The sequence below is a fragment of the Theobroma cacao genome, chromosome 8 (genome assembly GCF_000208745.1).
Source record: "Theobroma cacao cultivar B97-61/B2 chromosome 8, Criollo_cocoa_genome_V2, whole genome shotgun sequence".
Taxonomy (NCBI): Eukaryota; Viridiplantae; Streptophyta; class Magnoliopsida; order Malvales; family Malvaceae; genus Theobroma; species Theobroma cacao.
In genome coordinates, this window is record NC_030857.1 from 16,816,712 (window position 1) to 16,875,026 (window position 58,315).

Below are 58,315 nucleotides of genomic sequence, written 5' to 3' on the forward strand. Positions count from 1 at the left end.
GCAACTGTGTGTGCAACCATTGAAGGCCTAACAATTAAGTAGCTCAGGTTCTCTTTCTTTCTTGTGGTGTGTCGCAAGTTTTAATAAACAAAAAGGGTTGCCATCATGATCACTATATCACTTGGTTAGGTAATATTATTTTCAGAATATTCCCTTTGTTTTGATTGTGTTAAAACACCAAGGAGATCCATGGGATAAGGCATGAAAATTTCTATTTTGTTTTGTTTTTTCGATCCATTTATTTTGCTGCGTATGTGTGAGTCAATCACACTCTCATGTCATTTTCTTTTATTATATTGTATACTCATTATAATCTTAACCCATGCATACTAATATCTACATGATAGATGTTCATGTGGATATTTTGTCTCCCATGTTTGTCATGCTTGTGGATTCCCAATAGTGGAGTCAAGATTTCGTATTTAAGGGGTCAAACAAAAGGTGGGTTAGTTGTGGAGTCTTGGGGCAACAAGGCTTGGGGAATAATTATACTACAATAAGTTTTATTTTAGTCTTTAAGTCTACTAAAATTAGTTGTTGATTAATTGCTATAGAAGCATCTCACCAAACAAAAAAATTGTTGTAGAGGCAAAACTATAGATTTCTAAAAGGAGTAAGAATATAATAAGAAATTTTAAAACTTTAGGATTCCTTCTGTCATTGTGGATTTAGATGTTACCAAGATGAATATGCTTGGATCTAGGTTCGAATGAGACACAAGGTTCAACTGTTTAAGCTTAGATTGTCTAAGCTCAATTAAGCCTTTAAGACTCATATGGGGCTATGGGCTCATTTAGTCTTCTAAACTCCTTTTTGGCTTGTTTTGGCTTCTTGCCATCTAAGCTTTTGCTCTTTCTAAGTGTCTATACTCTTCCAAGACTTCTAAACCTTTTATGGTTTCTAGACTCCTTTTGGACTCTCTCACTTCTTTTAGGCTCCTTAAACCATCAAATAGACTTAGACTCTAGTGCTTTGAGTGCAAAACAGAGCACTAAGTGTGGAAAAAAGTGAAAAGGAGGAGTATATATAGTTGAGGGAGATTAGAATGAACGTTCGAGATTAAAGGCAATGAAAGACCCAAATTTAAAGAAAAATTTGAGATTCATCATCTAAAAATGATAATTTTTTATAAAATTATTATTTTAAGTGATAAATCGTCAAATAATTCTTAAAGTTAAAGCAAAAACATAAAAAGAAAAGTGTCTATCTATATTAGGGAGTGTTGATTGACACTTTAAGTCTTTTCAAATATATTATTTGACTCCAACACTAAATGAGCATTAAAAAACCTTTTGATTTGAAACCTTTTTAGGCATAATGCTCAAAAAAAGCTTTGAATTATTGAAGAAAATTCAAATAAACCTTTATTCTTTTATTATATTTAATCAAGCCCTTATACTTTTATTTTGGATCCAATAAGTCCTTCTAATTAATGGTTGACTAATAGTCATTACACAAAATACCACTTGTCGTTTTTCAAAATGCCACTTGTCATTTTATACTTATATGACGTTGATGTGAATAGTAAAAAATACCACATAGCCATTTCATTATACCACATTAATATGCCATACCATCATCCATATCAACATATCACATCAACACCACGTGGTATATAATGACAAGTGAAATTTTAACTAAGTCAACCATTAATTATAAGGATTTATTTGACTCAAAATAAAAATATAAAAGCTTGTTTAGCTCAAAATAAAAGTATAGTTGCTTGCTTAAACATAATAAAAATATAAGAGCTTATTTGAATTTTTCTAAATAAGTTTAAGGGCTTTTCTAGATGTTTTGCCAACCCTTTTGCTTAAAATTATCAATATTATTGTTATGCTAAAAATCATATTAATCTTCTTATTCAAGAGAAAATGTCAACTATCTGTCCCCTTTGTCACTTCAATAAAAGTTCAATGTTTTCATAATTTTGGATTTTACTCCTATGAACTCGCAAATATATATATATATATATATATATATATATATATATATATATATATATATAAACAAAAAATCTATTTATATTCATTCTTATCTTGAAAATTAATTAGCGGATCAATGTAAGGGAGGGTTGATTGACCAGGCTCTTGGTCAATTGACACTAGAAGGTGTTGATCTATTCTCACTTTTAATTTTTAGCAAAATATCATTTTCATATAAAATATTGGTCACTAATTTAGAGTGCAAATTATGTGCTTATCCAATTCACTCGAGTTCAAGGCAAGGGCAAAGCAAAATTGGTGACCAGGTGATGGCTGCCACCGTTCAATTTTTAATTTTTTTATTATTATAAGTATAAAATTTAAGATATAGGGTTTCATTAAACCTTTAATTACCTTTCATATAAAATCTTAAATCCATCATTATTTTATGAACACTTGTAATCTTAAAATATATTTTTTATTTATGTCTATCTGAACTATTTTCTGATCGAGCTAATTCGAACTTCATAATATTCTTCTCTTAAAATTCTTACCCCAAAAAGGGGGCCGATCCTTTAATTATAAAATTTAATTTTGGGAGAAATTAGTGGCAAAGCATCAACAAGCATGCACAACTTTGGGTCAAAATCATATCCAATTGGGAAATCATTCTTCCAACCATTTTATGGTCAATGATACTGAAAATGACTTAATCCACGCCATATGTTCCTCGTTTAGACTTTTGAAGGAATGCCCCCATTGTCTTATGTTATAGGTAACATGTATTATCAGATGGCTATTGATTTCTTTTAGGTTTGGGTACACGTGATTTACTTTAAGTCACGATTCATGCCCTTAATCTTTTATTAAACAAGACGATTACATGATGTTGCACTTTGTCAATGAGGGTTTATAATAATGCAATTAGTTTTAAAGAATATGATAAAAATAATAAATAAATAAAAACACGAATTGGAAAAAACTACTACATGATTAAAAAGAAAATCGTTATAGAGTATCCGACAATCCAATCGTTCGATTACATTGACAGCAAATAAATTTTTATTTATTGCATTTATACTATTAGCAAGAAATCTGACAAAATAATATTATTCTATTAAAAGTTGTCGCAAAGCATGTCGAGATCTACTACATGATAATGATTTTCATGTTATATTAATGAAAAAGTATATAGAATTACGCATGTTTATATATATATAATTTTTTAATTACGTGTTATATCTGGATTTATGAAGTTGCAAAGGAATGACCAATTGCTGAGTAGATGCTTAGGATTTACCAAGAAATTGGAAAAAAAAAAAAAAAAACATGTGCTGGGTTGTGATGGTTTGCGACAAGGATGCAGCCAACAACAACCAATCAGAATTTGGACCAATTAATGTTGACGTTGACCCAGCTAGTTAGATTACAACCTTGAGCTTCCTTGCCAAACTTGTGTTTCTTGCATTCTACTACATTTTTTAAATATTTAAAAAAATTTAAATAAATTTTGATTTTTCTATTATGTTTAATGATCATGTCCCGATACTTTTATTTGAAACTAAATAAATTTTTATAATTAATAATTGATTAATCATCATTATAATTAAAATATTATTTATCATTTTATACTCATATAATATTAATATAAAAAGTAAAAAATATCATATAATTATCGACAAAAACAAGATGATGACGAAGGTGATTCTGTAGTTGTCATCTCTTAATTTTTAATTTATTATTATTATATAATATAAAATTTGAGATATTCAATATGATTACTTTTATGATTACATTTTAATTAATATGTCACGTTAATATAGTGTGACATGAAATAACACAAGTAACATTTAAATTTATAACTATTAATCAATCATTAATTATAAAAATTTAATTAAATATAATAAAAAATATTTATTTAAAGTTAAGTCTTGCAACCGATGTATCAAGTTAAGCACAAGTTATGGAAAAAAGCGACAGATGGATCATAGCACACCCGCATGCAAAATCCATATATCAATTCCTTTAGGAGGCAAACCGTACATATGCAAAATGTGATCTTATATTATTTTAAAATCTTCTTTTTGTCTTTGAATATTGTCATTTCTTTTATAAATTTCAATTCCAGACTTTACAATCACCTAAGTTTACGTCAAAGTCTTTCCTCCAATCAAAGATTTCACGTATTTCAATTTCAATATTAGATACGTGCAATTGTTATATATATCTGTGTATGCGTGTGTACGCGTATATGTGTATGTGTTATAATTTTATTTTTTTGGAGTATATGTGTTTGTTATAATTATTGCAAAAAACGACTCAAATCGAGATAACTATTTTCTCTTTTATTAGAAAAATTATAATCTCTACCTAAGGTACTTCATAATTGTAATTAAGTTTTTCTAATTTCGATCCCCTTTTTTTTAATTGAACTTATGTCAATGTTTGACAAACCATTAAAAAATTTTATTTTTAATAATTTAAACTTTTAAATGCATTTAATAATTCAAATATTCAATTTTAAAACACTCTTAATGAAGAAGTGTTGAAAATTTTAAGTAACTAAAAACTACTGAATAAGTTAATATATTCAGTCAACTTTATTCAGAGGAAATAATTGTAATTTAATTTCACTTTTAACAATGAAAAATATTTACAAGATCATATATTTGTTTTACAAAATATTCAATAGAAAATCTACTCATCATTTAATTTTCAATAGTATACCAAATAATTTTTACATCATAAATTCAAAACTTAAACTTTTTCCAAAATTAAAAACTTAGTTCTTAGGTGTTGTTTGATAAATTAAAAAAAAAATCAAAACTAAAAATTTAAGTATTGAATTTTTAGTTCTCAAAAATTGCAGTACTGAATTTATGATATAAAAATTTGTTTGTTATACTAATGAAAATTAAACGTTGAGTAGATTTTCTATTGAATATATTGTAAAAGACATATACGATTTTGTAAATATTTTTCCTTGGTCAATTTTTCTTAAAAAAGAAAAAGAATAATTAAAAGTAAAGAATACAAAATTAACGTAATTAAATAATATATTTTTCCTTACTTCATAGGAGGTCGGTAATAACTATTTTAACTTATCTTAATCGGTCATTCGATGAACCAAATAAGGTATAAAAGGGTATTCAAGAATCAAAGGGAATGGAATTGTCATTCTTGTCATTCTCCAACCGAACATGTTGTAATTAGCTAAAATCTTGTTAAGGATTTCAACACATTTTCATTGAAAACCTCCCATTGTGTGATGAATGGAGTTAAAAGCCACCTTATCCAAAAGTAGTACATAGCTATACAAGTTATCTAGTTACATTGGACATTAAAGAATTGGTAAAAACGAAGTGAAATGCTTTGAAAGTACCCAACACGAGAGGGATTTGGTTTAGACAAAGTGAAGATGCCTTTAGATAGGGAGGTGGGACTTGTTATTCTATATTCTCTCTCAAGTTTTGGTCTTATCTAATTAAGAAAAAGCACTTTGATTTTTATTATTAAAACAATTTTTTATATTTGTTATATTCTTAGATTTCATATTGGTGTCTTCACTTTTTTTACAAATCGTTTTTCTCGAAATGACTATTTCAAGAACCAAACATAACATTAAACAGCTAAAATCTATCTAAAATTTTCAACAAGTTTTCATTGGGTACTTTCCCCTTGAGTGATCAATGGAGTTAAAGTCAACTTATCCAAAAGTAGTACCTAAGCTACAAAAGTTGTCTAGTCACATGGGCATTGAAGAATTGGGTAAAGCAAAGTGAAATTCCTTGGAAGTACCCAATACGTGAGGGATTTGGTTAGACAAAGTGAAGATGCCTCGAGGTGGAAAGGTGGAAGTTGTTATTCTACATTTTCTCTCAAGTTTTTGGACTATATGTAATGAAGAAAAAGTACTTTGATATTAATTTGGTATACTCTTGATACATACCATTTTGTATTGGTATTTTCACTTGATTTATACTTCATGCCTTATTCATCACTCGTTACAATGATTAATATATTTAGACATGTCAACAAGTAAAGTATTCATTATTTTTAATATACCCTAACTCGAATCTTATTATTTTATACAATACTTCCATCTTATAAATATCCAATTAAAATTTTCAAATTATCACTCAAATTCTATCTAATATTCTAAATATTATCCGTTAAATACCTGATTAAAATAAATTTAAACTAAAATGGTTCAAATCAATTAGAATCAAAGATCTTGTCATCAAATCGGGTTTTACATTAATTTATTTTATTTGTTTAATTTTGCTTTTTATTCTTTTCTGATTTTTTTATTTACTTGAAAATTTTGTCTTACCAATTAATAATATTTCACTTATTATCTTTCCTGTTTTTTGAAAAGAAATTTTCACTTATCATCATAAAAGGGTTGAGTTGGTAGTACCTTTTTCTTTTTCTTTGGTAACTTATTTAGCATTTTATTAGTAATTGAATTAATTTCATTATTATCAATTATATGTGAAAAACATAGTTATTGATTATGAACTCCACATACATAAATAGTAATTTTTATGTACCAAATCACTCCAATATTTGGCTTAGTAATTATTACATGATATTCTTTTCAAATATATAATAATTATACTACTCATGTCTTTATATATTCCATGTAGTTTGTATGTTTACTATTTAATTTTTATTTTTGGAAGCAAAAAAGAAAAAAAAAGCGTTTTAATATAAAAACGCCTAAATTTTTGAAGAACTATATACAAAATATATTCAATTATTTTTAGATGAAAAAAATATGATTCTAATTCTAATATAGATAATTATGTTTTAATTTAATTATTTATCTATTTTAAATTAATTATGATATTACTTTTTGTTTTTTCACTTTTGTTTTATAGAAATTAAAAAAAATAAAAAGCAAATAGCACAAAAAACAATTAGCAAAAATATTGATAAAATAAAATTTTAATGATGAAAAGTGGGAGGGACAATCCCTTTTTTATTTTTTCTCTTTTTTTCAATATCATGTTCGAGTGAAAAAAAATTAAAATATGATGAAATTATTACACGATACGTATGATAAAACTATTACGTTTAAGAAAAACCGATAAATAATTTAAATGAATCAACAAATTAATATAAAGTTGGAAAAAATTCAACGGACGCAAAACGTATTTAGTACAAAATTATGAACCCTAAAAATTTTAAAATCTCTTATTTTACTATTAAGATAGGACCAAATTGAGGAATGGACAAATATTTGAAGAGGGGAGAGATGTAAAGTACTAGTACCTACAAGGTGACAACCAAGATGAAGTTAGGCATGTGAACCAAATCTGATCTGCCATTTAAACCTAACAACAGCCAAGTTGGTTCATGCCTTGATGGCTTCTGTCTCATCCTCCTAGTACCAACCTTTGCCCTAAGCGCCTCCTATGCTAACCCACAAACCCAAGTCAACCCACCAAGCAATGCACTCATATACCAAAATAGGTACAACATTTTAAAAAATTTTAAAATTATTAAAAAAAATTAATATTTTTTAATATTTTTATCTTAAACCACATTATCATTAATAAAAAAATATTTATCACTTTATACTTACGTATGTTATTGTGACATTGATATGTATGATAAAAAATATTATATGATTATATCACTATACTATGTCATTATATCATTATAATACCTCATTATATTACATCAGATAATTATATATTTTATTTAAAATAAAATTATAAAAATTTAATTAAATATAATAAAAAATATAAATTTATATAAATTTTTGTGAATAATTTAAATTTTTTTAATAGAGGGGTATTTTTAAAATGAAATAGGAGAAATGCCCACCTAACAAAAATAAAGTTTGGTCAAAAAAGAACAGAGGAAGTCCCTCCAACAGAAAGGGGCTCAAGAAATGAGGGCAGTGAAAAGTCCAGTTGCAGTAGCCAAATCAGACAGCAAAGCCGTGTCCAAACTGTGTCGTTTAGTGCCGCGTGGACATTTCACACGTGCTTTTACCGGCAATTACCGGTAAACTTAATCCATTTTTTGTTTATTCTTACAAGGGAAGGAGAAAGACAGAGACGGTAGTACGGTTTGTTATTACAAAGTCTGTGCTTTCTCACTCTCTATAAATATCATATATTCGCCACCTGCTTTCTTTTTCCTCTCTTCTTCCTCCTCTCGCTTCTCTCTTTTCCTTTGCCCTTCGCCAACCATTTTCCGGCCAAGTCGCCGGTCGTTTTTCTCTCTTGGGGTTTCCGGAGAATTTCGTTTTCTCCGTCATTTTTTGGTTTTCTTAAAGGTTTGTTTTTTATTTTTTACTTTTAAAGCTTTTTGTTTTGGGGAGAGGAGGGTGTGTTTTGAGTTTTGTTTGGATGTTTTGGATGAGTTTCAGATCTGGGTTTTCTTTTTTATGTGGCCTGGTTTGCATTATTTCTTTTGTTTCTGTGTTTTTCTCATTCTCTTAGTTTTTTTTTCTCGGTATGCATCTTGATCTGTTTTCTTGAATTTTTTTTTTTGATCTTGATTATTTTTTCTCTGGTAATTTTTTCCTATAGTCAAGTATAATGCAGTAAATTTGTTAGAAAAATTTGTAAAACAAATAAATATATGTTTTTTTTAAAAAAAAAAATTTAGAATCTGTAAATAGAAGGTTCCATTTTTCTAATTTTTGTGTGCGTCATCTGCAAATCCGTATATATAACGATGATGATGATGGGGGTTGGTCGGTTGGATGGAAAATTCCTTCTTATCCTTCAACCATCTTGGTAATGTACTGAGCACAAAGTTTTGTTTATTAAATTTATATTTGTTTTCTGCACTGTAACAAAAATGGAAAATGGGTTGTTGAATAAATAACGAGGCAAAGGCTTTTATTTCCTTCAGCTTTATAAATATAGTCGTAGCATTTCAGTTTCTATATTAAGCATGTTTCTTTGCTATTCTTAAGGGGTACGGTTATCCATAGTATTTGGGATTCTAATCCATTTATCTTTTCTTTCTTTATAACTGTAGATCTCTTCTTTTGAAACTTGAGAGTTTCGTTTTTGTGCATTGAAGACAAAGAAATGGATGGGACTAAAGAGATGGGACTTAGAAATGTGAGCTCAACCTGCTCAATTTCCGAAATGGATGATTATGATCTGTCACGCCTTCTTAACAAGCCAAAGCTTAACATAGAGAGGCAAAGATCATTTGATGAGAGGTCACTAAGTGAGCTCTCTATTGGTCTCACTAGAGGAAGCTATGACAATTATGAGACCACCCACTCGCCTGGTGGGAGGTCAGGTTTTGATACTCCGGCTTCATCAGCTAGAAATTCCTTTGAACCTCACCCCATGGTGGCTGAAGCATGGGAAGCTCTCAGGAGATCATTGGTGTATTTCAGAGGCCAACCCGTTGGTACCATTGCCGCATATGATCATGCTTCTGAGGAAGTTTTGAACTATGATCAGGTAAAGTTCTCATCAGATAGGGAATAACCTTTTCAGTTTCGAGTTTGTGATGTTGAAATTCTTATTGCATATGTATAAATTTATAAACTACGACCATGACATCTATGATTGATTATGATCATGTGTTAAGCATTCAACCTAAAGATTAAATGGTAAGAGACAGAAAGCTTGAACCTGAATATAAGGCCATAGGAAACTCTAAACTTAATTTAATGTAGGATAACACCATTTAATAGTTAATACCTTGATCCACGTTGGACAACTTTGATCAGGTGAAACTTCAAGCCATTCATAGCAACTATTAAACTTTGATATGAATAGGGAATTTTGATTGTTAAAAAGAGGGTTGGTAAGGAAAAATGGAAAGATTAAGTTAAATGATCATTAACTTTCTTGTTTTGAAAATATTTTGTTTAAGTTAAAGATGCAGGAAAGTTTATAATATTTATAGTTGCTTATTATTCTCAAAATCCTTAACCGTCTGTTTAGTTATGCTATTGAAATTTTCTGAGACTATTTTTTTTTTTCATGTTTGATATTTGTTCAGGTTTTTGTTCGAGATTTTGTACCCAGTGCTCTGGCTTTTCTGATGAATGGAGAGCCTGAGATAGTTAAGAACTTCCTCTTGAAGACCCTACAACTTCAAGGGTGGGAGAAAAGAATAGATAGATTCAAGCTAGGGGAAGGTGCAATGCCAGCTAGCTTCAAAGTGCTTCATGATCCTGTACGTAAAACAGACACAATTATTGCAGATTTTGGAGAGAGTGCCATTGGACGAGTTGCTCCAGTTGACTCTGGATTTTGGTGGATAATTCTGCTCCGTGCATATACAAAATCTACCGGGGATTTATCTCTTGCGGAGACACCTGAGTGTCAAAAAGGAATGAGGCTCATACTTACTCTGTGTCTATCAGAAGGATTTGATACATTCCCAACCCTACTTTGTGCTGATGGATGCTCTATGATTGATCGAAGAATGGTAAGCTATCTTTTGTAGTCTCTCTCTCTCTCTCTCTCTCTCTCTCTTTTGCGCATGTGTGTGTCTGCCCCTGTGTGTATAAGTAAGGTTCCTTACCAATATCACAGTTATTTTAATTAATGTGAGACATGCAAAACATCTGGGAATTAAAATTAGCAAACTTTATGAAAATTGTAAATTAAATGTAATATGTATTATTAATGGAAAAATAAAGTGTGGCAGATAATTATCATTAGAGGTGAGTGGCAAAGAGAATGGAGCAGCATGACATATATAAATCCCTTGCCTTGGTTTTAATTTAGTAGCATGCTGCTACTATAAACATATTGATGTGGTTTACTGTGATGGTCTTGAGCAACTGCTGTAGTTTTATTTGTTTGTTTAGACTAACCTACTCTTAATCTGGTATTAAATCTCCTAATGTCATGGGAAGTCATTGAAGCAAATGAATTCAAAATTGATTTCATATGATATATTACATGAATATTTGTGTGAAACTGTCATAGTTAACCAACAATACATTGTTTGTCAATGGTCTTTTGGCCTTGAATGACTATAAAGGAATAATGTTATCTGGTAAAAATAAAGCAGTTCCATGAGTATGTTATTAGATACAATCAGACTGAGCCAAATCTTGCTTTGCTGAATGTAAATAAGTTCTGGGGCTCTTGGCCCATGTTAATTTCTATTAACTTTGTATGAAAAGCTATATGATTCCATGTTGAGTTTTTACCTTAGGATCGTTGCAATATAAATGATCTACCTTTTGATGGGACCATAACTGGCTAAGAAAGACAAAATATGGTCCACTTTAACTTTTCCATGTCCACTATAAAGGTGAGCTGAATATACACATCCTAATATTGCTAAGAACTGGTAGGATTTAGTTGGTTTGTGTTTGTCTTTTTCATTGTCATGGATGTGATGCTAACATTCCAAGTAAAAATTGATTGCAAGATTTCAAAAGCTTAGTCCTATTCTGTGGTAGACTTGGGATGAATGGTGGAAAATAAGCTTTTGATCATTTGTGTAGCATTGCTTGCTAGGCTTTTACATGATAGGGTAGACAAGAATGATGTGGATTTATGTGGTGATAGTGATAAGCTTATGATTCTTTTTAATTTATTATTCTAAGTTCATCACCATTTAAGAAAATGATTCTTTTGGGTGACCAGATCCTTATTTTGATTGTAAGTGATTTATAAGTTATAGTCCTCCTTTATCCCCTTCTGTTTAGTTGGAGAAAATTTTTGTTAATGGACTCATCTTTAATGTCTGAGAAAAACATGTTCTTTGTGTTATTCTATGGTGATGAACCAACCTATGAAGTATTGTTTGTTTTGACCCAATGGGTTTCACAGTTTACCCACAAAAGCCAGCACGTAAATATGAGTTTAAGCTCTCTCTCTCTCTCTCTCTAGATAGATATATATATATATATATTCCCAATATAGGATTGGGGTTGTAATTTATTCATCAAGGAAATGATTTGTATCTAAAAATAATATTTGCCTATTGATCTTCACTTTATGCTTGCATTTCTGTATTGTTTCTATTAAGGTAGGTGCATCATGCCTCCTTTTCCTAGCAATCTTTTTATCTTTCTTCTTCTCTATTTTGAATTGAAAAAGAGATCTTATTGCATTCTTCAAAATTTTCCTCTTGGTTGATTATGTGTGCTGATGTAATATATAAGAAGTAAATCTGATTTATGCATTCTGCATTAGTACTTTGTGAACACCTTTGTTTCAAACTTCTTTTTTCTAATTAATATCAAATAGAGGTGACAACGATTGATATTTGTTTTTTTTTTTTTGTCACCACTCTCTCTCTCTCTCTCTTTCTTTGAGACCTAGGAGTCTTATCTTTATTTATTTATTTATTTTTTGAAAAGTAAGTCTTATCTTTATGTTAATGTTGTAAACTTATTTTACAGGGTATTTATGGTTATCCTATTGAAATTCAAGCACTTTTCTTTATGGCGTTGAGGTGTGCTTTATCAATGCTGAAGCATGATGCAGAAGGAAAAGAGTGCATTGAAAGAATTGTAAAGCGTTTGCATGCCTTGAGTTATCACATGCGCAGTTACTTTTGGCTTGACTTTCAACAACTAAATGATATTTACAGATATAAAACTGAGGAATATTCTCACACAGCAGTAAATAAGTTTAATGTTATTCCTGATTCAATTCCTGACTGGGTATTTGATTTTATGCCAACACGAGGTGGCTACTTTATTGGCAATGTTAGTCCTGCAAGGATGGATTTCCGATGGTTTTGTTTAGGTAACTGTATAGCAATCCTATCTTCTCTTGCAACTCCAGAGCAATCAATGGCTATAATGGACCTTATTGAAGCCCGTTGGGATGAGCTTGTTGGAGAAATGCCTTTAAAAATAGCTTATCCTGCAATAGAAAGTCATGACTGGCGAATTGTCACTGGTTGTGACCCTAAGAACACGAGATGGAGTTATCACAATGGAGGATCCTGGCCAGGTATGGCGATCTCTTTCTATAATTTATCTTCATTTTAGTGCTTTTGATCTTATAAGAAAGGAAATTAGTTTGTTGCATGGGTAATTAATTGTTGTCGTATTGACAAAATAATTGATTATTTCTGTTATTAACAAAAAATTTATTGGTGGCATCTTGTAAAAGCATGAAGCTGGTACAGAGTAATTGTTGCTTATTTGTTAAACAAAACAAACCACCAAAAGCTTACTAGGATTAAACAAACTGGTTGACACTTTAGCTGTTTGTTAAAAGGTCTTGTGTGTATAAATTTCAACTCTTTTAAATTACAATGAAAATACACTGAAACTTGAAGCTAATATTGGTAACACCAAGAGTTTGGAACTAGCTATTCCACTTTCATAAGTCCCCGTTCCCAAATTGCTGCCGTCTTCTGATAAGTATAAACTATCACCAACAACTTAGCTATTTGAAGGTAGGCAACAACCTGATTGACACTTGAAAATGATTTCACGTAATACTTTGGGAAGTAGTAGTTACTCTGTGAACTTGAGTTGTTAATTTTATGCTTTAAAAGCAATTAAAAGAACCCTTGTAATACTGGGTCCAGCTCCCCTCCATTACTTTTGAGTACACCGTTATGACCATTCATAGGTATGATTTCCACAATTCATGGATGGACATGTGAAAGTTGATTACAAGTGTATTGAAAAGTAACAGATAGAATGCGGAGGGGAGCTTAATCCTGTAATACTAGGTAAAAGAGTTCAGGACAGTAATTCTCTTCCTGCACTTGTTTGCAATACATCATAAAATTTGGGTCATGATTCTCATGATCCTGTACTTATCAGGACCATCAGTTGATGTTTACACATTGGAAGCCCCTTAACAAATTTATAAGGGTGATAAATTTGTTGTCTACATGATTGAGCAACCTTTCAGATTTGTGGAGTTTGCATGCCTGGGTTCTGTTATCATTCTTGACTTGCAATTTTGAGGTTTGCGGATCAGTGTAACAGTTAATAAAACTAGTTGTCTCTTACATGTATTTAAACTTGGTTCTCTCTGTGGTTTAAGTTTATAAAGGTTGATGTCACAAATCAAGAGCAACTTTCACTGGGAGAGATCAATGAGGGAAGCAATATACTTTCTTAGTTTAGCTGCTGTTTGTACTATGGGCCTGAGAGCGGTTACTTAAGAAACAAAAGGACAAAAAAAAAAAGAAGCCTTTTCACCCTTTTTGGATTGGCTCCATGGACGATACCGCACTATTATGCCCTATTTAAGACCATATCTCCATAAGCTTAGTAAAAATAAGGTAAAGGATTTTTTTTCCATCCATGTCCTCTCTGTTCTAACTAGTAGAAAATCAGAGATGTATATTGTCTCATCACTTCTTAGAAAATCAGAGATGTGAGTATAATAAATAGTAGTTGAATGTTAGCATGTGATTTTGTGCCAAAAATAGATTGGTTGATCATTTATTTTAATGATGAGTTATTCTGTAATAGTTAATTCTAATGCCCTTGAGCTTCCCTTTTTCATCACCCTGCTATTATTCACTATTTTGGATGCAGTGCTTTTGTGGTTGCTAACTGCTGCTTGCATCAAGACGGGAAGACCACAAATTGCAAGACGAGCTATTGATCTTGCTGAGACACGTTTGCTGAAAGATAGCTGGCCAGAATATTATGATGGCACACTTGGGAGATTTATTGGTAAACAGGCTCGGAAGTATCAGACATGGTCAATAGCAGGATATTTAGTGGCAAAAATGATGCTAGAGGATCCGTCTCACTTGGGGATGATTTCTCTGGAAGAGGACAAGCAGATGAAGCCATTGATAAAGAGATCATCTTCTTGGAATTGCTAAGAAATTGCAAACAAAACAGAAGAAAGCAGCAGGAAAAAGGTAGGGTGAAAGACAGAAGGCAAAAGACCTTCAAATTTCATTATAACACTATTCTTTGGCGTTTGTTCATTTAGGTTTGATTTAAAAGTTTGCTTTTGTGTATCCATAGCAGGGATGCTAAGACTAATTTCTTGCTTTTACAATAAAAGATACATTTTGCTCTTTGAGGTCAGATTTCATCCAATCTTTTAAGGCCGATATGGCAAGGAAAATTTTCTGTCTATTTTTCGAGGACAATGAACATGATGAGACTGGATATATGTTTATATGGACATTCTTCAATTCTACTTGAATCTGTTATGTGTATGTTTATACACAAGTTCATCAATTCTACTTGTTTCCATTTGGATGAGGAAAACAGACAGGGTGAGAGTGAGGGTGCAAAGATGCTTCCTATATATGAAGTCAAATGGGAAGGTTGATTGGAAAGAGAGGCTTGTTAGTTATTGTTGTGGGTTCAGCTCATCCAACTAATTTGGCTTCAATTATTACCAAAAAGAATAAAAATATAATAAAAAAAACTAGAATTTATATAAAAAAGAAGAAAAGATTTATTTAGTATTTTAGCATATGCTCTTTCAAGCATTTGGATTCAAACAGAAGATAGAATCTTTGGAATTGGAATTCTAAGTTATTATTTCATTACTTTTAATTTTAGTTTTACTATAACTTTGTATATATATGTATTTAAAATATATATAATATGTAATGGGTAAGCAAACCTAAGCTTTTCAAAGGGAATGAGAGAGAGAGGGTGTGTAGTGTTAAAAAAGATATACACACTTTTTTTTTTTTTTTGTAAAAATGATAAATTAAAAGGGGTGTATAAATGTATAAGTAGTTGTAGAGGCTTGCCTTTAGGTTTGTTGTGAGTACAAACCCTGATTTTCATGATCTCTTGATTTTTCTTTTTGAATTTTTCTCTATCGTTGTGTGTTTTTGTGAGCGTTCTTGATTTTTTTTGTTTTTTTTTTCATTTTATATAGATTGTGTAATAGTTTTGACGATTTTTTGAGATTATTCTGTTATTTTTCACAACATTGTTTTGCTAATAATCTCTTGATCTAGTAGTCTACAAGTCATCTTGATATCCTTTTAATAATTAATTGAACCTCATATATACATCATAGTCAAAATTAATTTTAGATTCATTTAAAAATTAGATTATCAAATACACAATAACCTATAAATAATAACTTATAAATATGATTTTGGACTATCCAATCAGAGATATATAATCTTTTTCTATTTTAATATTCAAACTCGAAACTTTCAAATTAAAAATCTTAAATTTTGAAAGGGTTCATAAAGTTTCTATTTTATTTTTTTCCTTTTTTTGATTGCCACTTTATTTCACAATTAATATAATTTTTTTTTATAATTCAATTCTTATTTTAATTTTTCCTATGGAGGCTTGAGAAATATTTTTGTAATTTTGTTGAGTATTATTCCAATTTTTCAACACAAAGGCTACGCATGCAAGAAACGAGTACCAACAATTGCAAAGGCCAAGAGATGAATAAAGTCATTTTTCAATGAATATTTTTGCATTATTGTTTAAGGCTTAAGGTTATAACTTCAGGTTTCCAACTTAAACTTATGATGAGTCTATTATTTATTTTTGACCCATGTGATGAGTGTGTATTAAGCTTCACTCTTGCTAGTCCTTACTTTTTTAATTATTTCTTTCGGCTTTGATTGAATTTTAATCCATATTTACATGTGGATTTATCGTTGGGCCGGGTGACCCGTCAGACCATGTTCTTCCTTACCTTTCCCACTACCCAAAGATGGAGATATGGTGTCTATTCTGGTAGTAATGGACCATTTTTCGAAGTATGTTACTTTCATCTCGGTCCAGGAGTTTGGCATTATAAAGGAAATTGCTCACATGATCTTTAAACATGTGATGAAATATTGGGACGTTACTCAAAGCATCATCAACCATAAAGATCCAAAGTTTACTAGTTCCTTCTAGAAAGACCTTTTTAATACCTTGGGATCGAAACTTAAAATCTTTCCAATTACTATCTCGAGACTAATGGCCAAACGGAGCGCTTCAATGAGTTACTGGAAGAGTATTTGCAACATTTTGTACAAGCTAACCAGAAGAATTGGCCTACACTACACTACTGGATGTGGCTCAATTGTGTTTCAATTCGCAAAAAAGCTCTTCAACCAACAAGACCCCTCCCCTCTTGAAGTCATTATTGGACAACAACCCAAACTTCCTCACACCTTAATGGAGTCATATTGAGGGTCGAGCGTAGTTAGAAGAAGTCTTTAATCGCATGAAGAAGTAGGCAAATAAGGGTCAGAAAGCTCAGTACTTTAATGTAAGTGACCTTGTACTCGTGAGATTAGTACCCGAACAGCTCAAGTTCCTAAGAAAGAGAGATCAACGGCTAGTGCAGAAGTATGAAGACCCCATAGCCATTACTTCCAAGGTGGGAAAGACCTCCTACAAGATTGAAAGGTATAGTGATCATCTAGATCTAGAAGAAGAGATTTGGATGTAAGTGGGACAGGGTTGTGAGTTTGAAATTGATCTTACGATCTCTTGATTTTTCTTAGTGAATATTTCTTTGTCATATGTGTGAACATAGGTTATAAAAAGATCAAATCACGCAAATTTTTCATGTTTTCATGAGTGTGCTTGATTTATTTCTTTCTTAATTTTATTAATTATGTAATATTTTAGACATTTTTTGAGATTATTATGCTATTCCTACAACATTATATACATTAAATATTTTCTTAGTCTCTAGCATTGAAAAATAAGGTCCCCCTGGGTTGCACTCAAAACAAACCCCACAGGCAAAGCTCCTTAATTATTTGTGTAGTTCCAGTCTAAATTAAAGAAGCCAATCCTTGACCCAGTCCATTGAATTGGAGCCATTCATCTGTCCTTAATGTCATATATATACAACACCACCAAACCTAGCAGCCCTGAAAGGAACAATTCACATTCCAGAAAAATGTTGCTCCAAGGTGAGATATCTCTCTTGACAAAATCAGCATAAATGTAGTGAAATATTGACTCTGGAGAGGAATTGTTCAAAAGTTTCCATAAATTAATATACAAAACATGTATTGGTAATCAATCTCTTGATTTAGTCTAAGAGCCAACTTGATATCTTTTTTAATGATAAATTGAACCTTTATACATCATATTCAAAAAATTATTTTATAATCATTTAAAATATAATATATTATAATCTTTTTCTATTTTAATATTCAACCTCGAAACTTTCGAATTAAAATATCAAGTACTAAATTATCGGACGGTTCATAAGGATTCTATTTTATTTTTTCCTTTAACGCGATTGCTACTTTACTTTATATATAATATAATTTTATTTTTTTCTTATGATTCAATTCTTATTTTGATTTTTCCTATTTAGGGTTGAGAAATATTTTGTGATTTTGTTGAGTATTATTCAAATTTTTCAACACTAAGGTTATTGATGCAAAAAAACGAGTAACAACAATTGCAAACGCCAAGAGATGAATAAATTATAAAAATAGCTATAGTTCAATGACTTTGTTTTTATTATTATTTAAGGCTTTAAGGTTATACCTTCAAGTTTCCAACTTAAACTTCTGATGAGTTCTTTTTTTTTTTTTAATTTATTTATTTTGACCCATGTGATGAGTGTGTATTAAGCTTTTGACTCTTGCTAGTCCTCACAGTTTTAATTATTTATATTGGCTTTGATTGAGTTTTAATCGATATCTAAATGGATTTGTTGTTGGATTTGGCGATTCCAAAGAAATCAATTGAGCTTGGTTTAACCTTATTCATGAATATTTTTTTATGTGAATTGTCGTGTTAATTTTGAATAATATTTAAATAAATATTAATATTTGATAATTTGATTATCTTATTCCTTTGTAGGTGATAAAACGATTGAAAATCAAACAAAATAATTACATTATTATTATTTTGTTTGGCCAAAGTAATAGGATACTTGGTAATTGGTAATTTAAGATACCCTATTTCGAACACTTTTAAATACCAGATTGTGCAAAGAAAAAAAAATTATTACCCTCTTTATAAATACTCAATTATTTGAACTTAAACGAGTACCTATATAAGATAATAATTATACTTTACAATTTACATCACATTTATCTAATTCACTAATGATTAAATATATAAAAATAAATAAACATTAAAATTAAAATTTAAACAATGATAAATTATTTTAAGAATATCTCAAACAATAATTTATATAACCAAAAATTAATAAATAAACATTCATGATCGAGTTTGGTATCAAGCATCGAAGGGGCGATATATATACCCTACTTAAACCCGAAACGAGTATTAAACTTATCAAACTCGAATATAAGATACACAAATTATTTAAACAGGTAAAATACCTGTGGGTATCTAATTAAAAGATAAACAATAATATGGAATTCGAGCAGAAAATGGGAAGAGAAACTCAATGATATCATCAATTCCACCAGTTGTCCCTCATTACATACTGAATGACGACAGACTTTCACCTTTTAAGTTATTGTTTTGGTTTACGCGTTTCTCTGAGCACAAAATTCAATTGTTAAGGCGGCTTTGATTTTTTCCCTCGAACCGTTGAGAAATATTTTGAAATTTTCTTGGGTATTATTCCTTTTTTCAACCCAAAATCTTACGCATGCAAAGCAAGAAGGTGGCAAAATGATTATCAAAGCATGAAATATTGAAGAGCTTGAGCCGGTGTGAATGCGGTCGATTAGGTGAATATTTGGAAGAAACACAAGACTCGGTAGGGTAGAACATAAAGTCAAATAAAGGAAGCTTCTGTCGTGTGGCTTAATCAATCCCCCCTTGCTGTTTCTATATCAATGCATTTCAACTTCAATCTAGAACACCAAAACAGTTAGACAGGTTGCGATAAATACTCTTGAATTTTTCTCGAGGTTTTAGTTTGTGATCTCTTGACTCTTGAATTGGATTCATCAATGGCGGATCAGCAGAAAATCCATCCCGTCCCTGATGTTGAAGCACCGCCACAAACCTCCCCGACCACTCCCTTGGTGCCTGAGGGCACGTTAAAATCCGACAAGGGTAAGCCTGTAGAGGAATACCCACCTTTCAAGCGCACTTTGCCTTCTATGCACTCGAAACCTCCCAAGAAGAGAAGCTGTTTCTGCAAGTGCCTGTGTTGGACACTGTCTCTACTCTTGCTGCTAATCGTCATTCTGGGGATTATCGTTGGCATTATATTCCTTGTTTTCCAACCGAAGCTACCGAAGTATTCTATTGACACGTTGCAGATAACCCAATTCGATCTTAGTTCTGTCGATTCTAGCTTATCGGCTACCTTCGATGTTACTATTACTGCGAGGAATCCCAACAAGAGGATCGGAATTTATTACGAGGGAGGCAGCCGTATAAGCGTATGGTACACAGAAACAAAACTATGTGAAGGGTCAATGCCAAAATTCTACCAGGGTCACCGGAACACGACGGTGCTGCTTTTGCCTTTGTCAGGACAAATCCAAAACGGTACTGGCTTGCTCACGACGCTGCAAGAACAGCAGCAGCAGACAGGAAACATTCCTTTGAGACTGAGGGTCAACCAGCCTGTGAGGGTTAAGCTCGGGAAGTTGAAGCTTATGAAAGTGAAGTTCTCGGTTAGGTGCGGGCTAGTGGTGGATGCTTTATCTGCTAACAACGCCATTAGAATTCAAAGTAGTAGCTGCAAGTTTAGGCTTAGGCTGTAGATTCTAATTATTTCTAACTATTGGGCTATATTTATTTGTTTTTTCCCATATTTTTACATTTTTTTTGCTTTCTTATGTACCATAAAAAATGGAGGATTTTTCTGCGGTTTTGTCCTCCTTAGTATATACTTTGATTATATGTAATTCGTATTTTATTTATTTAGACTGATATTATTACAATCATTACTATTCTTTTAGTGAAAGATTATGGTCCGAGATCTCTTTTCTGTCTTTGATCGGGTGAGTTCATTTTTGGCTTAGCTTTGATCAAGGTCTAGAGTTGATCAAGTCTGGGATCAATCAAGCTTCCAAGTACTGATCAGATGTAAGATCATTCCAGGTATATGCTCTCTATAACGTATGGTATGTAATGATCTTTTACTCTTAAAAGGTAAAGATCCCATTGCTTGAAGGAAGCCAACTAAGTAACTCTATTTGTACAAGCAGAATTGCTAAAAATTGAGTCACAAAGTAAGGCTTGAATCGTGTTATGCCAAGATCAATGAGATCCTTCCTAGTATCACACTTAGATAGCAGGAAGAAAGATGAATGAAAATGCTTCATCTCTAGTATTTATAGTTCTATATGTCTTTGTATTACAATAAGTTAAACATTAGAATAAAATTCTGCAACAATTGAATCTATCTAAACAGCTTGTGCTTTCCCTCAAGTTTGCCCCGGCTAGATGACAGGCCATTGGTGACACCAATTTTGGATAGCAGATAATGAAAATCGAGCTTCAGACAATGGTTTTAGGGAGAGCATCTGCCAGTTGATAGGTTGTAGGAACATGATGAAGAAGTAGCAGCCCTTGGTTCACTATCTCTGGAACAAAAACAGTAATCTAATGCAAGTTGCTTCATTCTTGCATGACAGACAGGATTCTTGTAGGTGTAAGAGGCACTGATATTGTCACTGCTGGCAGAGCAGAAATTGCAACCTTAAAGTTCCTTTAGCCAAGTAATTTCTGAAACAGTGACAACAATTGCGTTATATTTTGTCTCAATAGAAGATCAAAGCTACTGTTTCTTGCTTCTTTATTAGCTGTGGCACAACCATCATGCAGACTTAGTGACATGGAGGTAGACAGAGGTGCAGTAGAATCCTTAGCTCCAAACAGATTTGCTTTACTTCAAATATCATAAAATAAATATATTTATGTTGAAACAAGAACAAGCTCTTAGATGTTGGAATGACTTCCAATTCCTTGAAACTAGTTCAATGAACTAAGATCCTTAATGGAGAATTGTGAAGACAGAGCTTGAATAAATCCAGATAGTATAAGATGATTGGCTGGTTCTCTAACCTCCATGTTAAAAACTCTCTTTACATGAAAAATGTAAAGAACAAATATTTTTACTGTAAAGCTATCTAACTAATTGATTGTTGGGTAGATTTTTTGGGGATTTCTTGATTTTGATTTTCTTGGTAAAATTTTTAGGGCCCCTCATCCGTCCTTGAAACAAAATGAAAACCTTTTAGAAACCCCACTATCTTGGAAGAAAACCCACAAAAGAAATCTCATCCACAGCTCCAACAAACCCCCCTTCTGAAACCGCTTAGATGAACCCAACCACAATCTACAACTCCAACGCCGCCGCCGCCGCCGCCGCATCAACTCACCCATCATCACTCTTCCCACAAATCCAAAGATGCAAAACCATGAGAGACCTCCACCAAGTCCACGCCGTCGTCCTCAAAACAGGCCAAATCCACGATCCTTTAGCCGCAGCCGAAATCCTCAAATTCTGCTCCCTTGGCACCCACCGCGACATCGATTACGCCCGCAAGGTTTTCCGCCAGATGGGGGAACCTAACTGCTTTTCTTGGAACACAATTATCAGAGCTCTAACAGAATCTGATGAAAGCAATGAAACAAATGAGCCGTTGGAAGCATTGTTTTTATTTACTGAAATGGTCGCTGACGGCAATGTTTTACCTAATCGATTTACTTTTCCTTCGGTCTTAAAGGCCTGTGCTAGAACTGGGAAGCTTCCAGAAGGGGAACAGGTTCATGGGCTAGTCGTGAAATTTGGGTTTGAAAAAGATGAGTTTGTTGCTAGCAATCTTGTCAGAGTGTATGTTATGTGTGGAGCCATGGAAGAAGCTCACATTTTGCTTAACAAAATGATGGTTGAATTTGAAAATGGTGGCAAATTAGTTAGGGATAAGAGGAGAATCGAGGGAAATATTGTTTTATGGAACGTGATGATTGATGGTTATGTAAGAATTGGGGATTTAAGGACTGCTAGGGAATTGTTTGATAAAATGTCTCTAAGAAGTGTAATTTCATGGAATGTGATGATCTCTGGATACGCCCAAAATGGGTATTTTAAGGAAGCAATTGAAATGTTTCGTTTGATGCAAATTGGAGAAGTGAGGCCTAATTATGTGACTTTGGTGAGTGTTCTTCCTGCCATTTCAAGACTCGGGGCACTTGAGTTAGGGAAATGGGTGCATTTGTATGCTGAAAAGAATGAGATTGAGATTGATGATGTTCTTGGTTCTGCTTTGATCGATATGTATTGTAAGTGTGGGAGTATTGATAAGGCGGTTCAGGTCTTTGAGAGGATAAGTAAACCAAATACAATTACTTGGAGCGCGATGATTGGGGGGCTTGCAATGCATGGTAGAGCAGAGGGTGCTCTTGATTATTTTTCAAGGATGGAACTCGAAGGCGTAACTCCTAGTGATGTTGTGTATATTGGTGTCTTGAGTGCTTGTAGCCATGCAGGGTTTGTGGAAGAGGGGCGTTTATTTTTCAATCACATGGTTAATGTGGTCGGCTTTGAACCCAGGCTTGAACATTATGGGTGTATGGTTGATCTATTAGGCCGTGCTGGGCTATTGAAAGAGGCTGAAGAGTTTATATTGAACATGCCAATAGAACCAGATGATGTGATGTGGAAGGCGTTGTTAGGTGCTTGTAAGATGCATGGAAACATTGAGATGGGTGACCGCGTGGCCGGGATTTTGATGAATATGGCTCCTCGAGACAGTGGAGCTTATGTGGCATTGTCAAACATATATGCTTCTTCCAGAGATTGGGAGTCAGTTGCAAGGGTGAGGTTAAAAATGAAGGAGATGGATGTAAGGAAAGACCCTGGATGCAGTTTTATTGAGCTTGATGGAGTTGTTCATGAGTTTCTTGTGGAAGATGATTCCCATCCCAGAGCCAAAGAGATTCATTCAATGTTGGAGGAAATCGCTGAGCAAATGAGGTTGGTAGGGTATAAGCCAGATACCAGGCCAGTTTTGCTTAACATTGATGAGGAAGAAAAAGAGAGCACATTATACTATCATAGTGAAAGGATTGCAATTGCATTTGGCTTGATCAGTACGAGTCCTGGAACCACACTTCGGATAGTCAAGAACCTCCGTGTATGTGAAGATTGCCACTCTTCAATCAAACTAATTTCAAAGATTTATAAACGTAAAATAATTGTTAGGGATCAGAAGCGCTTTCACCATTTCGAGAATGGTTCGTGTTCTTGCATGGACTACTGGTAACATCTAACCCCCCCATTTTTGCAATTTACTTGGTAAAGCATACCAATTACTTCTTAGTATTAGGTATTTTTTGGCATCAATTAATTGCCTTTTGAATCTATGATGGAACAAAATTTTTGAACAAGTATGAATAAGATAGTAAATCCAATGACCGCAAAATTATTGAAGAACATCTGAGAAGTTACATGAATATGAGGACTATTGAAGAAGCAAAACTCTACCTAGATTATGTTCTTCCTTCTTCTTATCTTACTACCAAGATTTCCTATTCTAATGTTAACAAGTCTAAGCTATCAGGTGGATTCAACTTCAACAATGCTGTCAGACAAAATAATGGTTCTCATATATTTTTCAAAGGAAACCAGTTTGCCAATCAGCTAACTGGTAAGGTCATCTATCAATTCTGTGGCAAAGCTAGTTATTCAACAAAAACCTGCTTCAGGATCAAGCCTAAATAGTCTTCTACTCAACCTTCAGCACATCATGCATCCACACACTAAACAGAACTCTTGCTAGCTCAACCATCATGCAAATTAGGTGACATTGAGGTAGACACAGGTGCAGGGGAACCCTTAGCTCCACATATACTAATTCAATGAACTAAGATCGTTAATGGAGAATTGTGAAGACACAGCTTGAATAAAACCAGATAGGATAGCTTTGTTCTCTCCTGCTAAGATGAGATTATCCTCATAGAGACAGGTGGAGTCAAGAGGGGACACAGGAAATCGAGGGAGGAGAGGAGCAGCTGTTTGGATTTTAGGTAGGTAAAACTGAAATGCAAGAAGAAAAAAAAAATTAGGGATTTTAAGCTTAAATTCTTTCCGGATTTTCCACGAAAATTTTACTGGAAACAATTTTTTTCTTAGAAAATCAGTAAACCAAAAAAATAATTATGAAAAATTCAATTTTTTATTTTTTTAATATACCTATATCAATTAAAAAAATTTCCGTCAAAATTTCGTGATTATTGATATATGAATCATCTTATGGCTAAAAAATTTGATCGAAAAATTAAGCACCCAATCAATTTCTGAAAAATAAAAAATGACTTTGATCAAAATTTCGTCGGTAAAGATATATTATTAGCGATGGATCTTTTTTGACAAAATGAATTTGGCTGAAAGTTTCCTATTTTCTTGAGCAGCATCTTACTTTACATTTAATTTAAGTATTACAACACTTTTAGCCATATTAAATGCAGAAAGATGACAAGAAATATATATATATGTTTGTGTTTTACTAAAAACATTATTTATATGGATAAAGATCATTATTCAAAATAAGTCTCCAAGGTTATCGCAATCACGTAATAAATTAAAAGTTAAATTTGGACAAGACTAATCCATCTTGTTTATGAATTGTCAAAACCGTGCTGGAAAAGCCGATCATTGATCTCATGGGTCTGGGATTTCAACCCAAAATACATGTCTGATAGATGAATGAAGGTACTTATTTATAAATTCAAAACTCATTTCATTCTTACTAATATGAAGTCCATGACAATAGACATCTCTCTTATGGTTCGAAGCCAAATTCTAAAACTACATGAACAAATCAGGCACTACATGTTAAAAAGTCTCTTTACGTGAAACAGCAATGGCAATAATCAATAAGAATAAACAAAAACATAACTAAATATGAAGAAGAAAACATTGCCTCTATTGCATGCAATGCAATTACAAGCATTACTTGCCTATATTATGATATGCAGACAAAAGCCTTATTGCATAACTGTGACACCTTTTGTCGTTTGCATGAGTGAAGCACATGGGAAGAAAGATGGAAAGCAAGGCAATGGGTAAGGGTAAGAGTTAATGTTATAATCAGTTTTTATAATAATATTTTATTTATAATATTATTAAATTTTTATATAATGCAATAAAATCCACAAACGTGGTATAAGAAGTATATAAAAAATATCATTAAAAATAATTTTAATAACACATTTTAGAAACTTTAAGTCAAATTTGATGTAGTACAACCCGATCGTTCCTATTTAATTTTTTAACTAAATGTACTTATTTATATACATAAGTAACTAAAAACACCAATTAAACAGAATTTCAATATGCATAACAGGCTTTGAATATAAAATTAATTGTAAATGAATATCATCAATTATGTTATCAGTGACTAATTGCTTAAGTTGATGGAAATGGAAAGGTGAAGTCCACCATGATTGTGAGGCTTCCAACAAAGTTTAACCCAACACTTTTGGCTTATAATCTTCCTCCATGCCATATCTAATGATATTCTTTATAAACAATTAAAAAAGGGAAAATATGGCTAAAAAGTTTTTTTTTTTTTTTTATAATTGGAAGAAAGGGGATTTGAATTATGTTTTTTAAGTAGAAGATCATGCACCAACCAATGAGCCAAATGCTTAGATGTAAAACAGAGATAAAAAGTTGTGGATGTGGAATAATATATATTCTTGTATGATTTTCATTTGTATCTTAAATTATTAATAAAAAGTATAATTTTTTTTTAAAAAAATTAAAATAAATTTTTATTCCTTTATTATGTTTAATTAGATTATTGTACTTTTCTTTTGAATTAAATAGACTTTTATTTTGTTAATCAAAATATCACTTGTCAATTTATACAACGTAGTGTTGACGTGTCAAAAATGTAAAAGGTAAAAATGTTATATGGTCATATTAACATGTCACGTTATCATCTACTATAACATATCAACACCACGTGTTGCTTTTAAAAAAAAAAATCAACACTAATGCTATAAAATAACGAGTGACTTTTTTATTAAAAATAGTTAATCAATAATTAATCATGTGAATCTATTTGATTTAAAATAAAAGTATAATAACTTTATTAAACATAATAAAAAAATTATTTAATTATTTANNATCTATTTGATTCAAAATAAAAATATAATATTTTGATTAAACATAATAAAAAAAATTATTTAAATTATTTAAAATAATTCAAAAACTTTTTTTTAAGTATTTTGTCTTAATAAAATTAGATGAGATGGGGTTTTGGATTTTTTTTGACTTTGTCAAGTGTATTCTTTCATTAAAACTATATTCCGAAGAGAAAAAGGTTGGGCAAGGTGGGTAGGCTGGTCATAGTAAGTGCCATTCTGCTCAAATATTAGAGTAGTCTTTGTTTTTGGAGATATATATATAAAAAACACCCTTTAGCCTTTAGAAGAAGAAAAAGGAAAAAAGAAAACAAAAGGCTTTGGTAGGGATGAGCTGTCTTAGTCCATTAGATGCTTTGCTGAGCTGTTTGGCCCTGTGCCTTGAATGTACACCATAATTGCCATGTTGCTTGTCCTATCAAGGCATAGTCTTGCTGCTCACATCTCCCCTCACCATATTTACCCCTTTAAAGTTTTTTAGGTGAAATTTTGATTGTGGAGAAAGATGAGGGAGAAAGGGCCTTTGGGTTGGCACTGATCAACTGTTTCATCCCCTTTTCTTCCACCTTTATGCCTTCTTTAAGGTGCAAATATATAGGTTAAACTTCAGTTCCTGTTCTTGTAAATAAACAGAGGTGAATTACTTCATCTGTCATTTCTTGTGGCTGATCTTGTAGCAAAATCTACCAAGGCACTAACACTTGAGTGTTGACTAAAATTTGAGTCAGGAGTAAGTTCCCATAAAAGACAAGATGTGTGGACGGATGGATGGATGGACAGTTAATAGAAAGAGAGAGGGACATAAATGGGGGCAAGGGTACATGACCCAAGCAGGTAGGGGACCCTGGGGGTGAATATTATAGCAGTAGAAGCATTTAAGGGCCACCTTGTTTTACAGTTTTACTGCAACAGCTTGCATAAATGTGAGGACCTAATCTAATGTTATTCACAGCATTGGCTTTTAAGGACTGTCTCTTGCTGCCAGTTACTTCTGTCACAAAGAAACTTACCAGGAAAAGCCAGAGACAGATAAATAGGGGTGAAGAAAGGTCTAAAATATTTATGGTGGTTGTTGTTGTTGGACTTGATCATTGGCGTCATCATCCTTGTCATTATCAACCATAACTCAATCAGTGAGAGTATTAGGGAGAAAGAAGGCCGTGTCCCCATCCTGTAGTATGTATATGTTTTGCTTACAAGTTTCAACATTTTCGCACCCAAAAGTCCAACCCAGAAACCATATGTGAAAAGCTTTTTAAAAGTAAATGTGAGACAAAGAAATATTTCAACATGACATTAACAGGTTTGATCAATGTTTTGCTGTTGCAGGAGGCCCCCACGAGTGGGGCACTGCTACAAAATTTACTGGCCCCATCACTGAATTCTTTTAAGCTTTGTTGGCTCCTTGTCTCACCTACTCCTCTCTCTCTCTCTCTCTCTCAAAGGACAGCAGTCAATCACAGGGAAGAAAAGAAGATCCCCACGCACTAACAGTGGTGGTGCAGTTAGGATCACAACTCACAAGCCTTCGTTTGCCCACTCTCCCAAGGGAAAAGAAAATTCACAACAAAACCCTTGTTTATAATTTTTTTTTCATTTTTGTTGTGGGGAAAAGAAAAAAACAAAGAAGAAGAAAATTATTATGGATATGAGGTAGAAAAACAAAAGACGAGAAAAACGGGGTTCCATTTTTGAGATGGTTTAATTTGATAGATAAGGAAATCTTTTGGGAAAGCCACAGATGGAAATAATGGAGTCGCAAAGCAATAAAAGCAGTAGTAGCAGTGACCACCACCACCACCACCATGGCCAAAAACAAGAGGCTTCCCTGCAACTGGTCTCTCGTGATAGTCAACCACAAGCAGCTGCTGGTGGCGCACATGGGACCTCCTCTCAGCCTCAGGCCCCAGCCCATGTCCCATTCACGGGCATGGGCTCCATTCCCAACCAAATTGGGGTTCACTCTTCCTCCCCTACTTCCACATCTTCCCTTGCTAAACCTGCCAAACGACCCACCAAGGACCGCCACACCAAGGTCGATGGCCGGGGCCGCCGCATCCGCATGCCCGCCGTCTGCGCCGCCAGGGTCTTCCAACTCACCAGAGAATTGGGTCATAAATCGGATGGTGAAACCATTGAGTGGCTGCTTCAACAGGCAGAGCCAGCCATCATAGCTGCCACCGGAACTGGCACCATCCCAGCTAATTTCTCAACTCTCAACGTCTCGCTACGCAGCAGTGGCTCTACTATTTCAGCTCCTTTATCAAAATCTGCTCCTCTCTCTTTCCACAGTGCTTTAGGTCTGTACAGCAGTACTAATGGAGATGAAAGTAGAAGATTTAGCAACACTTCTGCTGGTGCTGGCATGTTAGGGTTTCATCATCAGCTATACCCTCAAATCTTGAACCCCGATGGTTCCATGAGAAGTAGTAACGAGAATTACTCCACCAAGCCATTCAGAGAAGATCTTTTCAAGGAAACATCTCAACACAATGCTGAAACGGGTGGTGTAGGGGCAAATTCTCCTAAACCGGAGAGAACCGGAATGCAAGATCAAGAACCCGGTTCGTTTCGTGCAGCCAACATTGTGCCGGCTCCAGCTATGTGGGCAGTTGCACCGGCTACCACTAATGGAGGTAATGCATTTTGGATGCTGCCGGTAGGTGGTGGTGCCACCGCATCAGCAACTGTGCCAGAAGCCCAGATGTGGACCTTTCCGGCTCATTGTTCGGGTGGGGGTCGTGTGAGTCCGGTTCAGCTTGGTTCAATGATATTGCAACAGCAGCAACCCGTGGGTCAGCAGCTTGGTTTAGGAGTGACAGAAACTAATATGGGGTTATTTGGCAGTGCAATGAATCTTTACAGCAATAATAGAGTTGGTCTAGGAATGAATTTGGAGCAACAGCATCAAGAAAACCAAACCCAAGGCAGTGATAGTGGAGATGAAAATCCTGCTACAGATTCTCAATGATAGAATTCTATATTCAAATCACATTCTTCAACTCTTCTGTCCATTTCCTTTTCGATTGCTTTGCTATAGCTTTTTTAGCAGCCAGGTTCCACTTCTTTCTTTTCTTTTCTTTTTGTAAATGCATGTGTATTTCTTTCTTTCTGTCTTTCTTGGGATTGTTGATTCAGTAGCTTTGCTCCTCGGATGCTGGAAATGTAATTCATTGTGCAGTTGGGTGTCAAAAGATGCCCATCAATCTAACACAAGCTTATCATTTCCCAACTGTTAGAAGTGTGATAATATGGAAAAACAATGAGAAGAAAGAATAATTTTCATGCTGGGTATTTTCTTAGTTGATTGTTTAATGCAAATTCTTTCTTTGTTTTTACTCTGGGGGCCTGATTATTCTCCTCTTTCATCCAAAAGCAAATTGATTAGGAAAAAGAAATGTACCCAATAATGGAAGGAGAGATGGAAGACAAGAACAAAGAAATACTATTTGTTTAGTAAATGAGCAGAGAGAGAGAGAGAGGATAACAAGGTGATTCTCAAACAATTATTCTCTTCAAAGAAACTAGGAAACTTCTTCATGAAAGAAGGGCAAGCTGGAGGCTGGAGGCATGCCCATTGTGCACCACATGTATTGATATTAAAGGATTAGATTTTTATATCTTTTAGGCCTAGTTTTGTTGCATTAGGGCTTTGCTTGGTTGTCCATTTGTTAAGTGAAAAGACAAAAGAGATTGGCAAATAATAAGGAATCTGTCCGCCTGTTCACGGCTTAACTGTCTTTCTCATATATCAACACACAAACAAGCTTAGAAGCTTGCTATTGCTTTATCTTTTCTCTCATTGTGCCTTTTTCTTTTAATTGTTTGAGTTGGTATTGGAAGTTTAAAAATAAAATTGATTTAGATATAACAAACCATGTCATACATCATTGAGATCTATTGACTTATAATTAAGTTTTGAAATAACACTTTGAAAGTTTGGAAACTATTAAGAAAATTTTAAATAAAATTTTAATTTTTTATTACATTTAATTATATTTTTATATTTTTATTTCAGATCAAATAGACCTTTATAATTAATAGTTGATTAATTATTGTTAATTAAAAGTGACATATGTCATTTTATGCAACATAGTGTCGATATAGTATGCTGACATGTCAGAACCAATAATGATATGACTATTAAGACATTTTCATCCTCCATGTCAGTGTAACATCAACTTATGTCAACTCCACATAAACATAAAATGACTAGTAGTATTTTGATTAATGGTAATTAGTCAACCATTAATCATAAAAACCTATTTAATCCAAAATAAAAGTACTTGAGTTTAATTGAATACAATAAAAGAATAAGAACTTATTTGAATTTTTATGAATAGTTGAGAGATTTTTCATATATTATGCCTATAATTTATGAGGACAAATGCGAACATTATGTCAAAATATAATTAAGATTCAAGGTGGGTATGCATTTCAAAAGATATAATTAAGAAGATGAATTCAAAGTTCTCAATTTCACATAGGTATTTTAAATTCATTATTAAGTAGAGACCTAACAAATTATTGAATTTAAATATAATCACAAAGGTTATGTTTTTATGAGTTTTGTCAACTAATTTCTACTAAAGTCGAAATCTGTATTTTGATGTCAATTGAAATTCTCAAAAGAAACCTAAATGATAAGCATATATTTTAAATCATGTTACATGAGAATGTTCGTAATTTAAACAATGAATTTGATTTCACAAAAAAGAAAATAACGAATCTAATATCCAACATAGTGTTTCGCTGTCAAAATTCATGTGTATAAATATATTTACGAATCTCATCTATCTAATTACGTAATAATTGATACTTATGTGGAAAAAAAATCAAAACATACATGAAAATTTAGATTCAGCACCCCAATTTATCATGGATTGAGATAATGATGGGAGGATGGTAAGGTCTATTAAGACTACCTAATGACTTGATTCCCAAGCCTTCCTTTGAAAAGCTAAAGTGGGAAAAGTGACTTTTATACCCAAGATTCTATTAATAGTATGGTGTTTTAATTCCATAGGGAAATTAACCACATGGCAAACTCAAGGAGTTAATTTAAAATACAAACCACTATAACTTTAGGAAGTATTATTAATCATATAGGTGCTGGGTGTAGCTTTGACTGGTGAGTGATAAAGCCAAAACCCCAAGCCCAAGGGTGCCTACAAAACTTGACCAGGGTTAGCCACCTGTAAATGTGAGCGCTTTTCATGGATAAGCATGATTTTACAGCCGACAACTCTAGAAGCTTTCTCAGATGTATTATTATTAATTTGCTGTTGAACCCCGAACTTGCTTTATGTATAGTTCATGCTCATCCAAATCAGAGCAATAACATAAAAGCAATTAATTCATCAATTATTCTTTGAAGACACCTTCACAGTTCGTCAACTTTGGCACTTTGCATTTGTTTGACCATGGACTTTTCTTCTGAGGATTCTTTTCCTTTTTTTTTTTTCTTTTTTTGAATATGAAATTTGAAGGGGATAAGTTGCTCACTTTCCATGTAAAATGTATTTTATCTTACGAGAATTATTCACTCAAGATTAATACCAATAGGTATATAAGTATTGATTTCATTAATAGAATTTGCAGTATAAAAATCTATCATGGTAAAGGTAGTCGTGTAGGTAGTACACATGGGGACATCAACCTCCCCATGCACATGTTACAGATTTTATATCAGTAAGAAATGAGGTGAGTTTTTAAATATATAAACATGAGCCTGTTTCTACTTAATAGATATATTTTTGAAGTTAAAAATATGAACTCTCAAATCTTCATGGATATTGGACTTTTATAAGAGATATAAGGATCGAGATAGACTCAAATTGGTGTAAGGAAACCTTATAAAAATATAAAGATCGAGGTAAACTTGGATCAGTATAAGAGTCTCTTTTTTTTATGAATAAAAGAGTCGGTGCAATGAGGGCGTTGCATAATTTTAAATAGAGTAAAATGTCACAAATTTTGTATCAATAAAAAATGTGACGAGTCTTTAAGTATACAAATCATATTTTTTGAATTGAAAATGTAGACCCGTTATAGACTTTGTATCGATTGTATATAAGATTAAACTATACAAGATATTCATTTCCCATTTTTGTTCAAAATTAACTTTTTCATTCACACCACTACTATTTCCTTATTGACTAAGTTATATTTTCAAAAAAAAATTAGATTTGATTGTTAGTTACAATAATTGTACGACAATGCATCGAGTCGTTCCAAAGTACAAAATTTACTAGGGAAGCACATGAGCAAGTTGCAATTGTCATGGGGGAAAAATAAAGTCAAATTGCCAATGCTCTGGAAGGTCTACATGCACATAACCCTTATATATATATATATATATATATATATATATATATATATAATATGGAGAAAAGAAAATTTTGAATTTTACTTTTTAGATAAGAAATCATACATCAACTAATGAGCTAAATACTCGAATACCTAAATACACATAACTTTCTTTCTACAAAGCAACAATATTTTGTAGGAAATTCTAGAAAAGAAAATCACCATTCACCATCCTAAAATTTATTTAAGAAAATGGTATTTATATTATTATATAAAATCAATTGAATTTGATATTATGAGTTAAGTGACTTGATTTAGTTGATAAAATTACTTTAAAATCAAATTAAATCATAATATCAAATATTAAATTAAATAGCAATTATATCCTCTACAAATGTTTTTTTTTCCCTTATTTAAGTTATAATTTTGGAGGAGATTAAAAGTGAATTTGAATCAATTTTTTGAGTTAAGGAAAAAAAAAATACATACATTTACTATTGGGTTAAATATCCAAGTATAATTATATATGATAACTTAGAATATATAGACACCCCCTTACCAAGCATATGACAGTCATTTTCTCTCTGATTTTCCAACATAATTTTCTTACCTATCAGGTACCCAGCATAGCCTTTGAGAGACAAGGGTAATTTACCCAGAAATCTGAACACTCCATTGAATTGGAGATTCTAAGAGAAAGGATTCAAATTTAAATGATAAAAGAACTACCTTTGCAATCCAAATTGGAGCATCAAATATTATTATCAAATGCAGAATATTACCAATCCTAGATTCCCATGATCAACAGTGAACAGACACCAGTCAGAAATGCTAAACACCAAAACTGTGCAATATCATGAAATCAAACCAATTCAAAAGTTGATTAAAACGGCATCCTGACTTCCGGGTTGCTTCTATTATTGCAGCCATGAAGGTAAGCTTCAGAATTTAGCCAGATGCAGTCTTTTTCTGCTGGAAAATGACAGCATAAACAGGAAGACCGACGCCAATGCTGAAGGCTGTAAAAACACCAAGAGACATCTTCAGCTTCTGATGTTTCATCCTGTCCAAATTGTACATGTGCTTAGCATGAAGGTAGTATGGTTCATCATGGCCATGCGCATGGCCTCCACCCATCCTCTTCACTCCAGTTGAATGAAACCCTCTATTGGCTGCCAGAACAACCAAAAAAGTTCTGTAAGTTTATAGGCATTAGTACCAAAAGCATAGTTCCAACAAAAAATAACAGCATAAAGCCTGAAGTCATGAACAGTTTATTGCAACGTTTGAAAGTTCTGGAATATGCCAAGAAGCAGAAGAAACAAAGACAAACTCAAAATGGCCGCTAGGACTGAACCACCAGAGTGCACCATGAGGTGTTGCTATTTTGCTAAAGTGCAGATGCCATCCGAGATATGACTTTAATTTCAGATTTAATATAGTATCACCAACAATACAGAAAAGGTGTTTGCACATGAAGAAACAAGATCAAATGCATTTTAAACAACCATGTGCCACCTAAGACAACTCTCATATGCTACATAATGGAGCTGTTAAGGTTCTTTTTACATTACCCGAGCGTTAAATAGCAAAGCAATCACAGATTTTTGCAAGGTGTTTATAACTCCAAACTCATGGCCATTAGATTCTCAATCTATAACCAAGTTGCAAAATTAGCTTCCAAGTCTAAGTTCTTTAAGATACTCATTCAAACCCAAAAAATTTGCAAATTTAGCTTCCAGTCATACTCCAAGATCAATGGAATCATGTTTCACTCCTAGACGGAAAGCTTGCACCTAGAAGTCATGCAGTTTACTCTGCATTAATATAGAAGTCAAAGAACTCAGGAGTTTATAGCAACCACATGCAACAGCAGAAACCTCTTTGGCTCTTCCAAAGAGGCTATTTCGTAACTGAGAAATATTAGCACTGATCAGAACCAGTGGACCTTCAGTACAAAAGAAGGCAATGAGAAAGGGGAAATTTCTTGTCCTCGTTTCAGTTAGGAACAAAAATTCTAAAAAGAAAAAACTATACAGTTAGAGAAGAACATGGTTCATCCAGTCATTCACTCATCCTTCTACTCACTTCTTCATTTTTAACTTTTCTTCAACCTATCCCACTTTAATTATTGCTTGTACAAATCTTCACAAACATATTTAACTCACAAAGCTTTTATGTACATATAAAAACAAACCTTATTGACAGGAGGTTTCAAGAGGTACACATAATAATAAGAATGTTAGTAATATAGATTATAGACATAAGTAATATACTTCAAGACATGGATGAGCAGATGCAGACAACTATTTCCAAAGTTTTAGCACAAAGAAATAGTATGGACATCCATGCACTTTATGCCATAAGCCTATGATTTGAAAGCTACATCAAGAAAAAACATCCTTGTAGATGCTATGGAGTGTAAAAAAAACACACTACTGAGTCTAAATATGAAACAATTACACAAACTGGAAAAGGGGAAAACATCTCAAGATTATAGAGTCAAGCAAATGTCATGCATGAGAATGTCCTACATTCATTTGTGGAGGAAGGAACTATAAGTATTTAATTCAACTAGAGAGTGCTGACTGCATCTAGTGGCCAAAATAAAATAAAGTAGTTTGCCACTACGAAAGGTTTCAAACATTTAAAGGTAGCATAGCATGCTATGATGCACCACCCTATACACAGGATACAAGAACGACATAATACAGATACAGCAACAAGGCAATTTTTAAAAAATTAGGACACGGCACAGCAAGGATACAGCAATGAAAAATATATAAATATATTTTATTTAATCCAATACCATATATAAATCATTTTTATTTTTACTATTTCCTTTAGGCTTTATCCAAAAACAGAAAATGAGAAACCTTCTCCTTTAAAATCTTTTAAGCAATTAAACTAATTTTTTATTATGAGTGTTGATCTTAAATAGCTTTATTCCCTCAAAAAATAATTAAATATTTTTTAAATTATCTCAAGGCTCAAACCCATATAATTATTAGTTAGGCAAGAGCCCAAGAGATAATCCTTTGCTCTTTGGGATAGACTACGACTAATTAAAATGGAATTTAGGTCAAACTGTTAGCTACTTATACAAGCCCAAGTTATAATCAAAGGGAATGCCCTAATTTCACTATTACTTCTTCAACTTATTTGGTGTCGCAGCAGCCTTTTCTTCTTCTCCATCTTCATTTTTGTTCTTCTTCTCCATCTTCATTTTTGTTCTTCTTCTCCATCTTCATTTTTGCCAGCTAGCGACGCAATAGACTTGGTTTCCCTCCCTCCTAATGGCCCGAAATGACTAGTCCATGTAATAGTGCTTCTGCCTTTATTTTTTGTTATTTTAATTTGTGATCTCAAATGTTTAGTTTAAGGCAGTGCCACCACCATCATGCTTCATCAGCAGCAAGTGTTTCTTTCTTTTTCTTGGTTGTGTTTTTTAATTCTAGTGCTGATTGCCATGTCTGATTAAATTATTATTATTTATTATTTATTTGCTATATCCAGCCATGTATAATATGTATCCCAGCATATCGGAGACAAGCCCATGTCGGACATGGACACAACACTGATACGAAGGTGGTTGAGGTGTGTCTATGCTCCATAGGTAACATGCCATGCAAGAGAGGAAGGTCATGCGAATGCAAAATACGAAAGCATCTCAACACTTAACAACCGAGAAAAAAAAACTTTCGCTATATCATTTGAACAAAAAATTCAGCAAGTAAAAGACCCCGGAATTTCCACATAGCCATATAATTTCAAAAAGAGCCGTTTTAAAAAGTATTAACAAAGGCTAGGCCACTAGGGTTTACATATTCAATTCAAAGAAATGACACAGCAACAACCCACAAAGCTTTATTAGAATTACAAGCCAAAAAAAATTACCAAAACCAAATTCAAAGGCATCCAACTCAAAATGATTATCATGAATGCGGTGTTGCCCAAAACATTATTCACATGGATTACAAGCTTTGATTTGTTAAGACTACAACTGGCATTCCATATAGAACAAGATAACACAGTTTCATACTAATTAGCACAACAATGATATAGCATTTTCAGAGGTTCTTTAAACTAAAATCTATAAGCCAATGTCAATTCACAGGAGATAGAAATGAGCAGAACCACATAGCAATTCACAAATGATGTCCAAACCTATTAAATAACTCCCTTACGCAATTATTTACAGAGTGCTCATATGCAATCAATACCTATTTGCTAGCAGTTCTACCCTTGTAAAACACAAAAAGTTTGATTCGGCTCTTGACCTAAAAGATGGGTTTTCAGAGTCAATCAACCCAATCAAAACTCAACCATTTTAAAGTGTATACATGATAAGAAAATCATATGATTCGTTTGGTTCAACAACGAACCAATAAAAACAAATCATCAACACAAGGAATAACAATAAAAAAATTACAAAAAATACCCATCAAGTAGATCTACATAAATAGAATCATAAACCCTCTATCTGCCGCTAAAAATAAAGAATTCCTAATACCCAGATGCTCATTTTCCCTTCTTTTCCTCTATTTTCTCAGCCACCAAAAAGAAAAAACTTAATTATATATATATATATATATATATATTTTAAAAAGAATAAAATCCTCACTGGGTCGCTAACCTGACTTGGAGAGAAGTGATTGAGAGGACGAGGTTAGTAGCTTTGAAGCCGATCTAAGCCCACCGTTCAACGCCATGGCTTTTCTTGTTTTTTTCACGGAGAAAATGAACTAAACAGCTGCTGTTTCCACAAATCGGAGGCTTTTTCCAATTCCACCAAGCCCCCCGCTGTTGCGTAGCATGCTTAAAACGTGTGGCTTCGTGCAAAGGGAATTACACACGTGTGAGTGGTTTGACTGGACTGGGCTGGACTGGGCTTGGCACTTTTGAAACCCGGTAAATAACAAGAAAAATTATCATGCGATTTTGAGATGAAATAAATTTAATTTTTTTTAAAACGTATTTTTTTAATTAAAATCATTAAAAATAAAATGATTAAAATATTTTTATTTTACTAAATTAATATTAATAATAAAATTTAAAAATTTAAAAAAATTCAATTTATTTTTAATAAAATTAGTTGAGTGTCAAATTTTAAATTTAAAGAGACAAATTTATTTTATCTCAAATCACAAGGTACTTTTTATATAATTTACTCATTTTATTATTGCTTTTAGGGTTTTTTGTTCTTGGCAAAGTAATTATGTCTGTTTAAAAAGATTTTAAACAGTATTTTTAAAATAATTTTAAGCATTATGTTTTCTAAAGATATATTAGTATCAATATCACTCAATTTTCTGATTTCCTTCAATGAGTTCAATCTTCAATCTTTTAAAAACTTATATTATATTTCTAAATTTGTTACCTATAGTTTATATCGAAAATGTTACTCTAATTTGAAGTTTGGTAGAGGAAAATAAAAGGAAATACCTATATGATTTTCATTTTTGGTAAAACAAATAAATGAGTTCTTAACATCTAAGCGATGACTATTTATTAGGTTAGGTCAAATCATGCAATTAGTTTTTTTATTTTAAATATTGGGTTTAATTTTTATATAATAATTTGTAAAAATCAAGCTTTTATATTTTTCAAAATTAACAATATTAATTCAATCATTAATAGTGTTTAAATTCTTTCATTATGTATATTGATGTGACATTTAACTGAGTTGACTTATTATGTTCTTGTTAATATGTTGATAAATATGATGATATGATAATAATGACGTGGTATATTTTACAAATGATGCAATACTAATGTTGATATGATACTAAAGTCATATTGGGTAAGAGTTGACGTGACATTGACCAATTGATGAGGTGAAATTTTAAAATATTAGATTGCAAAGTGACAATTGACATTTAAACATTAAAATGTTTCACATTTTAAAAAAGACATTAAAGCATTTCTATCGTTGATTTCTTCATTGCTCGTGGCTTGGACCTCGATTTATCATCATAAAAGGTTTTGATCAAATGCTATATCAACATATATAATCGTAAAGTTTTAACGTCGTTAACGATTATATTGATATTGTTCAATTTTTTCAAATTATCATACATAGACTAAATTCAAGACTTTGATAGAGTATAGAGACTAATTGTGTAATTTGGTTATTTAATTATTTATATTTTCTTTAAAAGGGGAAAAAAGTTACATGGAGATTTAGAATCATTTTATAATTATGTAATTTTGATTTTAATTTATAATGTAAAATTTAATTTTATGTATACATACACAATTTACGCTTACGTATAATAAAAGTTACTTTTATATAATATATATATATATATATATATATATATTTCTGATTAATGCTAATTACAAAATTGTATTTTCATAAAATAATATTCTAAATGTTGTTTAGCTATTGACGAAAAGTTAAAAAGTGTTTCAATGTCTAATTTAAGCAAAACATGTAATAATTGACCAATTGATGTCAAGAAAATCCCAATCTATCATCATTACGATGCTAATATATAAGTTAAATAGCATAAAAGTTAACTTAATAAAAAGCTTGTCAACTTAAATAGCATTATTATAATGAGCAAACTTAAGAGGGCGATGTTATGCTTATATAAAAGTTAATTCAAGATTCAAATTCTAGTGAAGAAAGGAGATTAAAACCTAATTTATTTGTAAACTAGATTAGCTAATTTAATTTAAGGATTACAATTTAAAATTAGCTACAAGGTAGCAATTTAGAAGCCATGCTAAAAAGAAAGAGCACTTGAGACAAAATAAATATGAAATTTTTCCATGATTTGCTTGTAAATCAATTTTCAAACCTGCAAAGCTCAACTTTTATGAAATTGATAACAAATTTGAGAACACTAACCAAATTAATTCTTATTATTTTAATTATAACAAATAACTTTAGGCCTAATAACAATATGGACATGTCACAACATAATAAAACATAAAAATATCAAACAAAATATTATTGTAGCTAGGGTGCCACATAGTTTCCATAATATATTTGTAATTCAGTAAGACTATTTTTTGAAAATAATAAACTAAACAAATTTGTAGGTGTTCCACTATAAGCAAACAACAAAATAACAAATATATATATATATATATATATATAACTAGAAAGAAAATTTTTAAGTTCCTATTTAACATTTTTTTCCTTTTCATGGTTTTTATCTATTGGGTTTTTCTATATAAATATGTAAATAATATGAAAATAAAACATAATAATATCGTACTCGTCGTAGCTTAAGGAACTTTTTCTTGAAAATATATTTTCTCAACTGTTTACTAATGCATGCATAATATTTTCTTGCTTGAGTCTAGTTATACAACTCATAATGCCAAAATTTATTTTGTTTTCATCTACCACTACTGCATTTTTCATAATTATTCTATTTATATATATACCATCTTTTTTGTGATTTTTTTAATTGATAATACCATTGACCTACAAATATAAAAATAATAATTTAACTATTAATATAGTTGTTAACAAAAAACCTATTAACAGTTTAAAACTTAAAATTCTTATTTTATAATTTAAAAATGCTCAAGATATGAGTACAAGTGTATCAGTTAGAAGCATCTTACCATTATTGTGCCATTTTTTTGGTTCATAAACATAATGAACAGCTTTACTTGTTTGTTCTTCCTGCACGTGAGTTGCTTGTGAGTGTTTGTGTTATATATAAAAAATAACTTACATAATAAAATAAAACAATTTCTTTGCAAAAGCTAATTTTTTACTTATCAAACATGAGTTCAAAGAACAATAATAATCATTAATTTCTTTACAAAAGCTAATTTTTACCTACTATAAGACAAATTTAATAAAAAAATTATCTAATTTAAAGAGAAAGTCAAAGATAATATTTAATGAACTAAGCTACATTGACCTTAAATAGATAACATTAACTCTTTAACCTAATAAATTTTGACCTTATTTTGAACCTGTTAAACTCTACCTATTTTTCTATAGAATTGTCATTATCCCAAAAGAAACCAAAGAATCATCCTTCACGTGTACCTATACCAACAGTATCATGTTCTTTACAGCAACCCAAAGAGCCACCTTCGACACTAACCCACCTTGTCTAATGACTTTTCTACCACAACTCTTATTTAAAGTATTTTATTTTTGTTAAACCACATACAAATTTGCTATCATTGAATTAGTATTTAATCTTGAAATATAACTTACTTAATCTTGTAATCGGGTATGGGTTCCTTTTCCTTATCCTCTTTTACTTGACTAGGATGAAAAGATTGTTTTTGTCGAGAGGTGGGCATACTTTTTGGTTGAATTTTATTTTCCCTCACGGAACAGCTTTCCAATTCTATCCTCCATTCTTTCAACGTGCAATTAAATGGTTTCATATGTCATTTTTCTAGCTTAATCAGCAACTGTATAAGCACAAAGTGAATTGGGATGTGTGACATTAATGTCACTTTTGACAAAGTTAAAGATACGATGTTTCATATTTCTCAATGAGCAGAAGTGTATCACTTAGAAACATCTCAAAATGATTGTACCATTTTTTAGTTCATAATCATAATGAACAACTTTAGCTGTTTGCTTTTCCTAATGAAATGGTTATGAAGATATGGGAATGAGAAGGAAGATTTATGGAGAAGACTTGTTGTAGTGAAAAATGACTATGATCTACGTGCCTTGTTACCCAAAGACTTGTAAATACTCTAAAATGTGAAAAAATGTAATTTCTCATCTATTGCTTACTGATAAATTTTTCATGTAAGTTAAAGCTAATTTGGAAGTTATTGTAGGTGATGGATCTTCTATCTCATACTAGCATGATGCATGGTTGAAAAATTTGACTTTGAAAGTTGAGTTTCCAAGATTATATGCTTTAGCATTACATAAAGACGAAAAATTATGTAAGTTTGGTTAATGGACAGATGATGGTTGACAATGGCAACTTGAACTCAGAAGGCAACTCTTTGGATGAGAATTTGAGCAATGGACAAGATTATGGCGCTATTTGAGAGAATATACTTTGGGTGAGGGTTTTAAGGATGGAATTACATGGAAGGCTACACCAACTAGCATGTTCTCTTCCAAGTCCTTTTGTAAATTGCTTCAAATTCATATTTTGAATGTGATAAACTTTAGAGAAGAATATGGCTTGGGTTCACTCCATTTAGGGTTGAGATTTTTTTATGACAATTGATGTGAGAAAAATTTACAGTCAAAATGGAGTTGTTGAAACAATAGTTAATTAGTGATGATCAAGCTAATTGTGTGTTATGTGTTAATTGGTCTGAATTTGTTACTCATCTATTTTTTTCACGTCATGAGTTTTGGAAATTGTGGTGTTTGTGGTTCTTTGATTAGGGATTAAGTTGGGTAAAACATTGCTGTCAAAAATTTTTTTTTTAGCTTGGATAACTACGAGGTTTAATGATGAAAAGAAGAAAATATGGATGATGGTGTTGTATGTTATATCTTGGTCCATATGGTTATTTTGGAATGATATTGTATTTAATGGAAAAGAATGGGATATTAGACAAGTTTATGATTTGATGAAACTTCGAATAGTTGTTTGTAGCAAAGCTAAATGGCTAGAATTAACAATTTTTGTTGATGATGTCATTAGAAATCAGACTTTGGTTTGTTTTGTATAAAAATTGGATAAAATCAGCAAAGATATTATTTGGGTGGGGCCTCAAACAGGTTGGATTAAATTTAATGTTGATGAGGCATCAGCTGGTAATCTAAGTAAGACAAAAATTGAAGAATTTTACAAAACGATAATGGTGAAATACTCATGAATTTTTCTAAAAATGTGAGAAAATGTGATGCCAATCATGTAAAGATTTTGGTCATTCGTGAAGCTTTTTCACTATTCGTCAGATACTTCAAAAATTCACAACTTGAATTGTGGGTTGAAAGCGATTCACTTAATGTAGTGACATGGACATGTAATGCTGATAATGCATCTCGGAATTTTAGATAGTACATGATGCAAATTGAATGGTTTCAAAAATATTTAATCTCATGGAGGGTGACACATTTTACGGGAGGCAAATTCTAAGGCTGATGAGTTGACCAAACAAGGTGTGCTAAGGGAGGCAGATCATATTCAATATAATGGACTGTAAGAGTTATGGATGATATAGATTACTTGATTTGTAAAGTATGAGTGAAGTAGGTTTCAATTGATTTGAAATTCAAAGCTGATTATTTTTGGATGAGAAACACATACATGGTTACAAATTATTCCCGTAGACAACATTTGAGACTAGATTTGATGTCTAAGCATGCACATATTTGATTGTCCTATGTTGGATTTATCCCAACATGTTCCAAAGTTTAGTTTGTGCATTGAATTGACAACATGATTTTTTTAGAAATGATTTTTTGGATAGTGTTTTATTAAAAGGATTTCACATTTATACATGGTGTGGATATCTTTGTGAGCAGATTTTTCATTAATGCTTGGATATCCCTACATCCATGCTTTTTGTTCCTAAAGTTTATGCATTATATTTATTCATTTGTGTATTTTAATTTCCTTATATTAATAAGACCAAAGTATTTTTCTTGGGCATCTAACAATAAAATTACGTAATTCTAAAAAAAAAAGTAATCAATATTAAGGGTTAACTATTTTTGAGAAAATTGTGAGAAATAACCATATTCATAAGTTTAATTCAAAAATGGCCCTTACAATAATTTTAACTGTTTTTATTTAATTTTTGGCATGACTTGACAACAATGCCCTTTAAATAATTTTAAGCAAAGTAAATGGTCTAGATTTTCTCTATTTGGACATCTAGAAAAAAATTCTAAAATTACTGTATATTTGGTCATCCAGCTCTCTCTCGCCATCCCAATTTTTGTCACTTGTCAAATACTGTTTATCTCACCATCTAGCTTTCTTTCGCCATCTTGAAGAGCAGAGATAACATCAAAATATATGTTTTGGGTCGTTGGGTTTATTGATTTATATTCATAAAATAGAATCTCAAAAGTTCAAAGGTTGAAATTGATTAGACATGTCTATAAATTAGAGATCTGTATGACCTTGGCAACTTAAACTTAGCTACTGTGAGTAGGCAAATCAATTAGTTATTAAGCATTGCGTCACTGGTTTCTAGGCAGAGGAGAAAATAAGGTTTTTAGGCATTGGTGGTAACATTTGTAGGTATTGCAAGATTGATATTTAGGCATTGCGTCATTGGTTTATAGGCATTGCGAGACAAGCTTTCAAGCATTGTATGACTAGGTTGTAGGCATTACTTAACTGGGTTGTAAGGATTACGTGATTGGGTTATAGGGATTGTGAGACTGACTTGATGGCATTGCACGATTAGTTTGTTAGCCACTGTGTGACTAGTTTGTTAGGCATTGTGTTACAAATTAATTAAAGCTTATGATGATGCAATTATTTTTTGATAAATTGATCGATTGTGACACTTATATTATGTTAAATTTCAGTGGCATGTTAAATGTGAAACTTATGATTATGTACGGTGGTCATTGGTCAATGACACTTATAAGGGTGGTGAGACACAAGTGAGGGATGTTGGGAGTGAATTGTCATTTTTGAGCTTGATGAAGCTAGTTGAAGATGTTGTTGAGGTAAACTCACAAAGTCACGAAATCGAGCTACATGCATTGCTCAATCATGCCACAAGGGTTTCATGCCTAGTTATCAAGGACGATAAAGATTTAGTGATAGTTAAGAAATGAAATGTAAATATTATGCCACATGAACAAAATGTCCAACTTAGTAATCACCTAAATCAGATAATACTACTTCAAACAAACCACATTATTCATTCCCTAACGAACAACAATGGCAATCACCATTGATGTATGCACATGAGTTTGAGTATCTTGGTACACACATAAGGTGTCTGCAAATGTCGTCTGCACAATTCTGATCAGAATATGCATCAAATGAAATTCTTTGTTTTTGCCAACAAATGCAATCGTCGCTTGGGAATGCAGCGGGTCCATTGCCATTCGTAAACGACACTGTGATGGTCGTGAGTAATGACGATACATTTGATCAAATAGACGCTGATTGTGAAAAGGATGACATTGCTTATTGGAATGATGAGATGGACGATGATTGTGAAGACGATAACGTTGGTAGGCATGATGATTATTCAGAGGAGAATATAGGTGAGGATAATGACATTCTGAATTGCAATCATGCAAATAGTAGTACAAAACATGCCACAACTGTTGTGTTGAAAAATGTTTTGTGCGATGATCATACCACAACTATTGTCTTAAAAGATGTTGAGTATGATGACCCTGTTTATGACAACCTCATTACTGGTGATAATGTCTTAGAAGATGTTGAATATAATGTATTTATGACAACCTCATCATTGGTGACAATGGGATTTGTTCGTCCAATAACAATGATCAGGAAAAGATAAATGCAAGGGTATCTCGTCAATAAATTATTATGAGGGCAGCTATGATATCCTTCCAAACAGTTGCCACCGAGGAGTCCAGATCAAGTGGTGACCACTTATATCACGAAAAAGTGTTTCCATCCAAGGCTGAATTGAAACGAGCTTTGAGCATGAGGCATTAAAAGTGTATTTTGAGATTAGTGTTAAAAAGTCATGTCACGCTCATTTTAAGGTTGCTTATAAAGATAAGGCATGCAAGTTCGCCAAACGTGCAACAAAGTTGCTTGAAGGAGATTATTGGCAAGTTCGCACCTTCCACAAGTTACACACATGTACTGTTGATGGTTTGCAAGGTAGGTACCAAACAACGAGCGCAAGGTTAATTGGTGAGCTTATGTCCCATAGGCTACAAGAAAATAATGTAACACCATTGAGACCTAAGGAAATAATGAAAGAGATGAATGGTAAGTGGGGATTGTAACTATTGTATGGTAAGTTCTAGCAAGTGAAAGAGTATGCGAAGAGTCATTCCAACTCCTACCCTCATATTATCATATGTTGGAACTTGAAAATCCCGATATAGTCACAGTTGTGCCTACGGATCAAGAACAACGATTCAAATATTGTTTCTAGGTGTGCAGGGCATGTATTCGAGGGTTTAGGGTTGTAATGCAGCCTGTTACTGATATCGATGCAACACATCTGAAAGATAGATTTTAGGGATTCTGTTTGTTGTTGTCTACAAAGATTCAAATGAGTAGATATATCTATTTGCATTTGGCATTGACCATGTTAAGGATGAAGAGTCATGGTCATGGTTTCTTTCCCAATTGCGTCGTGCAATTGGTTGTCCTGAAAATGCAATGTTCATTTCTGATTAGTATCTTAGCATTAAGAATGTAATTGAGAAAGTGTACCACGATACGCATCATGGTCTATACAATTACCACTTGGAGAAAAATGTAAAAAATAAGTTTAAGTGTGAAGATGTTGTATCGATTTTCACCTTTGTAGTCAACTGCTATGTTAGTGCTTAGGATCTGTGGTAGATGTAAGCATTTGTGAATGAAATCCCTTTAAATGTAGCAAGATATATGATAGAAAGAATGAAAACAACTTCCTTAGGATTTAAGACCAATCTATCATAAGGAAACATCTTTTTCTCTTTAGTTAAGAAGAAAGGAGTTTGAAGTAGTAGGTACCAAGTTGATTAGAACAAGAGCAAAGATCAAGGTACTTTTTTTAGAAGTATCCAAAAAATGGGTCATAAGCTTGAGGTAGATGAGTCTATCAAGTCTATTCAAGGTAGCCCAGTTCTTCCTACCCTTGAAACTCTTGCCACTCCTCCATCTAAAGTAAGTTAAGATCCTATTTTGAATGATATGATGTTTAATCTATTGATAATAATTGATGGAAAACTGACTAAGCAAAATGAGAGAATTATAAAAATGGAAAAGATGTTACAAAATGTTGAGAATCTTATTCTTAAAGAAGATGCAACTGACAAGGCACAAAAAACGAAATCAATAAAATAAGAAAGAGAGGAGATTGTACAATAGCAAACTTAGTGTAAAGGCAAGGCAGTAGTCATTTGTTCCGTATCTAGGAAACATTCTGGTAGAGGCAAGAAGATTAGAGGCTGATGATTATGTTTGATTATTTTTATTTTTTTATGTTTTTATGATGATGATTATGAATTGATTATTTTGTTGATTTACTATCATGGCTTGTGGTATGCTTATGGTTATTGGATTTATTATTATATTGACTACTTTGGTTTTGAGAAAAATTCTCTCTCTATTTCTCATCACTATTTCTTAATTAGTTTTAATAAATAATGTATCATAATTAAGCTTGATAAAAATATCAATGTTGCTCACATTGTATATGATTTCATTGACCTCATTTTCCTCTATATATTCTTTAAAAATCATGTATATGTGCAAAAACATTAACACTAAAAAATAAAATTGTTTTGGTTCAAACAATGGGTAAAATGTTACAAAATATCAATGTCACCTCCATAAGCTACAAAATTTAACATTTCTAATTTTGTGTATCACTTTTTGAACCACTAATTATAACTTGACCAAATTCAAAAAGTGATAATCACAAATTACCTTAAACTTGTAATTATAATTTTTGGTACAAACCAAGCAGCTTTGTCTACTCTGATACCATACTAATCCTAAAAGATACTTGCTAGTGCAATACCATATCAACTAATCACGCAATGTCATATCATTAACTAGTCACGCAATATCATATCATTAACTAGTCATGCAATGACTACAAACCATTCACACAATCCGTAAGTCACGCAATGCCATATGAACCAATAATATATTGTCAAATCAACAAGTCATGCAATGACTACAAACCATTCACGCAATGCATAAGTGACACAATGCCTGTCTACTAATCACACAATGCTATATCATCAAAGTCACACAATGACTACAAACCCTCATGCAATGCGCAAGTCATGCAATGCTTATGTACCAATCACACAACACCATATCAACTAGTCACGCAATGATTGTATGATTGCACGCAATGTCTAAGTCATGCAATGCCTATCTACTAGTTATGCAATGCCCAAAAAAATGTCATGCAATGCCATATTGAGCAAGAGATAAGGTTTATAAATGAGATAGAACTTGCATTAATCAATTAAAGTTAAAAGCAGTACTGGTCATTAAAAGCATCCTAAGTCAGTAGTAGTTAAAAATCAGCGGTTCTAATCATTAGAAGCATCCTAAGTCAGTGGCCCTTTTATTAAGATATGATTAAATAAATTAATAAATTATTATCATGTAAGGTGAAATAGATATAATTTAGACAACCAATTGAACAAAGAGTATTTTTTTAATAATAAACAATATTCCTTTACAAACTTAAGTCTGAATAAAAAAAATAAAGAAAGTAACAAACTTAAAGGTCAACATTATTAGCAAAAATCTTTAATACATAATTTTTCCTAAGGCCTTCAATGGCATTCTTTTTAGGGTCTGCTCACCCGTACCGATCAACCACTCCATAGCAGCGATTATCCAATCCCTGCAAATGTTCTCAATTTTTTATTTTAGGGTTTGTTCATTTAATTGCCAGCTTATCTGTGTTCAAGGTCTTTTTCTATGACACCATAGTCAAAATGCCATGTCTAATGGCATATAATGGGAAACAATGCGGTTAAGGGACCTATCTAATCATCATGCAAGTTAGACCAAATTGCATCTTGACGACCATACGAGGAATCCACTAACGTCATACTCCATTTCACCAAGTTGATTTGCACTAGAACCCAATGGTTGTTAAAATGTCATGGCACTAAAATCAAGTCCACCTCATGCCATGGCTTTCCCCAAGGCAGACTCTCACCCTTCGTATAATCAAGCAAAATCACCTTCCTCGACTTGAATTTCTTATCAAACGGTGGAAGGCTTGTTTCACGACTTAGGCCAAGCAAAATCAACTGTTAATTAAGTTACGCTCAATAGTTAAACGCCATGAACTAAAACCTTTAACATATATTTTTATAATTATAACTCATTATAATATACTTACATAGAATTTCATGTCAAAAATGCATATTTTCTGCTTGTACAATTGAGAATAATGCTCGTGCATGCGTTTACATATGATGCTAATGCATGCGTCAACGTGTTAGCTGTACAGCCACTCATTTAGCTTTTCCAAACGGCTGAAAAATTCAGACCCTCCTGCCCTTTGATGCCTAGAATCTTAACCTTGCACATGATGTCAAAAGGTTGTTGGATTCAACAATTTTGAATTGTAAAGCCTAATATCGTGTAATGTTTTCATTTTACTTAACTTTCTCGTTTTTCATGAAATGCTCATATTTGTCTTTCAACACATCTTTCACTTTGCGTTGGACTAATAATGGGTTAATGTATGGGTTCCGAAAATATTTGCTGGCCATGCTTAGCAATATATCTGGGATCAGAAATGAAGGTGGAACCTTAGGAGATAGTGTGCTTTAAGCATGCTGAGGGACTTCAGGTAAAGTTGGGCTACAAGCAAGATGTGGGGCCTTAGTTGGAGTTAAGTTTCTAAGAGGAGCTGTGTATGGGGTAGTAAAGGTGAGCTTTGAACCAAAGCAATTGGGTCTGTCATGACCCGGTACTCCCCTCGAGCCCGTGACAACCGTCGCGACGTCTCGATAGACATTCATTGCTCGGAATGTCAACCGGAACCTCGCAAGGTTTTAATATCAGTTTTCGCACCTCCCCTGTAAGCAACAGTTGTTAAGTATCATGTTTTGAGAGATTATAAACTATTTCCAAATCAAAATAGTAGAAAATAATTTTTTTCTCACAGGGGCATTTAGTCATTTTTTCTCAAAAATCTTGAAACCAGCTAAAAATGTAGTATGCGAGTGGAAAACACATATTTCATAATCAAAAATAAGTTTATATGTCTAAAAAATTCATTTAAATTGAAACTATACCTATTTGAATATAATAAAAATATTCAATAAAATATTCTATTTTCTTATAAAATAATATTTATAGAGTTACTGATAAATAATTTTTAAAGCGTAAAAGATAAATAAATTTATACACACTGTAACATAGATAACCATAGCATAAGATTTAATTTACAGTGACATGTGGGCCCACGAAAGATCAAAAATATCAAAAGCGGTAAACCTACAGTTTTTAAAGATGCAAGTCTAATAGTAGCCTTCAACAAAGTGAGCTATTTACCGACTATCCTGAGCTTGAAAGGGGTGAAAATGAGAGTGGTGAGATTATATAATCTCAGTGAGTAAACAAATATCATCCAAAATATCTAAAGCTGAGTAAATAGAGATAGATAAAATAGTTTAACATACTATAATTCATCACCTTTTAACTCATTTCAACCAAATAAAATTAATTCATATAAATCGAGTAATCAACATAGCTTATGAATTTCTTAAAACTTTGGCTCGTGCCAAAATCATTTTCATACTCAGTTATCAGGGATACCTTGGTCGAGGGCTATCCCAATCGATACCGCCAAGGCTGTTAAAAAGTTATGTACGCATAAATCATGTTTTTTATTTTGAAAACATAGTCGCTCCTTGGCATTGGCTGAGTTCACCCTCACGTGGTGGTTTGGCGTGAAGTGAACTCTAAAGTTTAAACCTCAGGAGTTATCCAACTGTGCCTCTCATACTGAGGTATGAATATAATAGGGTTATCGTGCCCCTCTAATAGGCTAGTCCATGGAATGCGTCCACTGCAGCGACCAATATATAACCCATCAATTCAATAAAATTCAACAGCATGACATGACAATTATTTTATTTTACAGCCTCTCAAGGCAAATTAACAGTTCACACATTTTCAACACAAATACCAATTCAGTCATTCATGTCAATATTATCATAAGCCATTCAATTCAAATAATGATTTATAACACAGCAATTAGTCTCAAATTACTCCATTTTCAAAACCATCTTTCAATTTCAAGACAATTTTATAAATCATTTTCATTTAATCACATTTTACTTATAAAACATAAAGATTTACCATTTCAACTCATTTTCCATAAAATCACAAAATCGGATAAAAACCACTTTAGATAATTAAGACGATAGTAAGGTTACTCACTATTTTGGGAGTCGAATTCCAAGTATTCCGATTCTTTATCCTCGAGTACTATCTCTTTACTTTTGTCAGAATGCTTACCACCTAAACATAATGCACAATAAGCCATTTACTACATTTGTGCTAAATTGTTATAAAACCAATTCAAGCTCTATACTAATGCATGAAATGGAATGCAAATTGTTTGGATTATCGTCTAAATATGGTGTTCTACACAAATTCAATTGTGTACCTAAATTAAACGGTATTGACACAATTCGATCTATCACTCGATTAATTGGTCAATATGTCCAATTTAACTCCAATTAACTTCATTTTTCTTCCAATTCTCCAAACCATCAAACACAAGTTAAATAACTTGAAATATGACAAAATCATCCTCACATTTTCTCTTGGAAAATTCGACCATGGTGGGTGCATCAACACTATAATTTTTCCTACTTGATTTTCTCACCATAATTCATCATTTCCTAACCAATTCACTTGAAATAAAATCAAATCCACCATCAACACTCTACAAGGAAGATTCGGCCAATGATGAACTCATGAGGAATATGTGAATTTCAAGCTTAATTCTTACACTTAACACCATAAACAACTAAAAACATCCATATATCTTAAAAATCTATCTAAATCATCATCAAATTCTCTCTCCTAGGGTTTGATCAGCACACTATCCTTCATGATATCTTGTGATTCAACCATGGAAAATGCAAAAGAATGTATGGGAAAGGTAGATCACAAGTCAAAATCAAGAAATTTTACCTTTGATTGCTTGATTACTTGAAATCCACCAATTTTCTCTTGAATTTTCACCCTAGGGTTCTTGTTCTTTCTTTTCTTCCTTTGTTCTTGCTTTGGCCAGCCCTATGAATGAGAAATAGGCTGATTTTGTGCTGATTTTTAAGGAAAATAATAAATGGATGAAAATTTGACACATGTCACCATTCCATTGGTCCATGTGTCATACTTAGCCATTAAGCAATCTCTCTCCAGCACTTAAATTTTCTCAATTATCCATGATAATATTGGATAAAATTCATGTGCTGGACAAGTGTTTGGTGGTGTAAAATTACAATTTTGCCCTTGAGGTGGCAAAATGGCTATTTTACCCCTATGCTTGAAAATATGTCGAAATTAAAAATTTTCACTTTTTAAACTCAAATTATGTTCTAAATAGTCAATCTTGATTAAAAACTTCTTCCAGCATTCCAATTTTAACCTCCGATGGCAAAATGACTATTTTGACCCTAGATCATGAAAATTCCAATTTGACTCCAAATCAATTCTCGAACTCCGAATCACCATTTTAAGTCATTCTGGAGTTTTAAATTCTTAATTTTATCTTAAAATCTCTATTTGGACTAGTTCGAGGCTTAATTCAACTTAATTGTACTATTTGGTACATTGCTGTCCTTTAACGATTTTCGAGGTACCCAAGTAAGCAAACATGCATTCTTATGTAAGAATGACATAATAAACATATTGTAGAGCTGGGCTTAACAGGGTCATTACTACCAGTTGGCTTATCAAGATCAACTTTGATACCGATGCCCTTTTCGTTACTCGTACCATACTGTTGACCGGTAAACTAACTTTACATAGTGACAAAAATTAAACACATTAAAATATCAAATATATTCTAAATGTTATAAGTCACGCAATGAAAAAAGGTATAAACTCATACCTCATAATGGTTGAGCAGCCAATGAACAATTCGATCCTCTTACCTTTGTGTCTCTTCTTGGATCTACAGTTACATTGATTGCATCTACATCCATAAGTCTTGTTGCACCTCCATCTGCATCTCTATCTACAGTGACTGAAAGTCCTTTTTCCACTACGTCTTCATCTGTATCATCTCACGCTTTAAGCCTATATGCATCTAAGGACCCAACGACGTGTTGCACGTCTGATCATCATCCAATGATTGAGCAACAAGAGCCTCAAGAGCAGCAATATCAACATTAACCTCCTCGTTCGTGATGTGCCTCCACTTACTGGCTCATTTTACCACCTTTTTCTCCTTGCACTCCATGATCTTCCCTTTTTATTCTGGATCGAATTCTGCTCAACCATCCAACTGTCATAATGGAATGTATTGCTGCCCCTCAGATAGATGGACATCAATGTCAACCTAATGTGCCTTCAATATCTCTTTCGCAATTGGCTCCAAAGTCCTTAATGCGCGCAACTGCATTAAAACATACATTGCCATTAGGTTGAAAGCTAGTTAACATATGACAAAAAAATTAAATAAAATAAAAATAGTATGCTTTCATTCCTCACCTTGCCATTTCTCCAAACTTGCAATCATGTTATGGAAGCTTGTGGGCCTTTCATCACAATGCCATTTCAGTATTCTTGGATAAACATCTTCAGATTGGCACTAGGATCCAAATTAGCTTTGGATTTCAAGAATCACCTCCAACACCCAAAACTGCACATCAATTATATAACATTTTAATCACTTAATAAAATCTATGTGAAAACTAAAACGGAAAACCATAGGACACACTACCTAAAACGTCCATACAAATTCGTAGAGGTGCTAACATTTCTTTTCTTTCGATCCCATTACTGGAGCTTGGAAGCCCCTCAACGTGTAATCCATGCTCAAACTCCATACGTAAATGCCACATGAGAATGCATTCCACTGGTCGATGTTCTCGACCAGCGACAACAGTCATGGAATCATTGCTCGTCAGTAGTTTTGACCAAATAAAATATTATTCATGATTAAGATGAGGGTGATCTTTATCGTGTCTCTATTTTACTGAAACTACCTTTTCTTGAATGTGTCTAACATATGTTGTAGCTTCACTCGGTTGCCTGCTCCCTAATACCGTTCGTGAATTCCTTTAGGCATGGCCTCGTAAGGACTAACAAAAACGACCAATGTGGAGCTAAACTTGAGTCCTATTACCAGGTATAACTCACATTTCAAGAACTAGGCCTTGGTATTGCCTATGGCAAACCATAACTCATGTTAGATGGTGTCGGGTTCATTGATCTTGCACAACAGTAGGTTATGTATGAGACTAGTGCAGAATAAACTCTTTTTTGATTTGACTGCCATCAGATTCTTGAAGCATGTTCTCTTCATCGCGTCCAACTCATTTTCTTTCCGTAACGCCTCACATATGATACGCGGTTGCATCCACTTATAGTGGATGTTAATGCCAGCGTTAAAGCCCCACTAGTTCCTTGACATATAAAGCAAAACTTCCATGTTTTCCTACTCTGTTCCTATTCTAGTCACCTGCAACAGCAAATAGATAACATTTACATTTTAGTAAATATGATCAATGAAGATTAGAAAAAAATGCTAACTAGTTCTTACTATCTTTGCATACATAAAATAAAATAATTAAAGCACGAGTGAATGATGGATTATTAAGTAAAAATAAACAGATACATATTAAAGCATTAAAGTTGAGCAAAAAAAATTCCCAGGAAATGACAGTCATGTAATGCCATACAGATAATAGTCACACAATGCCATATAAATAACGACCACATAATGCCATATAGATAATAGAATGCAAGCAATGTCATACAGATAACAATCATAGAATGCCCGACAGATAACAATCATGCAATGACCTACAAATAATAGTCACGTAATGCCCTATCAAGCAATTGTGCAATGACTTAAACTCAATCATGCAATGACCTATCAACAAGTCACGTAATGACTACAAACCAGTAATACAATGACTTATCAACTAGTTACGCATGTCTAGCAACCAATCATGCATGCCCTATCACCGTTCAAGCCAAAAAGCCACCAACAATTCCAAATTCAATTTTATATTCAACTACTTCAAACAACAAGAATATAAAAAATATGAACAATATGCCTACAATTATGCTCAAAAACCATAAATGAAGAACATGAAAAATAACCTTACCTTTCTGGACATGGTTAAAAATAAAAATATATGTCTACCTTTTGGCACGGAATGTGAACTTCCTCTCACTACTTAAAATGTGAACTATCTCTATGCAAAAAACCACTCAAAAATGCTTCTATCATTGCTCAAAATGCTCAACAGTTGACCTAGCGAGGAATGCTTTCGTGAGGATGCTTTTGAAGGAGATGTATGGTCTGTCGATGAGAACTAAAGAGTTGCTAAAGAGTTACAAAGGTTATCAACTAACTTGACCCAAATGTAAAAGTCGAGTTGAGGCGTGAACCCAAACATATGGGTTGGTTTCATTAAAGGTAAATTTATTCAAAATTTATTTCTCTTGACTAAAAATAATTAAAATTATGAAAAAGGGTTATTTTTAAAAACACTTTATACATGAGGCCTATTTTTGAAAAGAACTTAATTTTTTTTTGTTTTTAATGTGAATTTTGCAGTTAAAACTTGCAACTCTATATTTTGGAGGTTTCGAACTCAAATAATGTAATCTAAGATCATTAGTAAAAACAATTAAATAGATAAATAAAGTTTTTCAGAATGAAATAATATATTCTTCATATATAAAAATACTGTAGTATATAATTTTTATTAGGTAAAACATGTATATGGAACAAATATAATTGTTACTACAATACTGTTAGAAAAATTAACTGTTTCTAATTTTTAATTTAATTTTGATAATCAAGTTCAAATTAAAAATTAACAAATTTAAGTAACAAAATATAGAAATTTGAAGGTGAATTAATTAGACTTAAGTCAAACATAAGTAATTATATATATGTTATATGATTATTACACATCTAAGTGAAAAAACCATATGTTTTTAGTTATTCTGATTTAATACAGTTCAAATCATTATTTCACCTTGTGGCCCTCAGTACTATGGTAATGTCACGTCTCTTAAGTTGTGAAAATGCTTCATACTTAAATAGGAAGTAAGCATTTAAATTAACTCAAAATTCCTAACTAACTAATATGAATAAATTAAACTATTTAACAGGTTAAGTGTCTTGAATATGATCAAATTTTAGTTTTACAACTTTAATAATTTGGTAAAACGATCTTTGAGATTTTAACTCTAAAGTTTTAAATTCAAATTATAAAAATGAAAGAATCGAATATACTGGATGAAAAGGATGATATGATCTTGTAATTATCATAGTAACTTGTTTTATGAAATGTTTCTATCTTTTGCTCTAGAAAATGAGAGAATAATATAATTAATAACTGGTACTTTTCTATATTGATCTGTGAAATACTTTACACGGATAAAGCATTTTCCTCGTTGCAAACAGGCAAAACTCATCATGAAACGTCCTCATAGCCAAGCTGAGGTGTGAGGTGGAAACAAACTCCAAAGGCCATGGGCCCTTCCCATAGCTGTCCCAGTACAGCCGCGAACGCTGAACCACAATTTGTTTTTAGATATGACAAAAGATCTAAATCATAATAGAAAGCCAGAAAATAAAAAAAAAAAAATTACCCTTTTTATGTTATATCTATAAATATAGCACTTTAATATGACAAATGTACCCATGCTTTGCATAGGGATATAATAATACATATTGTAATAATTGTGTTTATCATTTTTTCCCTTCTATAACTTTTTGTAGGTGAAACTAAAGTAAGCCCATATACTAAAAATTACATATATAAAATGTTATAATCGGTTGTAGAAAATGTAAAACAATATTTTTTTTTTGAAAAGTAAAATGTAAAACAATATTACGACAATTTATAATTTTATATATTGATTGTTACTTTGTTAGCTTAGTTAAAAAAAACAGTGCCCGTAAACAAAAGTTAATATAAAGCTTTGGCAAAGCTGCAAAAAAGATGGGCTGTTTTGCGTCTTTTTGAGGTAGTGTTAATAACTCAATTTTATATAATTTAGACAAATATCATAATAAAGAGTAATTTTTTCATAATAAACAATTTTACTTTACAAACTTAAGTCTGAATTAAAAAAAATAAACAAAGTAATAAACCTAAGTGTCAACATTATGGGCAAAAATCTCTTATGCATAATTTTTCCTAAGGCCTTCTATGGCGGTTGACTTCAGCTTTATTTTAGGTGAAATAAATTTTTATGATTAATAGTTGATTAATTGTTATTAGTAAAAAATATTACTTATTATTTTATACATTCGTGGTATTGATGCGGAGGGTGAAAATACCATATGTTTATGTCTTTATATTACATCCGCATGTCATGTTATCATCCATTATAATATGTTAAATGATATGTTAACTAAGTTAATTATTAATCGAAATGACTTATTTGCTCAATAATAAAAATATAAAAATTTATTTGATTTAAAATAAAAAGTACATATATTTGATTGAATACAATATAAGAATAAGAACTTATTTAAATTTTTCTAAATAGTTTATGAACTTTTTTAATAGATTATGCTTATTATTTATAACTTATGAGTTCAAACTATTATAATAAGTAAGGTGCAATTTTGTAAAGCTGTGCTTAAACAACCTAAAATTAACATTTAATCAGGTTCCATTTGGATTGTAAACTACAAATTTGTGAAATTTATTACTTTTTAAGGAAAAAAAATTTATTTTTTACTTATCTATTGCAAATCCTAATTGATTAATTGTAAATTCTTTCCATATTAATTATAAAAAAGAACATAATAAGTAGCCCAAGTATGCAAAAAATACGAAAGTGAATTGAAATTTAAGTAAAGATTTTATTTACGAATAGTAGTGATCTTTTTTCATTCAAAAATGAAAAATAAAAAATGTGGATAAAAGTCAATGTTTAAGTAGGGGTGTTTGTAGATTAAGTCGAGTTTGACTAGAATCTTATTGGATCCATGTTTATAAAAGCCAAACTCGAGACAACGGCAACCGATTGTCGAATTACATAATTTTTATTATTAAAATATTTTTCTATTAATATTTTAAAATAACATAATTCTTGAAAAGCATTTTTATTTAAGAAAGTTTAAATAAATTTTTATTTTTTTATTATATTTAATTAAATCTTTATATATTTATTTTGAGTCAAATAAATATTTATCACTAATGATTAACTAATTGTTATAAGTCAAAATGACACTATTTATCATTTTATGTTCATGTGAAACTGACATAATACTAATATGAAATATAAAAATATCACATGATTGTGTTATCATGCTACATTATCATATTATATAATATATTAGTATGTCATGTTAATATCAT

General features: G+C 32.1%; 5 protein-coding genes across 7 annotated transcripts; 4 read left to right on the top strand and 1 right to left on the bottom strand.

Moving 5' to 3' along the window:
• LOC18592971 (probable alkaline/neutral invertase D) lies at nt 8,008-15,025 on the top strand. 3 transcript variants are annotated; one of them, XM_018125558.1, is made up of 5 exons: nt 8,008-8,217; nt 8,931-9,370; nt 9,918-10,349; nt 12,286-12,844; nt 14,398-15,025. In XM_018125558.1, exons 2-5 carry the CDS (start codon nt 8,984-8,986, stop codon nt 14,691-14,693), a joined length of 1,674 nt encoding a protein of 557 aa, XP_017981047.1. In that variant the 5' UTR covers nt 8,008-8,217; nt 8,931-8,983; the 3' UTR covers nt 14,694-15,025. The 3 variants fall into 3 exon arrangements, with proteins under 3 accessions (XP_017981047.1, XP_017981050.1, XP_017981049.1); XM_018125561.1 differs by lacking the exon at nt 14,398-15,025 and adding an exon at nt 12,883-14,134; XM_018125560.1 differs by lacking the exon at nt 8,008-8,217 and adding an exon at nt 8,668-8,683.
• On the top strand, nt 19,530-20,668 carry LOC18592972 (protein YLS9). The gene has a single exon (XM_007019956.2). The coding sequence runs from the start codon at nt 19,701-19,703 to the stop codon at nt 20,463-20,465; it is 765 nt and encodes a 254-aa protein (XP_007020018.2). The 5' UTR covers nt 19,530-19,700; the 3' UTR covers nt 20,466-20,668.
• On the top strand, nt 21,052-24,181 carry LOC18592973 (pentatricopeptide repeat-containing protein At5g48910). The gene has a single exon (XM_007019957.2). The coding sequence runs from the start codon at nt 22,029-22,031 to the stop codon at nt 23,973-23,975; it is 1,947 nt and encodes a 648-aa protein (XP_007020019.2). The 5' UTR covers nt 21,052-22,028; the 3' UTR covers nt 23,976-24,181.
• On the top strand, nt 28,507-30,156 carry LOC18592974 (transcription factor TCP23). The gene has a single exon (XM_007019958.2). The coding sequence runs from the start codon at nt 28,604-28,606 to the stop codon at nt 29,831-29,833; it is 1,230 nt and encodes a 409-aa protein (XP_007020020.1). The 5' UTR covers nt 28,507-28,603; the 3' UTR covers nt 29,834-30,156.
• On the bottom strand, nt 33,888-37,990 carry LOC18592975. The gene is made up of 2 exons (XM_007019959.2): nt 37,808-37,990; nt 33,888-34,343 (listed from the first exon to the last, which is right to left on the bottom strand). Exons 1-2 carry the CDS (start codon nt 37,881-37,883, stop codon nt 34,120-34,122), a joined length of 300 nt encoding a protein of 99 aa, XP_007020021.1. The 5' UTR covers nt 37,884-37,990; the 3' UTR covers nt 33,888-34,119.

What these genes read in the sequence shown, in the direction of transcription:
- LOC18592971 (XM_018125558.1), top strand. Translation starts at nt 8,984, where the DNA reads ATGGATGGGACTAAAGAGATGGGACTTAGAAATGTGAGCTCAACCTGC. An exon ending in CTATGATTGATCGAAGAATG is followed by an intron (nt 10,350 to 12,285) that starts GTAAGCTATCTT and finishes CTTATTTTACAG; the next exon opens with GGTATTTATGGTTATCCTAT. An exon ending in CAATGGAGGATCCTGGCCAG is followed by an intron (nt 12,845 to 14,397) that starts GTATGGCGATCT and finishes TTTTGGATGCAG; the next exon opens with TGCTTTTGTGGTTGCTAACT.
- LOC18592972 (XM_007019956.2), top strand. Translation starts at nt 19,701, where the DNA reads ATGGCGGATCAGCAGAAAATCCATCCCGTCCCTGATGTTGAAGCACCG.
- LOC18592973 (XM_007019957.2), top strand. Translation starts at nt 22,029, where the DNA reads ATGAACCCAACCACAATCTACAACTCCAACGCCGCCGCCGCCGCCGCC.
- LOC18592974 (XM_007019958.2), top strand. Translation starts at nt 28,604, where the DNA reads ATGGAAATAATGGAGTCGCAAAGCAATAAAAGCAGTAGTAGCAGTGAC.
- LOC18592975 (XM_007019959.2), bottom strand. Translation starts at nt 37,883, where the DNA reads ATGGCGTTGAACGGTGGGCTTAGATCGGCTTCAAAGCTACTAACCTCG. An exon ending in ATCACTTCTCTCCAAGTCAG is followed by an intron (nt 34,344 to 37,807) that starts GTTAGCGACCCA and finishes TTGTTCTGGCAG; the next exon opens with CCAATAGAGGGTTTCATTCA.